At 44.6% G+C, this 70,427-nt stretch overlaps 5 protein-coding genes across 10 annotated transcripts in view; 2 read left to right on the top strand and 3 right to left on the bottom strand.

The window, feature by feature from the left end:
- LOC119161345 (uncharacterized) overlaps positions 1-4,705 on the bottom strand; it is a 6,222-nt gene extending 1,517 nt beyond the window's left edge. The window contains exons 1-5 of one of the 2 annotated variants that reach the window (XM_037413771.2): positions 4,493-4,705; positions 3,565-3,678; positions 3,356-3,505; positions 3,023-3,091; positions 1-2,499 (exon numbers count right to left, since the gene is read on the bottom strand). The exon at positions 1-2,499 is cut by the window's left edge and continues 1,517 nt beyond it. In XM_037413771.2, the coding sequence (XP_037269668.1) occupies positions 316-2,499; positions 3,023-3,091; positions 3,356-3,505; positions 3,565-3,678; positions 4,493-4,705 (2,730 nt within the window). In that variant the 3' untranslated portion in view covers positions 1-315. The remainder of the gene's footprint in view (positions 2,500-3,022; positions 3,092-3,355; positions 3,506-3,564; positions 3,679-4,492) is intronic. The other variant, XM_037413772.2, reaches the window with a different exon arrangement.
- Positions 4,706-4,843: 138 nt separating this feature from the next.
- On the top strand, positions 4,844-11,138 carry LOC119161346 (uncharacterized). Its single transcript, XM_037413774.2, has 8 exons — positions 4,844-5,246; positions 6,773-6,885; positions 6,971-7,286; positions 8,272-8,408; positions 8,565-8,703; positions 9,226-9,300; positions 9,445-9,565; positions 10,981-11,138. The coding sequence occupies exons 1-8, from the start codon at positions 4,844-4,846 to the stop codon at positions 11,018-11,020; spliced, it is 1,344 nt and encodes a 447-aa protein (XP_037269671.1). The 3' UTR covers positions 11,021-11,138.
- Positions 11,139-18,949: 7,811 nt separating this feature from the next.
- Positions 18,950-53,030, bottom strand: LOC142761632 (SAGA-associated factor 29-like). 4 transcript variants are annotated; one of them, XM_075885919.1, is made up of 5 exons: positions 52,837-53,030; positions 52,349-52,514; positions 43,443-43,671; positions 37,893-38,074; positions 18,950-21,674 (listed from the first exon to the last, which is right to left on the bottom strand). In XM_075885919.1, exons 2-5 carry the CDS (start codon positions 52,421-52,423, stop codon positions 21,264-21,266), a joined length of 897 nt encoding a protein of 298 aa, XP_075742034.1. In that variant the 5' UTR covers positions 52,424-52,514; positions 52,837-53,030; the 3' UTR covers positions 18,950-21,263. The 4 variants fall into 4 exon arrangements, with proteins under 4 accessions (XP_075742034.1, XP_075742032.1, XP_075742035.1 ...); XM_075885917.1 differs by having other exon boundaries at positions 52,715-52,849; XM_075885920.1 differs by having other exon boundaries at positions 37,893-38,041; positions 52,715-52,849.
- Positions 53,031-56,014: 2,984 nt separating this feature from the next.
- LOC142794610 (uncharacterized) lies at positions 56,015-62,595 on the bottom strand. The gene is made up of 8 exons (XM_075885916.1): positions 61,907-62,595; positions 60,268-60,380; positions 59,867-60,182; positions 58,745-58,881; positions 58,450-58,588; positions 57,853-57,927; positions 57,588-57,708; positions 56,015-56,172 (listed from the first exon to the last, which is right to left on the bottom strand). Exons 1-8 carry the CDS (start codon positions 62,307-62,309, stop codon positions 56,133-56,135), a joined length of 1,344 nt encoding a protein of 447 aa, XP_075742031.1. The 5' UTR covers positions 62,310-62,595; the 3' UTR covers positions 56,015-56,132.
- Positions 62,596-63,259: 664 nt separating this feature from the next.
- On the top strand, positions 63,260-67,287 carry LOC142794609 (uncharacterized). Of its 2 annotated transcripts, none has more exons than XM_075885915.1 (4): positions 63,260-63,588; positions 63,648-63,797; positions 64,062-64,130; positions 64,657-67,287. In XM_075885915.1, the coding sequence occupies exons 1-4, from the start codon at positions 63,448-63,450 to the stop codon at positions 66,835-66,837; spliced, it is 2,541 nt and encodes an 846-aa protein (XP_075742030.1). In that variant the 5' UTR covers positions 63,260-63,447; the 3' UTR covers positions 66,838-67,287. The 2 variants fall into 2 exon arrangements, with proteins under 2 accessions (XP_075742030.1, XP_075742029.1); XM_075885914.1 differs by having other exon boundaries at positions 64,654-67,287.
- Positions 67,288-70,427: the final 3,140 nt, after the last annotated feature.

The raw sequence follows: 70,427 nt of genomic DNA, 5'->3' as shown, positions 1-70,427 counted from the left end.
ACTAACACAGGCTGAGAATGATGATGATGCCCCGCCGCGGTGGTCTAGTGACTAAGGTACTCAGCTGCTGACCCGCAGGTCGCGGGATCAAATCCCGGCTGCGGCGGCTGCATTTTCGATGGAGGCGAAAATGCTGTAGGCCCGTGTGCTCAGATTTGGGTGCACGTTCAAGAACCCCAGGTGGTCGAAATTTCCGGAGCCCTCCACTACGGCGTCTCATAATCATATGGTGGTTTTGGGACGTTGAACCCCAAATATCAATCAATGATGATGATGATGATGATGAATTAGGGAACATAGAATTGTCGAAGAAGACTACAGAGAAAGAGTGCTGGGAGGTGCACATACATATGAAACATTTTCCACATTGATTAATACACTAACACTTCTTATTTCTAGAGGCTGAATAATTACTGTAGGAGACTGTTTGAATAACACTTTGTGCACATGGTTAACGGTCACCAAGTCATACTTTACTGGTCGGCACCGAAGTTTCCAGACACATATGCATGTGTTATCACCACTTGAAATGATCTTTTCAATAATGGCAAATGATCCATCCAAGAGTTGAACAACTGAAGTATTAGTCTTTTTCTTTGACGCGTACAAGCAGTCTGTCAGGATTGAACCGTTTACCATCATTCTTCTGTACTTTACAGAGGGTGGCAGAATTTCTTGCTCAGGTGATGAACAGGCTGGTGGAATACAAGAACCACTTCCAAAAAAACGGGTGCCATCACTGCTGCTTTTGCTTTTGTGAGTGACCTTGGCATCAAAAGAATTGCAATACAGCACCACGCTAGGGCTGGCAGTCAGATCCTGCAGCTCCATTACAGTGTTTTCAATCTGCAGAACTCTACACAGCTGGTGTGGAATTCCATTTGCAGCTTTGATGGCCTCTTTGAGGCTCCCATTTCCCGATTCAAATGGAAATGCGGAATGTGCCCACAGGGGTCCCCAGTCGTGGATACTCTTGACAATATGTGTCAGCTGGTGCATGTTATATGTCATGAAAGCTTTTCCAAAAAGCATTTCTGAGCGCACATGAAACTCTAACAAGAGTTTCTCTGCTCTGTTAACTTCAGCAGTTTCGATACTGCGCTGCAGCATAATATGTAAAGCTTCCACCAAGCATGCCCAATGCTCAAGGTATCTTCTCTCCAGAATACCATGGAGCACTGGGATGCTGTAATATAGTATCCAATTCTCCAGCTCTTTAGCTTTCCACCATCTCCGCTCTTTTGTTGCTCGCGGCAATCTTTTCACGTCTCTCGGTGGCCTGATAGCCAAAAGCCTCTCATCGACCATGTTTTGCTTGCGACTGAGGGAGTAGGCATAACCTGATGACTCAAACCACAAGTCTAAAAACTGCCGTGCTACACCGAGTAAAATACAGTGCATGTAGTCAGGGACAAAGCCTGATACGATATTAAAATAGGGCAGGCCGATCAACGGAGATGCTGTTTTAACACCATTAACAGTCACACCTTCCCTAACTGCAGTCATCATATCTTCGACCATCTGGCTTTCAGTGCGCTCAGTGGGGTTCAATGGTTGAACAGGGTACTTAGTAGAACCACCAGCTCGTTCACCTTTCTGCAGACACCAGTTACATCCGAAATAACCATTAAATTGTGTGACACCTTGCATAGGTGCCCTGGCAACAGAGTCAACTGCACAACAAATGCAATAAGCTTTGTATGTCTGCAGTTGACCCTTCCGCTCCAACACAAAGCCATTTTCACTGAGGTGGCTCATTTCCTTTACAAATGTGTTCTGAAAAAGCTCCATATTTGGTTTCTCCTTCCAAAACCACAATGCCGCAAGGACGAGTTTTGACATTCTCTGTTCAGCTGGGATCTCATTAACAATTAACTGAATAGGCCAAATGGACGTGCCACTTGATTTGAACAGCGGTGTGCCATCGGCATTTAGGGTGAAGGTGATTCTGGGCCCACACTGCTGTGTTGAAGCTGCGAATTTGTGGTACATTTCACCATCACATAGATCACCCAGTGAGCCATCATGGTGAAGTGGCTTTGTTAGGTCAAGGAGTGCACAGTCTTTCAACAATCTTTGCAACTGTGATTCCACATCAAGAGTCACAAAAAAAGGCATATCAGATAGACTGGAAACACTCGTTCTGTGCCCACACTGTATGCACTGAAAAGAGGCATTTGTTTCAGCATTTTCTATATGTGTGAAGCATTTGGGGCAAAAACAATAATATGTCATGGTTGTGCCAGTTTTGCTCAAAAGTTTGGAGAGCTGGTACCGTGAATCAGGCAATATTGGATGTTCGAAAATTCTGTTAATAAGGTCCAACATGCTGGTCAGCCCAGTGAATGACAAATTATTTTTCACAGCGTGCTTCAGCACCATGAGGAGAATGTCACCTCTGGACAAAACCACTCTTTCAGTGATAACATCAGTAAATAACTCTCCAAACTGCGACTTGCCACCATGACTCGGCCCCGTGGGACTGTTAGGCATTTGCTGCTGAAAGGAGAAAAGAAATAATTGTTCAAAATGGCAGCACTCGACTGAGACTTCACAATTAATTATCCAAGTCAGCTAGAAATCGATCCCTCTTTTCTCGACAAATGATGCCATATATCCCAATTTCTGTGCCACATACCCACGTCCATGACGGTTGGCTGATTTGCTGCATATAGTTACCGTGGCCGCCGCGGGATGCCGCCATGTACCCCCCTCCCTCCGTGCACTTGTGATTACACTGACAGTAAGCCACGCATTTGAAGAAAAACAAGAAGGTGCTCAAGGTCATGATGCACAATGATAAAGGGGCACATGTTCTTGCCCCCTTGTCATCCCCCTCCCTGCACTGCTTTCACAAACATAGCGCTGTGTGTGTGTGAGCCTTCATTGTGTCTTCGTTTTCAGTGAGCTCTTACCGTTCATAAATTCTGCATTTCCAATGCCTAAACAAGCTAAGTGATCCCCCAGCAGTTAATGACATCAGCCATGTTTGTGTAATTTTTGCAACTTCCGATGGACCTACCATGTCATCTTCTGAAGGCAGCTCTCCAGGATCATGTTGCTCTGAACCATCCTCATCAGACATGGACAGCTGCAAAACAAATAGAGCAGAGAAAACACAAAAACGATGAAACCAAGAGAAAAGGGAACTCGTCAGAGATCGGCACCACCTCGACGTGTGACAAAGCCATGTTCGATTTTTAGTGCAAAATCTGCAATGACACCACATATGGAGACACAACAGGCACAAGTGCTGTCATGCCTCTGCGATGTCACCGCATATTACTAAATACTCCGAACAACCACTTCTGTTATACAAAAAAATACCCACATAAATATAGATATGTGTGCATACCTCTTCATCATTTAGCAATGTGTCATGGGAAACCATCGGGTTGGCATGCTGTGGCCTATCATTGGTTGCTTGCAGTTCTGGAGTAGTGGGACTGACCGGAGCAGATGTCACCCTGGAGGCTGCTGTGCTACAAGCATCGCTTGAAGTTTCCTGCAAGAAAACAGCTTATTAATAAAAATGCACTTAACGTCTCGAACATACTACCTCACCTGTTCATCCTCACTACTCAACGTATCAGTTCGAAGTATGCCATTTATATCTGTCGAGACTGAAGCTTGTCCTGCTGCTTCATCATCAGACGAGGATGTGTCCATAGGCACCTCCTGAATGCGAAGAAGTATCTTAGACATATGTGCACGCCTTAAGTCGAAGCTTTACTGTGTAAGCTCCTATCTAATGTATCGTAATAGAGAAAGGTTTTTGTTTGTTTTTGAGAATGACAGCATCAGTTCTCATTGGGTTTGTTGCATTTAAACCCAATGCTAATAATAATATTGGGTTTACTTAGACAAAAACTTAACTCAATGACTGACTCAGCAATGACAAGTGACATCACAATTTTGCTAATAACAAACCCAAGGCACGCAAAATCGATTAATTACGCATTAATGTAAAATATAACTAACCTGTAGGCAAGATATTCGCAAAACTCCTGCGAACATTGTTACCATTTTACGTAAGCCGTGAATTCAGACAGAAAAGTCCGCTTTAAATGTTCTAACAGATGCAATGTACTGAACTGCTACAACTGCTTTCAATGCCCTATTAGAGATTTGTTAAAAAAAATTTTAAGTCAATGTTAAAATCGGTTACAATGACCCGCTCAAATAGCGGCTGCCATTCACAGCCGCTTTATTTGTACTCAAATGTCGCAGCAATACCAGTTTGCTCACTACCAGTTGTTCACTAAACAGTAATTTACAGCGTGGTTCGGTACCGCCAAGCGAGCGATATCTGCCGTCAATATTTACGTTCACCCTCGGCAACTACATGTGCGGACAAACGCAGGTTGTTCGCCCACACAAACTGTTGTTAATACGCTAGGCGTGTTATGCGAACCAAGACATGCAGTCTCGTGTGAGTCTTGAACACCAGCGCCAATTGAAGGCGTTAGAACAAAAACAAAGGTAAACTTACACGCTGTTGGCAACCCCTCTCAGTACTTCTCGGTAGCACAAAGTCCGATCCATGGTTGATATATCGTTTATATGGGCCTCTCTTCTTTCTCTTTGGAAGTTGATACATTATGACCGCATTAGACGATTTGTTGGTGCACGTGTGGATGCTCCTCAGATTGTTGTTGAGCGCACAACCGAACACCACTTCAGCACAACGGCAACCATGGCACATCCTGACTGGTCAGCGTCACAAAAGATGTCCAGTTTCGTATTTCAATATTTCATTTATTACTGTAATATCTGTACATCTGGTAAACCAATATATACTCATAAAACCTAAATAAAATGGACATATTAATATTGAAGTCATATGCGTCTATGTAGCACGATGTGTTTACGTGGAAACCTGTATCTGCCAGTCGGCTTGAAGTACGAGCTCGCGGCTCGCGCGTACGTTTACATTCAGCACGTGCAACGGCAGTCTGACCGCTGGCCGCAGATTTGCGTGCGATCCTGCGAAGTGATCATTCGGCTGCGTATCCTCTTTGTGTTTTTTTCGTGCACTAACGGCACAGTGTACTGCAGAATGATCACGCACGCTAAAGTACGTTACGAAGACGATCGGAAACTTGCGATTGTGGATGTTGGCGACATCGAAAACTTCAAACCAGAGCACGCGAAGGACTTCAAGTCCAAGTTCTTCTATTCTGTAAAGTGGACCGATCCGGACGGGACCTCTGATTACTACCGGGCTCGGATCCTAGCTTTGGGAGGTAAGCTCTTCGTTTGCGACCCTGGCACACATTTATTTTGCCTTGTCAAGTTCAACATTAAGTGCATTTTTGTGTTCCGCGGTGCGCATATGCCTATCGTTGATGCTATCCGGTGCGTGCGGTCGGTCGGCAGGTATAATTTGATTAATGAAACATAATTTTGTCTTGAAATGAGCGTAGTTCAAATATAGTCTTGCAACTTCCGTTATTTATAAATAGGCCTAATGAAGCTAGTGTATAAAAATTACTATATATACTCAACTGTCTTTTGCGCTCTTGCAAATGCAATTAATATGCCTAAAACTTGTTGCTAAGTGAGATGGATATCTAAGGGATCGCCTTTCTTTCTATTCTTCATGCGGTACAGCACAACTCGATAATATTCCTTAAAATGTATGCACTGATCCAGATCATAGACCCCTCTCCTCCAACTTTTGACGCTATTGTCTGCGAAGCTTCCAGCGTACGGCACGTGGCAAACTTGTTGAGTCCTTCCCAGCTGCCTTTATGTTTTCAGAATACAGTAAAAGCTCGTTAATTCGAACTCGAATGGGACTATAAAATTGTTCGTATTAAGTGGAGTTGAAAAATTGCGCAGGCGCTAGAATGAAGACATTGTTCCACACTGTGTGGAGAACCCAGAGAAGCCACCTCTGGACTCGTTCCCGCAAACTAGGTGATACTACATGTTTGTGGCAGGTAATTTCATAAATTAAATTCAGGCTGTGACAGCAAGAGAATTTATTGATCAGTCAGTGATACACCAGAAACAAGCATAGACTACAAAGAACAGACTACAAAGAACACAGGACAGAGTTTAACAGAACGAGTGCAACCGTCAAGTGGTCTTATTTTCATGCGTAGTGAATAATAAGGCTAGTTGATGCTTGCGCTCAGTCTGTAAAACTGCGTTCTTTGTAGTAGTCTTCATAGCGGCGCCCTTCCATAAGTGCATTCAACTATTATGTAGGTCAAATAAAATAATTATTTTTGATCATCTGTGTTCATGCAATAATCATTAATTCATTATCTTCACCATAGCAGTCAGATCCCCCCTCCCCGAAATAAAAAAAAAAAAGGAACCAGGATTTGCGTGTATATATATATGTATATATTGCGTATTTGACCTCTCCTTACACAAATGCATATACGCAAACATCTAGAGCTCAGTTATACAGTATATACAGTAGTCTTATGCAAAGACAGTTAATGAGCACATGTTTTATGGTTGTGATACTACGCACATATATATTCTCCCTGCTTCTGTTTAAGGCTTACATGCATATAGAGCATGAACTTTTTTAATATTGAAACAAAGACTACCGGAAATTTCAAGGATCCTTTCATATAAGTAGAAGGCTTATTTAAGTGTACACTTAGCATAATATTCCTTCCCACTTAATCTGTTGTCACTCTTCTGTGTTTTTCTTTATACTTGCAGTGCAGCCTAGTCGCACATCCATGGCTTATAATGAAATTATTTCCTCGTAACATTTTTCAATGTGTACGACCTCAATATTTTCCAGAATCTGAAGACGACTTGGAGGGGGAGGGAGGAAGCCGGCAGAGGCCTAGGTTTGAAAAAATGGCTTATTCACCTGACGGCGGAAGTGAGGATGAAGATGATGTCCAGCCAGAGGTACTTGTTTATGCAGTGCCATATCATTCTTTATGCATTGCACAACTTAAACAGCCTCATAAGACATTTTTTTGTTTGTGTACAGCGTCCCGTGAAAAAGCCCTCTGGCCCAAAACAGGAGCTCTTGGACATGCTGAAGAGAAAAAAGGATGACATCTGCCGAAAGGAGGAAACAGCTACAAAGAAACAAAAAAAGAGGGAGACCTATGACGATAGGGGCAGCCTAGTCAGTGAGCTCAAGAACAAGCTACAGAGGCTTGAACAACTGATGGATAGAAAGAGCAAAAAAATAGAGCAGCTCCAAAACAAGAATAACACATTAGAAAAGGAGGCCATGGAGCTGAGGCGGCTTAATGTGAGGCTGCAGGAAAAAATTCTGACAGCCTTAGATGAAGGCAAAGGTATGGAATTCGGCTTTTCGTAGTTTTGTGGCTTCTGTGGCTGCTATGTACGTAGACTTATTTGTAATTTGTATGCCAGTAGCATGGTCACACATTTTTTTTTTTTTTTTTCAGGTTTGGGGGGGAGGGGGCACTCAGCTATGCTTTATGTATGTTTATGCATGCATTTGTATGCGCGTTTATACACATGCCAAACTGAAATTTCAGGGGGGGGGAATTATGGGCTTCCTTAAATTTAAAGCTATTCCTTACAATTTCAAACCACAAAATCGAACGAAGTGATGTTTGTGCATACTACCATGTTTACACATTCTTACGATAAGGAGCGAGTTTGCTTATTTAAGAAAATTACAAAAAAATATAGGGTATTGCAGTTATAACATGAGCTCGCCATCCTATGTTGGAGAGCTTCTCTTCTGACCAGTGGTGACGACCTTGCATAGGACCACAAAAGGCTTTTCAAGTCAGCGGAGCATGAAAGAATTTGTCGCACTTCTTCATCACCCAACAACTATATGCTCATTTACGCCTTGATGCCACTGCCTATGATTTTCGAATATCTTTGGACAGTTTATTGTTTTATTGTTAAGCAAATCCTTTTGCATTTTCTTCATGTTTTACCAGGCAGTGGTTGCATGTGCAAAACATTGCATAGATCCAACACGTCCATTGTCACTTAGAATGCTCTTTGAAGGTGCTTTGAAACAAAATAATAAAATTGCTGTTTTATGTGTAGCCTGGTTTCACATCTAATATGAGGTGCATTCTCAAATTGTTAGTTACAAAAAAAAAAAAAAAAGAAAAAAACTCAAGTTAATACAATACTTGCATTTGGTACAATTTCTTTGATGTAGCTATATTTTGGGTGAGAGCCTTGATATTGAAACTCATATGTTTTGAATGTTGATTGCTGACAATGCTGTCTTCTTAAAGTGACTTGAGTTCTGCTGTTTGTAGTGAGCCTCGCTTCATGTTGATGGTGCAGGCAACAGTAGAGCTGCGTGCTCAATTAAGAGCAAACCGGAGCACTCAAGGATGGAGCTCATAGATATTGACATGGATGTGATTCCAAGGGAGACAACACCGCCACCAGATGATTGCCCAAGAAAAGAGAATGCCACGGTAATGTGCATATCTAAAGGGCAGCTTCAGGAATTTTTAGTTTTGCATACAGTTGTCGTTGTAGGTGAAATTTTTTTTGTGCTTGCTTAACTGTAAATGCTGCTTTTTCAGATGGTTGTTATGATTTTTTTTTTGCAATACATTCCTCTGATGCAGGTGGACATTGGCAGTGGCCTTCGAATAAATTCTTGTGCGTGGAGTCACATCCAGGGCCATCAAAAGGATTCTCTTTTTGTGAAAGACCTGCTTCTTGGAATTTGGCCAAAGGAGCAGCTGAAAAACCGCTCTTTGCAAGGTATGTTGCTGTTCTATAGATTTTTTTTTTTATAACGACAAAGCTCTTTAGGCTAGCCTTATTCTGTTCAAGGCAAAGAAATTCCTAGGTGGGTATGTGCCACAGGAATTGGCCAATCCCCAATGCAAGTTCAGCAGGTGCAAGTGTTAAATGAAAACTGCTTGACGGAGTGGAGCATGTCAAACATGGGAGAGGAAGAAAGAGAACTAAGAGGAGTAAAGGCATAAAATGATCGAAAGACTAGACTCGGAGAAAGAGATAGAAAAGCAGAGAGCAAGACAAAGAGAAACAGGAAGAGAGTGAGAGACATAGATAGAGGAAGTAATCAGTAGAGAGAGAAAGGAAGGGAAGAAAGAGCAAGAAAGAAACCGAGAAATTAAAAGGAGCAACAAGGAAGGCTGCCCCGCTCCGCTGTTTCTTCAGGCTTGGCACCACTAATGCGAAGCTGCCATAATTTTTTTTAGCGCTGTGAACTAGAAGTAGCAGTATTATAGTTAACCACTGTTCATTTGTGTCTTGCAGGAAAGCGGTGTCCACGATTTCCGGATCGGCCTGCAAAAACTCCACTGACGCCTTGGAAAGTGGAAGTGATGCGGGGTAAGTGTCCATGCTTTTTAAGATATTTTGGTGTAGACTGTCTTTGTTCATTCTGCCTCAGACCATATTCTTATAGACTCCATTTTTGTTTAAGAACTGTTTCTTCTTGCCAGTTAGTGATGCCCTGTGAACCTTTTGTTTTAGATTGTTACAGACGGCGACTGCAGCGCCAAGGTATTCCTGAAAACCTTGTGCCTGCTGCACTCAAGCAGCTAAACCATTTTGTGGTGGAGAAGCTGGCAGACCTTGAGAGGATGGCAAAACGGTGAGATGCAGTTGTAAATGTGTTTTGATGAATTTCAGGAAGGTTCTTGTATGTAGTTTTAAATGACATGCAGCCTTGTAAAAAAAAGTGTTCAAAGCATCATACTGATTAAATGCCATGCCAGTGCATTTACTCACACCTGTGAAGTATGTGTGAGATCATGTGGTAAAAACTAGTCTTGAGCTCCTAGCACATCAAGTTAGCACTTTACTCACATCTGAGCAGGCCCAAATTCTAGGCTGACCCCCTAAGGTTTGAAGCCAGAAAAAAGAAAAGAAAATGTTACCTCAAATGTAGACCCAGCAGGAAAACGTTTACAGTATGCAAAAAACTCAAAACACATACAGTAGAACCCAGATATATATATAGAGCCATAAAGGAGATTGCAAAATAGTTTGATATGGCAGCAAAGCAGACAACTCGTCCAGCTTTCTCCTGTGTGTGTTTGTGTGTACAATGATTCTCTGCTGAACAGTGCTGTTCTCTTGAAACCCGGCGCCTGCTACAATGTGTAGCCTGCTATGTATGGTCACAATATTACTGCACTGGGACCCCTTTCCGTGCTTGTTTACTATGTCAGTGTCTGTGCAGTAACATTTTCTTGTGCGTAAGCGTTCACTTCTGACAATAAGCGGGTGTTGCGTGCATCATTTTGGGCCAATGTGGCGGCTATGCTTTTTTGTGCAGTTAAGGCGGTTTTAGCTATTCCACCATGGCACCAACGCATTTGGGTTGTTGCATATTAGCAGTATGCAGTAAGTTTAAATGGCGCTGTGCCTTACATGCTGCTAAACAGGTAGTCGAAAATGCCTAGTGCAATAGGGCTGTCGGCAATCCGTTGCACTCTCATGTTTGTCAGTGGCTGCTATCACATTTGCAGCCATCGCCACATGTGCTTAAGTCTTAATCGATGGCCAGCCGGTGCGTCCAAATGAAAATGTGAAATATTTTGCACAGTACAGCATGCTACTGGCCACACCTAGAGTTGCGGGGTGCACCTTGAATCAACAAGCTTATGAGCCTTGATGGCATGATCAATCCATGGTTATTATGCTGGTGGAAACAATTACTGCTATCACTCAACTGTAACAATTTTTTAAGTACTCAAATATAAACCAACCCGACAGTATTTGAGTTTGAGAAAGACTATTGGCCTAGATTTGCGTAAATATGATACACACTCTGCCTACAGCAATAAGCAATGTCATTACCTATCCCTAATATTCTGACAGGTCCATTTCTAAGGATAGTTCTGCAGCAGGCTACCATTGAAAATGTTGCAAAGGGCCAGCTCTCATGCCTTGAAGTCGTAGTGTGGTTCAAGCACCACAATGTCGTTGCATCATGTGTATATGTAACATTAGCGATGTGAACTTGTAACTTTCATGCACTTGTGTATTTTTCAACACTTTCAGGGAGAAGGACAACCTTAAGCCACAGGAAAGCTGTGAATAAGGCCAGCAAATTCCAAGGTCAAGAGTAAGCCGTGCCTGCAAATTTGGTCTAGTCATTTTCCAGTCAACTTTTGCAATACTTGTACAAGTAATAAATTATTGTAAATCAAGTACCTTCATTTTATGGTTTTTATTTTATGCATGTGCAATACACATCACTCACGACCAAGCATACCGGATCATTTTGGTCAGGATGAACATTTTTGCTTTAACAATTTGGTGTGCTCTTTGCCCATGTATTTCAGCCAAACACCAATTTGTAATGGAAGAATGTTAGGTTCAAGCTAGACCAAGCTAGAAGTTCACTTCAAATGGTTGACCAGTTGCACACCAGCCAGCTCTAACTGGATGACCATGTACATTCAACTGGCTGACCAATGGCGCACCAATCAGCTTCAATTGGATGACCTGTTGGCACCAGTTGGCTTGAACTGGATCACCACATGTTTTCAACTGGTTAACCATTTGGGCACCAGTCAGCTTCTATTGGATGACCTGTTGGGTGCCAGTTCACTCTAACTGGGGGACCATACGTTTTCAACTGGTTAACCAGTTGGACACCAATTCACGTGAGCTGGTTAACCGGTTGGCTTTAACTGGATCATTATGTGTTTGACTGGCTGACCAATGGCGCACCAATCAGCTTCAATTGGATGACCTGTTGGCACCAGTTGGCATGAACTGGATCACCACATGTTTTCAACTGGTTAACCATTTGAACACCAATTGTCATTGACTGGTTGACCAATTGCACTCCAGTATCTTTAATTGGATGACCATATGTGTTCAACTGGCTAAACAGTTGAGCACCAGTTGGCTTTAACTGGATCACCATACGTGTTCAACTGGTTAACCAATTGGGCGCCAATCAGCTTCTATTGGATAACCAGTTGGCTTTAACTGGATAACCATTTGGACGCCAATTTACATTGACTGGTTGAATAGGTGGACACCAGTTATCTAGAATTGGTTGACCAATTGGACACCAGTTAGCTTTAACTGGTTGCAGTGAAAAGAAAGCTGGGCACCAATTAAGATTCGGTTACGTCCAGTTAAATATAATTGGAAAACCAATTGGCCACCGGCACTGTCCAAATGGTTCACCAATTGGACGTAAACTGGTCTACCAATTGGATATAATTGGTACGCTCCCAACTGGTGGCGAAATTCCAATTGGTCGAGAACCAATTCGTAGCAATTGGTATTTGTCCAATTGGACCCATTGATTTTTTTTGACTGGGATCCCTGTGGCAATGTCCCAAAGCTGAGGCGCCAAAGCTTAGCGCCGTTTCCGCCGTCAATGTAAGGCCTATTTTCCGAAATGGCATAACTAGTAACCTTTTTCTATGTATTTCGTAGCGGCGACAATACAAAAAATAATGATCTAGTGATTCCATTTCTCCGCAGAATGCGCAGAGGGGTGATGTTGTCTGACCAGCTCTGTGTAGATATAGGTTTAGGGGGGGGACACGACATCGAAATTTAGTGATTAAGACTTCGATTTTTCTGGACTGACTCCAGTGGGGTTGCCATGGAAACATGAGGTGGTTATAGTCTGTCCATGTAATTACTTTTTCTATCGTATCAGTGGAGATTGCTGATTTTCGATATCTTATAGCCGTGAAGCCGATATCTTATAGCCGATATCTTACAGCCGATGAAGTCGAGCGACTACGCTGGAAACAATATTGTCGCGGTTCAACGTAAGCAGATCACCGAGAAGTTGATTCCGAGAACAGACGGCGTGTGTTTTTATGCAGGAGCCAAGAGTAAGAAACCTAACAAAAGCACGTCTTCTTCTTCAGTGTCCCTTTTCACGAGACTGTTGGCGCCCACATCGTCTTCGTTCTCTGTCTATTTCGAGCGTTGCATTTGCCTCCCCTTAAAAAGCATCGCCCCGATGCTATAGCTGAGCCAGTCATTCACGTATAAAGTCACTTTGTACAAACGACGGTGCTTCGCAGAGTTATACTCGCTTACGTGTGGCTTAATGCGCATGTTCAGGTCGGTGCTAGCGACGCTTTGTACAGTTTTTGCTATCCGGGACGACTTCGTAGGTGACGTCCCTTAGTCGTCGCAGCACTCGATAAGGTTCGAAGTATCTTCTGAGCAACTTTTCGGATACTCCCCGTCTTCGTACAGGCGTCTACACCCATACCCTGTCCCCGGTTCCGTACGTTACATGTGTATGACGTAGGTTATAGCGGCCTGCGTCGTACCCTTGCTGTTGGTATATTCGCAGACGTGCGAGCTGCCTGGATTCCTCTGCGCGTTGAGTAAACGCGTCAGCACTCGTTTCGTTGTCATCGCATTCGTGTGACAGCGTCGCGTCCACGGTGTAAGAATAGTTACACTATGGTCGCGTCCAACATCATCCTTACTTCTCGTCCGTGAACAAGGCTGAATGGGGTGATCCGTGTGGTTTCTTGTTTAGCAGTATTGTATGCAAACGTCATGTAAGGGAGAACCTCGTCACAGTTTTTGTGTTCGATGTCCATACACATTGAAAGCATGTCTTCCAGAGTTTTGTTGAGCCGCTCGGTCGACCCGTCGGTTTGTGGATGGTAAGCTGTCAACTTGCGGTGAATAGTACCACTGAGCACCAACACGTACATGATCTAAAAGCACGGCCGCGAATGCGGTTCCGCGATCTGTTATAACGATCGACGGCGCACCGTGTCTCAGCACAATTTTCTCTATGAAGAATCGGGCCACCTCCTCAGCTGTGCCTCTATGAATGGCTTTTGTCTCGGCGTAGCGAGTAAGGTAGTCAGTCGCCACTTTAACCCAGTGGTTACCAGCACTAGAGGTGGGAAGTGAGCCCAAAACGTCCATTCCGATCTGGTCAAATGGCGTTGTCGGGATCTGGACAGGTTGTAGCAAGCCGGCTGGTTTCGTCAGCGGTAACTTGCGCCGCTGGCAATAGGTCCGAACATGATGCTTCACGGCAGCGGTGAGCGTAGGCCAGTAATACCTCCCTCGAACTCTGTGCGTGAGTAGGCTGAATGTCCATGTGTGACCTCGTTGTGGTACGCTTGCAATACTTCAGAATGAAGAGAGGTAGGGACGACAAGCAAGTAGGTGGACCCGTCTGACGAGGTGGACCCGTCTGACGAGAAGTTCATTTTGTAAAGGACATTGTTTCCCAGACAGAACGATGATAGTCCTCTTGCAAAGGCTTTGGGCGCGTTCTGGCTGCGTCCTTCTAAATAATTATTCGAGCCAAGTAGCTCAAGATCGTCATGCTGGTGATCTGCGATGGTTGATGTGTAGAGGATTCCGAGGAACACTGTCTCTTCATCAAGGGAAGCAGCCGACTGTATTGGTGATCGAGACCGGCAATCGGCGTCCGTGTGTCACTTTCTTGATTTATACACCATCGTTATATCAAATTCCTGTAGTCTAAGGCTCCAGCGTGGCAATCGCCCGGAAAGATCTTTCAGACTTGTTAACCAACACAACGAATGGTGATCACAGATAACGTTGAATGGGCTGCCGTACAAGCATGGGCGAAATTTCATAACTGCCCACACCACGGCGAGGCATTCCTTTTCAGTTGTCAAGTAATTTGCTTCTGTGCGTGGCACAGTTCTGCTTGCGTAAGCGATCACTCTTTCCTCGTCGTCTTGGCGCTGCACAAGCACAGAGCCGAGGCCAACATTGCTGGCGTCAGTATGGAGATCTGTAGGGGCTGTCTCATCAAAATGGGCAAGCACGAGGGTCGTATGTAGACGCTGCTGCAAGTCATTGAAAGCAGCTTCCTGTTCATCGCCCCGAACAAATGCAACGTCATCCCTGGTGAGACGAGTTTAAGGCGACGCAATACGCGCAAAATCTGGAATAAACCGCCGATAATATGCACAGAGACCCAGAAAACGCCTGACTGCATTTTTATCCGATGGCGTTGGAAACTGTGCGACGGCGGCAACTTTCTCGGGATCTGGACGAACTCCTGCGTAACTGACGACATGGCCAAGAAACTGTAGTTCCTCAAAGCAGAAGTGATACTTCTCCGGCTTGAGCGTCAGACCTGCGGCCCGTATGGTCTGCAAGACCACCTGCAATCGTTCAAGGTGTTCGCCAAACGTTGTAGAAAACACAGTGACGTCGTCAAGGTATACTAAGCAGGTTCTCCATTTAAGCCCAGAGAATTGGTATCCATGAGATGCTGGAAAGTAGCAGGCGCAGAGCACAAGCCAAATGGTAAGACCTTAAATTCGTACAGTCTGTCTGGCGTCACGAAAGCGGTTTTTTCACGATCCTTGGGGTGGACTTTAATTTTCCAATATCCACTCTTTAAGTCCATGGAAGAGAAGTAACGTGCGTTTCCAAGCCTGTCGATCGAATCATCTATGCTGGGAAGCTGTTACACGTATTTCTTGTAACCTGATTTAGCTTTCGATAGTCCACACAGAAACGCTGGCTGCCGTCCTTCTTCTTGACTAGAACAACAGGTGACGCCCAAGGGCTTTTCGACGGTTGAATCGCGTCGTCTTCAAGCATTTTTGTTACCTGCTTTTCTATCGCTCCTCGTTCTTTTGAAGCCACACGATACGGATTTTGATGGGTTGGTCTAGCCGTGTCCTCTGTGATGATTCTGTGCTTGGTCAAAGACGTCCGGCCAACTTTCGAGGTCGACGCAAAACAGTCGTTGACCTCGGCTAGCAGCCCAAGCAGGCGTTCCCGCTGTTGCTGAGTTAAAGAAGGGCTGACGTCAAGTTTAGGTGCTAGGTCACGTGGGTGTTGTGTAGGCGTTGCTTTGAGTGCTGAAAAGCAGTCACAAACATCTGCTATCTCGTCAAAATATGCCAAATTTGTGCCTTTTGGAAGGTGCCGTCGCTCAGAGGTGAAATTAGTCAACAGCAAGTTCGTTCGGCCGTCGGTGACTGACTATTCCTCGTGCTATTGAAATCCCGTGAGTGAAAAACAGCGAGGTTAGTTGGTCGGCGACTCCTTCACCGTCGAACGGTACATCACATGCTACTGAAACGAGGATACATGATCGAGGCGGCACGACTATATTGTGGTCTTTGAGACGAAAATATTTGTGCTCTAGTGATAAATCAGTGAGATGAGCACTCTCGTAAAACGAAACCACGCGGTTCGGGATGTTGATTATTGCGCCATGCTCCCTGAGAAAGTCCACTCCTATAAACAAATCTTTGCAGCACTCTGGGAGAACGATGAAAGACGCGACGAAAGAGGAATCTCCTATGCTGATTCTTGCTGTGCATCTTTCAGTAGGGAGCAGCAATTGACCACCCGCTGTTCTTATATATGGTCCTGCCCATGGCGTTTTTACTTTTCTAAGATGATCGACCAGCTTGTGACTTATGGAAAAATCAGCACCCGTATCGACGAAGGCCGTCACCTGCCCTCCATCAATAATGACATTGAGGTCGGCGCTCACCATTTCGACGTTGTTAATATTCGCCGGCGTCAAGTCGTCCTGTAGCGGCAGTACTGGGGACTTTTTATAGTCTTGTGGTCGGTCTGGCGATTGCGAAGCGACTCGTGATAGGGAGACCACATTGTTGGAGGTCCTCGAAAACCAGGGTCGTCATGGCGAACAATGTATATAGTCGGCGTTGGCACGGCGACCGTCGTAACCTGGCCAAGACGGGCGAAACAATGTGTAGCGGTACCAGCAATAGCGGCCGGCACCACCACAGTTGAAGCAGAGAGGGCGCCGATCGACAGAGCGCCAAGCGTCCGTTCTGCGAAATTGTGGGGGTCCCATGTCCTCTTGTGGTGGTGAGTAAGGCGTGGCAAGTGGTGGCTGGCGGCATGAAAATATTGGAGACATGGGCTGACGTCTGAAAGCCTCCTGCAAAGGTTGCGACGAAGGTGCGGCTGTAGGTGGCTGGTAGTATGACGTAATAGGCGGGACGGGTGGTGGACGGCGGACAGCGTCGGCGTAACTCATTTGACGCTGCTCGCGACCGAGATCAGCTGCTGAAAAAGCGTGCCTAAGTTCGTCACGAACGACTGCGGCAACGGCGGTCACTGATGTATCCCCTGGAGCAGTCCGAAGCTTCTGAATTTCTTCTCAGACAATATCTCTGATCAGGTCACGTAGGGAGCTTTGATTGTCCAGAGTCACTGAAGCGGCGTTGATAGGAATGGTAGTGGACGAGCGATCATACTGCCTCGATCTTTGGTGCAGAGCACGCTCAATGGCAGTGGCTTCTCTTATAAAATCGGCCACGGTAGTTGTGGCATTGTGCACAAGTCCGGCGAACAGAACAGAACCGCCGCACACAAGGTAGCGCAACTTCTTTTTCTCGGACATATTGGGATCAGCCCGACGACATAGGCGCGTCACGTCTTCAGCAAACATTGCCACAGTTTCGTGAGGTTTTTGAAGTCTTCTGAGCCCGCCCTCAACGGTCGACGCTTGCAAAGGTGTCAATCAGCTGCTGACGAAACTCATCCCATGTCGATGTACAGCCTTGTCGATTCTCAAGCCACGTGTGAGCGCTGTCATCGAGAGTGAAGTGCGTGTGGGCGAGCTTCCGTTGAGCATTCCACAGGTTGATGTCAGTAACGCGTTTGTATGCTCAAGCAAATCTTCCAACATCTTCATGTGGGGCGTCACTGAAGCGATCAGGTACAAGTGGCTGAAGAAGTGTTACCTAGGCTGGATTGGAAACGGGGCTGCCTTGTATCCCTTGGACCACCTGTGGCTGGCTGGCGGAGGCCATTGGCAGAGGTACGAAATGTCTTGTAGAACGTTCGTCCAAGAAGGTCAGGTTAGAAGAGACGCCTAGCAACCGCCGACTGAAGCGGTGCACTGGTGTCGTAACAGGTGGCTGCGTGTCGGGACTTGATGAACGGCTCCCACATGGGGTGTAGAGCATCGGCAGGCTTGCAGTCCAGTACCTCCACCGGTGTGGCGTTGAACCGCGACAATATGCACTAGCTTTGCTTCACGTAATGTCATTCCGCTGTTTATAAATTGTGTGCATGATAATTGGGACACCCTGTACATAGCTAATAGCAAGCATATATATGTGCTTTTTCCACTATGAACGACTAAACAAAGCATGTATTGGCTTGGAGTAAAAAAACAAAAACAAAGCCCATATACATTTGCTATTGGCCATATATACCCCTACCAAATCGTACTCCAAATGGTGTCTGTTTTTCACTTTTGGACGCCTCCTTTACGCAGTAAGTACTGTAGAGTTTTACATAAATACACTGGCAGGAGCTCTGGTGCTTGTGTTTATGGGAGCTGCGGTGCTTCAGCCAACATGGGATTGATGGGTAGTATGCAAACTTGCTCAGTCTTCATTCTTTTTGTTCCATGTGGCCTGAATCTACTTTGCCGCAGTATAAAGTTCAGCAATGGTTTAGGGGTTACACTTCACCCCCTTGAACTTTTTAGGCTCCCGAATTCAAATCGGGTCATGAAAGTTTACAACAGATCATTCTTTTATCCAAAACAGAACCAAAACACAATAACAAAGCCACAAGAGCCTTCGATGTCTGAAATCCCAAGGACAGGGCAAATTTGTGTATTTCCTATTATTCTCATGTTGGCTGAGCGATTGTAGCACCAGAGTCCCCTCTAGTTAATTTTAGAAAACTATACGGGTAATACACATGTAGGCGAATGGCCTGGACAGAACTAATTTATGGAATAAAGAGCACAGTTCCTTTAGTAAAACAAACATTTTCTTAATGTTTCTGGCTTGGCGAGTCCATCTAAGTATGTGCACCGAGCCATAAACACCAAGCTTCCGAGTTGAAAATTGCTTTGTCTCCTTCGTGCTGTGTGCACAAGTAGCACTGCAACGCTAGTATTGCAATGCAACCTACTCTGCTCTGTGAAGACTCCAGGTAGCTGGCAGCAGTGACAGTGCAATGGTGCTCAATACTTACCACCTTTCCTTTCCACTCGTAAATATGTAGCTTCCTACAAGGAGACATTCTCTCATGTTTATTAAAGACAACCTATTTGCTCTATTGGTTTCGCTTTACACAGCCATCATAAAGGACAAGAGTTCAGAATCAAGATATGAAAGTTGTTTTCAACATTGCTTTTGACACTCGCTCAAGCCTACTAAAAATATCAAAGCAGGTAGAATAATTTGTTCAAGGCAGAAGTTATTTTACAAAATGCACTGAACAATTCTAAGCCTTGGTGTGTATTAAAGGAGTGCTCTTCATTTTTCTCTTTTGTTAAAAGCTAAGGGTTTGAAAACAAGAAGACGACCTTGTTTTAACAGTAACTACATCTCAACAGCCCTAAATATGCATTCAGTCATAACTACTAGCACTGTTGGAATTCGACACCGTCTAGTTCTGAATGCATTCGGGGGCACTGGCATTGCCGAAGGTGTGATGAGCAAGGTCTATTTTAAATGATATTGGCCCTTTTCTTGGGGCATGCATAATCGGTGAAGTGACTGCTTGTAAAAAATGCCAATTCATTTTAGCTATTGATGCTAGAGATCCTATATTGAAGAACACAATGTTTTTGCTTAATTTACACCTGATTTTAAAAACCTCGAGACTTCTCAAAAACGATGCACCCTGAATCTTATTGTCAGTGAAGGGGAAGAACACGTAGAGAAGTGTGTACCAATCATGTACTAGCAGTGCCCAATTGCATCCATGCACCAAGCTGTTCCATTTCTTGCAACTTACGTGCAGAAGAACATTGCAATGTACTACGACACAGTGCATATGGCCGAGATCTGTGATATCTCACAGGCATCCAATGCACTGAAGTAAATTTAGCCTTGAAGCAAGATGTTTCTTAAAAGAGTTTAAAGTAATCACTTCGGGGGGGGGGGGGGGGGGGGGGGGAGCTCGTGTCAAGTAGTAAAAATGGTAAGCACAAGGAGACAAAAATGACACTAATCATGCTTTTTGTTCATTTACACTCACCTGCAGGAGACTAGCTTTTTAGTGTCCCTCACAATTATATTTTTGACCCATTTTAATGACAGAATAGTATCTCATTTATTGTTTCATATCTAAGACTTGCTCACCACAATTATTATTTCATGCAAACTGATTTAGAGGCTCCGAAGCTACTACAATGTTGCCAAGAAACAAACACTATACAAAATGTAAGATCAATAAACCTTAGCACTCAACTTCAACCGCTGTCTATTGCTAGTGAAGAAGCTTAAATGTGGCTCAGTACGTGTGTTGAATTGCTATAAGAAAAACATAATAAAAGGATAGAATGCAACAATTTAAATAATTAAGTCATACAATAGCATTCATGTTGCCTAAGCAGAAATAGAAGATATGCGCGTTATCCAACATCGACACATAATGTTGCAGAAAAGCCTTGTTTTGTTTGCGTCAGACGTGGCAACCAAATGGTTACTGATGAAAATTTTTTTTTATATTTAAAGCTGTGCTGCTGGTATAATTTCCTGAGTTAACTTGCTTTTTCAGTTTGCACAACACCCTCTCATTTAACACACAGCTACGATCTCTAAAATGCAAGGCAATGTGGCCCTTATTTTTCCTACAGCGGTGATAGTCGTGGTCGGGGGGAGGGGGTGATTTAAAAGAATTTAAAAGAGGAAATGAAAAGTCTATCAAGCAATTGTCTCTCTCAAAGGAGGACACCTTAGCAGTGGAGGACAAGGAAGGGATGAGGAGGAAAATAAAGATCGATTGATGTGTCGGGTTTAACGTCCCAAACCAACCATATGAGAGACGCGAGGAAAATAAAGAAATAAGGAGCATAAGAAAGATGGGAGATGGTCAGAGATTATCACGGACGGGGCCGTGACTGGCGAGCATCCTTCAAAGAGAACATTTCACGCTTGATGGAGCAACCATCAAGCGTGAAATCCACTGAGTGTCTGTCGATAGTTGTGGTCTGTAAGTCACAATGGAGACAAATGACAATAAGCGAAGATTATTAATACTGCATCACAAGGTTTGGGGGAGTTTCTCAGACATCACCTATCACAATGGAACTTCACAAAATAAAAATCACATTGTAAGAGATAACACAGAGGTGTGCAATCATGAATGGGGCAACCACCATGCGGATGTAAGGCCGATCCCAGCTTATACATCCCTAAGAACACTTGGTGCGAAGGATTTTTCATTCACCAGCATGACTAAACTTCACTCTTACAGATGTCTTCTTTTACAATGGGACAAAATCTACCCTTGCTTTAAAAAAAAAGCCAATCTCTCGGAGATTTTGTGTATCCCTCCACTGCAGCAAACACTGCGGACGTCATTGCCTGCACAGCTCTGAACTACTTCTTACGCATCTCTTTGCAACAGATGACATATCGTTGTGCCACTGCAAGTGGGGGCGAGTAGCCTTCTGGGTAAGAGGAATCTTCAAAGAGCACAAGATAGTCGTCTTGGGGACCACTGGGAGGCTCGTGGACCAGCGCCCGATAGAAGCAGGTAGTCTGCGGATACAACGCCATCACAAGTGTTCCCTTAGCAAACAGTGCCGAGGGGTCGGTCAGGGGATTGGCTCGTTGAAGCGGTAGGGGAACAACTCTGCGACGGCTGAGTGTGTGCCGTTCCTTCTGTTCTTCGTCAATATCGTCCACCTCATACTTGGCACTGCCATGACTGTAGTGAAGCACTTCTGCTAAGATCCAGTTCTCATCATCATCAGGGCCACGTGCCAAGGCTGCTACCATGTCACCAACCTGTTGTGACAACAAGAAAAGTGCATTGCTTAATTAACAACTCACCTAGATTGAAATTTTTTCTGAAAATATATCACTAGAAAGTCGCCCCTCGACCTATATACTGACCCTTGGCACAAACCGAGTGATCGTCTGGCAACAGGGAGCGTCAGGTGCTTCATGGGCCAGCGACTCTAGAGAAAAAGCTGCCCATAGGCCCCATGCATTGCAACCTGTAACCACTCAGGTAACACCATGATGGAACGATACTCAGCTTTCGTGTACGCTCACACTTGCCACTGCATGCTGCAATAACCCCTGTCATTTTTCGTTCTATTTCATGTATCTCTGTTGCATCGCAATGAGAGACTGTCACATAAAGTCGAGTTGTTGGCTCATGGCAACAAGAAACACGGACGATGAGGCGCAAGCAAGCTGGCAGAATCGACTGCACGACCCCGCTCACAAATGTTAATATGGTACAAGGATGGCGGCACCATCTAGTAATCAAACCTACAAATGCTTTTTTCGGTGCATAGAAAATTACATAAGTGAGCATTGTATATTTCGTAAAAGTAGTTGATATAAACATCACGCAATTTCAGTTTGTTTATAATGTGTGAACACACTTCTTTATGATTTACACAGGGAGAATTTGAGTGTTTTAAACTAATATATTTAGCGCTTCTTTCAAGTATTGTAATGGCAACAATGACGATGTTCCACGGTGTCAGAGCTTGAGTGGTTATAGCTTTTCCTCTAGAGTTTGTATATTAACTCTATGTCTTTGGCATCAGCATTGACATCGACACCATGAGCCCACGCCCAAGCCATTTTTCTTTTCTTGTTCAATTAGTGTTCCTAGCGAGTGGCGACCTAGCTCTGCGGCCAGCTAAGAATACCGGGACGCGGTGCCAGTTCACCACCGCATTAAAAAAAAAGTTATTGAATTCCTAGAAGTGAATGACAACATGTCGATGCAGTGGCAGTTCGGAGTGTCTGAGAAAAGCGCCAGGTACTAGTGCAACCAGAATTCGAAATTGTTGATGTGTAATGTCCGGAAGACGTTTCTTAGTTGCTGAGCTGTGTACTCAATACTCGAGGACAAAATGGCGAATTTCATCCACGAGAACCGCACCAGGTACCTGCCAGAGAGTGCGGAGCTCATTCGCACAAAAGCGGTCGAGCTCTCCTGTGAAGCCGGTCAGACGAGAAAAGAATTCAAGGGGTCTATTTTTGGGTTCTTCGCTTCATGCTAAGCAAAGGGTTTTCCCTTCGACAACGCACGTCAATCTGCCAGAAGCTGTAAGAATGTACAAGGACAAGTTGATAGAGATTCAACTCTACGTGAATAGCCTTCAACGGCAGCATGACTACATGTTAGGCCAGATAGGCAACACCGACGAAACGCCGGTGTGGTATGACATACCGTCGTCCAGAACAATGTGAAAGCGGGGCAAAGAAGGCAAAGCTGTTGTTGACTGGAAGTGGGCATTCGTGCTTCACCATGATGCTTTCCTGCACGGCCACTGAAAGTTGCCACCGTTCATTATTTCTAAGAGCATCACACTGCTGAAGGAGGCCTTCTCATGGGATGTCATCGTCTGCAGGAACGAGAAGGAGTACATGCGCGAGTGGATCCACACAATGGGGAACCAAAGCCCTCTTGCAGCACCGGAACATGCCTGTGTAGGACGTATTTCACGAGCATTTGGTGGCATTAGTAAAGAGACCGGTATTGTCGCCATTTTGGGAGGGATGACGTCCTATCAAGCCGTTTAAAGAGCGTGTCCTTGCATTTTACAATTATAATGGAGGAATGATGACAATACCAGGGAACAACAAGCATCATCACAGAGAAAGGCACCGCGAGATTGGTGCCCGAGCACCACTATCTTGCTAATATTGTGGCTATCACCAATCTTCCGCCTGTCCGTTAGACTCGCCCAATAAACCTCCTTACATTTGGTGGATCGTTCTGGGTAACCACATCGCCTACGCCCTGGAACTCCGATCTTGCACCCTGCCGTTGGCCATGCAAGTTGACGCTGCCCAACAGATAGTACCTCTCGCGGCCGCTATTTGTCCCGGCCCAGTTCACCAGTGAGACACCCCCGATCTTTGTGGGCACCGAAGACCAGGATGTCGAGGACTGGCTGTCGTCATACGAGAAAGTCAGTGGACCCAACAGGTGGGATGATGCTGCTAAGTTAGGCACTGTCAATTTTTATCTCATCAACCTGGCGAAGCTGTGGTATACGAACCATGAAACCGAGTTTGCGAACTGGTCCGCCTTCTAGGAGACGATATCTGCTGTTTTTGGTCGCCCTGCCTTAAAGAAGCTACGTGCCGAACAATGTCTGCACACACGGGCACAGGAGCCAGGTTAATCTTTCACCTCATTTATAAAATATGTCATCGATCTCTGCCGGCACGTCGATGCCTCCATGAGCGAGAGTGCCAAGATACAGCACATTATCAAGGGCGTCGACGATGATGTTTTCCAGATGTTCCTCACGAAGTCTTCTAGCACTGTGACTGGAGTGGTGAGTTTGTGTAAGAGCTATGATGAAATATATTGCAGCAAGATGGCAAGTTGGGCCAGTTGGATTACGTTCATAATTGAAAATTTTGTTGAAGCGCACTAAAAACGGACGAATTGCCTCTTCTGTCTGTTCGTTTTTTAGTGCGCTTCAACAAAATTTTCAATTATGAGCTATGATGGATTGAGGACGCAACGAGCTCAGACGTGGCGTTCATCCCAGACGATCCAGCCAGTGACCGCACTGGATGTCATGGCTGACCAGACAAACCTTCTCGCACAAATGAAAGACTTCGTGCGAGAGGAAGTGGCTCGGTAGCTTTCTCTACTGCCTTTTGCTCAACGCCAGGAGCTCTGGCAGCAGCAGCCGCAGCGACACCCACCACCATTGGCTCCCATGCTGTGACAAGTGGTCCAGGAGCAGATTTCTGAGGCTATGCTGGTGCCCTTTCAGCAGCACCCCGTCACCGTGCCTCTTACTTACGCTGAGGCACTAAAGCGCCAGCAGCTACACCAGCCCTGGTTGTTCCAGAGACTGCTGCATAATCCAGCCGCGACTCAGCCGTCCAACGCATGGGCTCTTCCTATTGCTACCCCAGCCTCAACTTACCCGTCTGCCACATGAGCTGCTCCTCTCGCCGCAAATGCCTGGAAAACGCGCGATCACCGGCCCATCTGTTTTGCATGTTGTGGTTCTGGTCATGTCGTCCAATACTACCGTCATTGCATGCCGGGATACACAGACGCCCAGACACAGAGCAGCTTCATGAACCTTCCTCCATCTCGTCTGGAAAATTCGGATTCTCAGTCAAGCGCATCTTCACAGGAATATCTGCGAACTGTGTCTAGTCGCTCACCTTCACCCCGTTGTATCTCCCTGTCAACCATGTGTCGTCGACCAGCTTCTAAACAGGGAAACTAGCCGCCACAGTTCAGGAGGCAAGAACTGCGCTGTTGAAATGCTCAAGTCCTCAAACATTGTCGTCGAATATTGTCTAAGTCTTTGTAGAAGGTACTCGTGCACATGCTCTTCTTGATGATACCGGCGGTGCCGTTTCCGTGATATATGCCAAACTTTGCCGCAAGCTCCGAAAAGTGACTACGCCTCTTGATATGATGTCCTTGCAAACAGCGAATGGGGAACCAGTTCGACCTATAGCCGCCTGTACTGCCCGACTGATCATTGCGAAGGATCACTACACTGCTGAGTTTATTGTTCTCGTATCATGCTCACATGACATCATACTTGGTATTTTTTTATCGCGTAACCACGCCGTTATTGATTGTGCAAGATCTGAACATGGACTCTTCCCGTTTTACGACCAACCAACTGACCACAATCAGCCCGCCGTACACAAACAAAAAAAGGCACTAAAATTCCTCTGACAGCAGCTGTGTTGCTACCCGTGTTATGCGACGACATTAGGGATGAAGCTGCAGTCTTAGAACCGTCAAGCCTCTTCCTTAGTCGAAAATCACTTCTTCTGCCTTATTCAACCCTCTCTATTTCTGAAGAAAACAGTGCTCTCTGCCTCATCAATCCCCTTCCGTATCTCGTAGAACTATTTTAAGGTGAATCTCTTGGACATGTACATGTCATTGACAAAAAACCAATTTTTACCATGCCGCCAGATTGTGCCGGAGACTACGACGCCATCAGTGCCCACAACTTTTCCAATTTACCATCCTCCGAGGTTTTCAATTCATCGATCGCCGACGGACTATCGCCATCTGAACCCTTCGAGCTTCTCCAGCTGCTCTACCAGTTTCGTGAATCCTTCGATGTCACTCAACCTACCATTGGCTGAACTTCCAGTTTTTTCCACTACATCGACACAGGCTCCAACAAGCCAGTACGACAACGACCATATCATGTTTTCACCCACGAATGTCACGTTATCACCGAGCAGGTCGACAATATGCTCAAGCGCGGCGTTATCCAACCTTCCCAAAGTTCATGGGCATCACCGGTCGTTCTTGTCAAGAAGAACGGTTCAGTTTGCTTCTGCGTGGATTACAGCCGCTTAAGTAAGATTGCTCGCAAAGACGTATAAGCTTTGCCCAGAATTGATGACGCCCTTAATTGCTTACAAAGTGCCGAGTTTTTTTCTTCAATAGATTTGCGTTCAGGATATCGACAGGTGCCCTTAGCAGATGCCGATCGTCCAAAAACAGCCTTTGTGATGCCGGATGGGCTATATGAGTTCAATGTCATGCCCTTCAGCCTCTGCAATGCGCCAGCCACACTCGAGTGCATGATGGACTCGGTTCTGCAAGGTTTGAAATGAAACATATGTCTCTGCTAGCTCGCAATATCGTTGTCTTTGCTCCCGATTTCGCAACACACCTTGTACGCCTGAAACATGTCCTCAGGTGTCTCAAGAATGTTCAGCTCCAACTGAATCTCAAGAAATGCCACTTTGCAGCTCGGAAGCTCACCATTCTCGGTCACGTCGTATCAAAGGACGGCATTCTTCCTGACCCGGTAAACTTAAACTACGCGCTGTCACTGAATTCCCCAAACCGAGGACTGTAAAGCAGTTACGCAGCCTCATAGCATTATGCTCCTACTTTCGTCGGTTTGTGCGCAACTTTGCCCCCATAATGGCTCCTTTGACCCAACTTTTAAGCAGCGCCAACGACGTCTCGTCATGGTCTTCCGAGTGTGATCACACATTTACCACTCTTCGCCTTCTCCTGACATCACCGCCTGTATTGCGCCACTATGATCCCACGGCTGCAACTGAGATCCATACAGACGCCAGCGGTGTCGGTCTTGGTGCAGTTCTTGCTCAACGCAAGCCTGGATCCCCTGAGTATGTCATCGCCTACGCCAGCAGAACGGTTACCAAGGCTGAGGTAAACTACAGTGTTACCGAAAAAGAGTGCTTGGCCATACTTTGGGCACTTGTCAAGTTTCCCCCATACTTATATGGCCACACGTTTGCTGTAGTTACAGACCATCATGCCTTATGTTGGTTGTCATCACTGAAGGATCTATCAGGTTGCCTTGCTCGTTGGGCTCTGCGACTTCAAGAGTATGACATCCGCGTCGTGAACCGTTCTGGCCGCCATCATGCCAATGCTAATGCGCTCTCGCAATCACCACTGTCCACTGAGGCTGCCTCCATATCCTCTATAGAATACACACTGTCAGCTTTTGACATTGACACAATGTCCTCTGCACAGCGCGACGATCCATGGATAACTTCGCTTCTGGACGTTTTATCTGGACTACCAACACGTCCAACCACTCGAGCAATGCGACGCCACGCTTCGCACTTCACCATTCGAGAAAGCCTCTTGCACCGGCGCAATTACTCACCTGACGGCAGGAAGTGGCTGCTCGTTATTTTCCGAAAGCTGCGCTCTACAATCTGTGCATCATTTCACTCTGACCCACAATGCGGTCATGCCAGTGTCTTCAAAACGTACGATTGTTTGCGGAAGCGGTACTACTGGTGTGGGCTGCTTACCTTTGTTTGACAGTTTATTTGCAGCTGCCACGAGTGTCAGCGATGAATGCAGCCACCGCATCCAGGAGCAGCTCCACTACAGTTGCTTGCATGCCCCGACCGCCCATTCAATCGCGTCAGAATTCACCTTTATGGACCACTGCCATTGACCACAACAGGTAACCGGTCGGTTATCTTTGCTGTGGATCGCTTGACACGGTATGCGGAAACTGCTGCTCTTCCTACGGCGACTGCTCAGGACGTCGCAGCTTTCATCCTCAACCGTTTTGGGCTATGTCACGGCCCTCCTCGCGAACTCCTCAGTGACTGGGGCCGTGTATTTGTCCGACGTAATTCAAGCACTTCTCCACCAGTGCCATATTGTACACTGAATGAGTACTGCTTACCACCCTCAGACGAATAGTTTCACTGAGCCCTTTAATCAGACCCTGGGTGACATGCTAGCGATGCATGTTGCATCTGACCAAACGAACTGGGACCTGGTACTTCCGTTTGCGACCTACGTGTACAGCACCGCTACCCAAGTCACCACAGGCTTTTCCCCATTCTTCCTTCTATACGGACATCAACCATCGCACACAATCGACACTTTGCTGCCATACACACCAGATGCATCTGAGTGCACGACTGTGTCCGAAGCCGCTTGTCACGCCGAAGAATGCCGCTAACTAGCAAAGCAGTTTACTACGATTGATCAGCAATGCCAAAATGAGGCCGGCGATGAAGACCACCCTCCTGCCGCGAAGTTGGCACCTGGAACACTTGTATGGCTGTATGTACCACCATGTGCACCTGGTTTGTCTACCAAGCTACTTTCAAATTACTATGGTCAATACTGCACGGTAGAGTGCACATCGCCCGTGAATAACGCCATCTAACCGCTTACGCCGCTCGGTTGACCATTGTCAGCATGGACACGATATTGTTCACGTAAACGAATTGAAGCCATCCGTACTTTGACCCGCTCATTACCAACTGTTAGATCACCAGGATGGCTTCATCTTTTTCGCCGGGGGCAATGATAATGAAGGAATGATGACAACACCAGGGAACAACAAGCATCGTCACAGAGAAAGGCACTATGAGATCGGTGCTTGAGCACCATCATCTTCCTCATCATGTGGCTATCACCAATCTTCCGCCTGTCCGTTAGACTCGCCCAATAAACCTCCTTACACAATGAATTGATGGCTGGCGACAACCAGCGTACCCCGACAGGCTGGCTGCACAGGCCACCTCTCATGATAGTTTGTGCTTGGGTCTCCAAGGCATGGAGGTCTCTGCCTAAAGAAAGAGAGGGGCACACATTTAAAAAGTGCTACATCAGCAATGCTCTCGTTGGCACCGCAGACAACCTGTTGTGGGAGTTGGCTAGTGAAAAGCAGTCGTCCTCGGTGGAAAACTACAACAGTTCGGAGGACTGAATAAAGCCTGAGGACTGAATAAAGTCGTGAAGAACAGTTCTGTGTTTTTCTTTTCTTGCTATTAAGATAAGGGGGTCGACCTATATTGCACGTTATATGGTAATTACACAAACAAAACATCTGTGGACGTGTAAAGCACCAAATTCTTGATAAGGGACCAAGAAAACGTATTTTAATCCAAAAATGCCTTTCTAAAATGCTAGGCATGTTAAATAATAACAGTTGAGCCCCGTTATGATGAAATCAAGAGTGCCACGATAACCAGTCATTATATCTGCAGTTCACTGTATATGGACTTGCCCTTTACCCATTATACACCAGTGTACTTAACAATGTACACATTCTTATTTGGGAATAAAAAGTATATAACACAATAATCTGATTTTGCTCGTTAAAATATTGGATGCCAAGGGATGCAGCAAGATAATGATAACTTGGCATATTGACTCTGTCCTGTTTTTCCATTTCTATGATTCGTTAAACATTAAAACAACAAGAGTCCATCAAACACACATGGTCAGTACTACCATTTCCTAAATTTGTTTCAGGCTTCACAATTTATACGTTGAAAAAAAAAAAAAATGATTGCTTGTGCTCAAGCAAGAACAAAATAATCCCTGCACAGCACAAGAAGTGTAAAGAGCTCATCATTTTGCTCAGAGGTGTAATCAAATATGGATGTACTTTTTATAGTATGATGAGATCGCACAAGTACCTAATGTTGTGCGGTGTCTCAGAGATTGAACCAGCTATTTTCTTTAAAAGAATTCACTTTTTATTCCAGTTATTTGAGACCCACAAGGCTGCCACACATGCTGCTGTGAATATGCGAGAGCTCGTTGAGGTTTTCATTGTCGCGTCTGACCATAACATAGACACTTAGGAGGAGAAGAGCGACGAAGGGTGCCGTCTGCCAACAATTAAAATCATGGAACGAAAGCAATGTGGGGAGTATAGTTTCTGTTTTCATACCGGAAACGATTTTGTTTCGTAAAGGCCGAAGGCAAATATGCTGCTGAACGACAACACAGTAGTTTCTATGCTCTGTAACCAAGAGTGAAATCGCGGAAAGATTCTATTCCTTTTTTTTTCTATGCTTTTTGCCGCTATTAGTTGCGGCGAATGGTTGAAGCGCGCACGAGGTGCGCTTCAACTAATGGCAGACGGCTAATGACGGCAAAAAGCATAGAAAAAAAGGAATATAATCGCTCCACGATTGCACCCTATCTTGCCATCCAATGAAAAAAAAAGTAGTGCCATTGCCAACTCTTCTCAACAGCTGTAACAATGTGTGGGAACTGAGGCTAGCCCGCCGCCATTGCACAGGCTCTGCCGCCTGTTTCTGCCGTTCTCATGTCCTGACATGACTCTCCCCTCCTCTGCGGTCTGTCGCCCTGGGGGAGCAGAGTGACGATTGGCCCCTCTCATCAGGTAGCGGATGTCGACTGTGGCGCTGAGCACAAAGTCTCTCGGGACATTTCGTGCATGCACGCCGGGAGCGAGTCAGAATCTCTCTGGGACAACATAGGGTGAGCACGCATATTTTTCCAGTCCGTCGGCTCCGATTGTTTGTGGCTCATTCGACTTCTCCAACGGCGCTTTGCGCCCGCGGTGAATGCTCACCTTGTGCCGTCTCTTTCAAATGCTAAGCCGAAGAGCGGTGCGGTGTCCTCGCGCGTGGTCGTACTACGCTGACCCGCATCTCTCGAAGCTAATGAGAGCGGAGTTTTGCCCTCGCTTAGGCGATCGAGCCCTGTTTGTCCTGGTGTCCTTGTGAATTCCCACGGAGGCGTGCTCGCAGCACCCTGTGTAGTACTTCTCGCCTGTGGCATGGATAAGCCTATTTGCTTTCTCGCCACCCCTGTTGTAACAAGCTCTGTACTGAGTTTTGGGTTGCCGCAGGCTATAAAGTGTTGCGACCTGTTGAGAGCAGTATCGTGTTCTTGCCACGCTTTCCTCGGCACCATAGCTGTCCGAACGTGCGTGTACAGAGGCAGCGGTTAACGCGAGCCCTGCGGCTCGCTAATACCGAACCCACGCTAGTGGCCATACTCCTTCAGGATACGTGTACACTACAAATAGCATGAATGGGGCTGAGCTCTATGACAATGCTGCCGAAAATTACAGATATTTCATCCTTAGACAAAGCGGTACAGGCACACATTTACCTTGGTCAGTGATGGAAGTGCCTTTTTATTTCTTGGAGCATACTTTGGAGCAGGAAAGCACTGCTTTGTTGCCGCCATCGCTGGTTTAGGTGCAGATATTAAATTTGCCATACATTAAGTGGAGTGTTAGGAACATTGTCAAAGCATATTATTATTTTTTATGAAATATATTTTAACAGGCAACAATCTGTTGGAACGCACTGCTCGGCCTAGCTGGGCGAGCAGGTCGTGAAAGTGAGATAAGCCACTTGCGTCCCAAAAAAACAAGTGAACATTTATTTCCCTTGAACGGCATGAAGTTCCTCGTGCTTGCGCTGTTGGCATACGCACACAGAAGCGCAGTTTTACGATGCTACAATACCCCCCCCCTCCCCCCGTAAATGGGCCAACACGACGTTGTGGTTCACAAGTTAATTTGTATCAAAGGTCTTGTGCGTTGTCCACCCGCGTAAACCTTTAGACGAATGGTTGGGCTGGTTCAGTCGGGTCTGCTGGTAGTCTTGCTGGCTGCGGAACTCGAGATGGAGCACGCACTTTGGAGAGCCAACAGAATAGGCACTCCCGAGTCCAACGTTGAACATCCCAGTTTATTCCGGGCCACACGAACCTAGCGGTGCAGAGAAGCTGAGTGGCTCGGATTTCCAGGCACGAGAGGCCATGCAGTGATTCATAAATGTTGCGGCAAAGATCCGGGGGTACGAATGATCTGGCCCTACCGGTGGACATGTCACAACATACAGATCCTGTCGGTCTATCCACCCATTGCAGCTTCTAGGTGCTGGTTGTGGACCTCAGTTGGTGTTTCAACTCCGGATCACTGAATTGAGCCGTCGTTAGCGCAGTGAAATCAACGCCGCTTGGTAGGCTGGCGGCGTTCACTGAGCTGCGCAAAAGAGCATCTGCTGTTGCATTGCCCTTGCCGCTGACATTGCTAATATCTGTCGTGAATTCTGCTATGTAAGACGTTTGGCGAAGCTTTTGTGCTACGTGTGCACCCGTATCCAAGTTGATCACGTGCAATGCGTAAATCAGCGCCTTGTGATCCATGAGCAATAAAAATTCTCAACCTTATACATAGTAACGCAACTGTCGTATAGCCGTGTATATGGACAGGAGCTCCCTACCAAAGGTACTGGATCTGCGTTCGGCCGGGCTCAATTTTCTGGAGAAGAAGGAAATGTGTTACCACCTTCTGCTCGACTTCTGCTGTAGTATGGCTCCAATAGCTGCATCTGAGGCGTCCACTATTACGCATTGCAGTACTTCAGGTTGCGGGTACGTGAGCAGAGAGGCATTCGCGAGAGACCCCTTAATATGCCGAAACACATCTACCGCTAGGTCGTTCCACTGAATGTCGCTTGCCTTACCGTATTTACTCGATTCTACCGCGCCCTCGATTGTAACGCGCACCCGATTTCTACCGCGAAAAAAAAAAAAAAAGTAAGACATCGATTGCAACGCGCACCCATTTTTCTCGCTGGCCCGCACGATCACACCACTCGAAAAAACGACTCCTTTCGGGAGCGTCTTCCATTTAAATATGAGGTACGGGTGAAGCTTGTGCCCATCTGACGTGTAACAGAGCGTTGCCGTCACTGTAGTTTTACCGTGGACCGATGTCAGCACGCGAACTTGCTTCGCCCCCTTCTTCTCGACGGTTGTGGTGCCAGGCATGTCGAAGTAAAGAGGCGTCTGATCGGCATTCTCGATTTCCTCAAGCAGGTAGCCGTTGTTGCGCCGCAAGTTTAGGACTAACCTCTGAAAACTGTGAAGCTTTTCATCGTACTCCTCCGCAAAACTTTTCGCATATGCATGTTCCCCTTCGGAGGGAAAAGCCTTTCCTTTTCATAGAGTTAGTTAGTCAGCACCTGCTTGCTTTGATCTGGCTCCGCATTAGACCTTTTTCTAAGACTAATTGCATAGCCCGCACTTGGAGCAGTTCTGTCGTCACGGGCCGCTGTGCTGCTCGCTGCTCAAGCACATACTCACCGAGCAGCTCTTTAATTTGCAGAAACCGACCCTGCTGTGGTCCACTGAAGCCTTTGTGTGAAACTTTGCTGTCGACAATCTTCTGCTTTTGTTTCCGCCGGTCCCGCACGCACGTTTCGGGAACTCCGAACGACCGCGATGCGGCCCGATTTCTGTCCGTTTCTGCACACGTGATGACTTTTCTTTCAAAAGCGGCATCGTGGTGCACTCGAGTTTTTGGAGTCGGCCCTTCTACACCGTCGATGCTAATGCACTACTAGATGACGAACTCCTCAGCACACGTACAATGTGCTGCACATGGGAAACACATAGGCAGAAATGGCCGACGCACCATGCCGACGCACGTTGGGGGCGGCCATTTTGGAATTGCCGATTGCAATAGATTGACCGTAATTTTTTTTTTTCGTACTAGATTCTAACGTGCATGCGATTTATGAACTCGCTTAACCAGAAAAAAGGTGCGCGTTAGATTCGAGTAATTACGGTAATATCTGGAGCTCTGGGTACCCTTGCACTATGGCGGTGAAGTCTAGTCACTGACACTCAAACAAATGTAATACGCGAATGTTTACCGATATGCAGAAAGCTTGAATAACAAGAAATTCAAAGTACATGAACGAAACACAATAAAGAAATTTGGAAGGCGTAGTATAGAATTCAAGTGAGCAGCAACGGCGGTGCAACTGAGCAACAAAAACTGGGAGAATAACAAGAACTGGGAGAACAATGGCAATAATAATAAAAAAAATCAAAGAGAAATCGGAAGGCCGAGGTGTACAACATACACACGCATTTTACAAACACACATACTGCTAGCCGTACGAAGGCGTTTACCAATATAAATTGCTTGTATGCAAAGCTGTCTCTGTGAGCCAAGAAATATCTGCACACGTTTTTTGAAGTTCTTGCACGGCTGCCAGTGATGTGGGCGTGGTAACCACTATGAGCCAATCGGTGAGCTCGGCGACGGCAGGTACTTACCTAGGTCTTTCTGCTCTGACGCCTCGACAACCAAGCCAACACTTGAAAGCAGCTTTTGCAAAAAGACTTCTTGAAACAATGCTCCGTCTAAGCTGTTTGTTGTTTTGCGGCGCATTAGTTGCATGTGCCGCAACAGTTGACTAGGAGTACGGTCGCTGAGGTTCGTGTCCTGAAGCAATTGCTGTAGTCGCTGCGATTTGTGGAACGTGAAACGGCGGATGGAATGGAATGAATGAAAAAACTTTATTTGAATTGAATGAAAAAACTTTATTTGAAACGCCGGATAAGAGTTTTTTTTAGCGTTATGTATGCCTTTTTAACAGGTTAGTCGAGTAAGAAATTCCGTATTTCACTGGCTATGAATGGCAAGAGGTTGCTTACGACCTAATGGTATTTGGTCAAATCTTATGTGATGTGTCGCACTGTGAACTGGGCTTCTACCTAAATAAACCACAGTGCGAGGTTTGCAGTCCAAAAGGTTACGCGCGTGCACTAGACGCAGATGATCGGGTACAGTCAGTGGCCGACGATGTTGGGAAATGGTCTAGTCACTCCAGGCCGGCAACGCCAACGACAGTACCAGCGATCAAAAACAGGGGAGATGGCCGACCAGTCTTCGAAAAATCGGTGCCAGTGTAAAAACACGGGCCTCGTCTGGCAATGCGGGCTGCTCAGAGTAGCGGGGGGACAAAGGACGGAGGGATGCGCGACAAAAAGCAGTCAGGAAGAGCGGCAACTAGAGGGGCGTGGAGGCAGGGTCGTCGTTTAACAATAAGAATGTATGGGCACCTCTCTGATGCCTGATCGGTGGTTGAAAGTGGTTTCCCAGAAAGTCGGCAGAGCGCCAACCCCGTTCGCTGTAACGAATCGGCGGCGCTCGGAAACGTTCGTTGTAAGTACGATTTTGTGCCATTAAACCAATGCATATTTTCACGGTCATGCGGATATTGTTCATTCTTAGCGAAAGTTCTTTTAAGTGGGGCCGTTATATGTGGGCTCAACAGTATTGCAGGAGCACATGACAGTAACCACCGAGATGCCATCTTGGCTAGAGAAAAATTAGGACTACCGTATTTACTCGAATCTAACGTGCACCTTTTTTCCCGTTAAGCGAGTTCATAAATAGCATGCGCGTTAAAATCGAGCGCGAAAAAAAACGAATACGGTCATTCTATTGCTATCGGCATTTCCAAAATAGCCGCCCCCTACGTGCTTCAGTGGGGCGCATCGGCCATTTTTGCCTATGTGTTTCCCATGTGCGGCACTTTGTACATGTGCTGAGGAGTTCGTTAGCATCGACGGCATGGAAGGGCCGACTCCAAAAACTCAACGAGTGCACCACAATGCCGCTTTTAAAAGAAAAGTCATCACATGTGCCGGTACAGACAAAAATAGGGCCGCATCGCGGTCGTTCGGAGTTCCCGAAACGTGCGTGTGGGACTGGCGGAAACAAAAGCAGAATATTGTCGACATCAAACATTCACGCAAAGGCTTCAGTGGACCACAGCAGGGTCGGTTTCTGCAAATTGAAGAGCTGCTCGTCGAGTATGTGCTTGAGCAGCGAGCGGCACAGAGGCCCGTGACAACAGAACTGCGTGACGACAGAAGTGCGGGCTATGCAGTTAGCTTTAGAAAAAGGGCTAACGCCGAGCCAATTCAAAGCGAGCAGGTGCTGGCTAACTAACTTTATGAAGAGGAAAGGCTTTTCCCTCCGAAAGCGAACGGGCGTGCGCGAAAACTTGCCGGAGGAGTACGAAGAAAAACTTCACAGTTTTCAGAGGTTCGTCCTAAACTTGCGGCACAACAACGGCTACCTGCTTGGGCAAATCGGGAATGCCGATCAGACGCCTCTTTACTTCGACATGCCAGGCACCACAACCGTCGAGAAGAAGGGGGCGAAGCAAGTTTGCATGCTGACATCGGGCCACGGTAAAACAAGAGTGACGGCAATGCTCCGTTGCATGTCAGATAGGCACAAGCTTCCCCCGTACCTCATATTAAGCTTCCCCCGTACCTCATAACGGAAGACGCTCCCGAAAGGAGTCGTTTTCTCGAGTAGTGTGATCGTGCGGGCCAACGAGAAAAATGGGTGCGCATTGCAATCAATGTCTTACTTTTTTTTTTCATCGTGAAAACGGAGTGCGCATTACAATCGAGGGTGCGGTAGAATCGAGTAAATACGGTAATAATCAAAGTTGAATTGGATCGGCATTAATTACGGTTACACGGGATAGCCAGTTGTTATGTCTATGTTCTTGTTCACGTGATTTCTAAGGGTTTGTTAATGTTTGCCATCTCGTGTAATATTAAAATGAGTTTGCCATGTTACCGCAGACTCGCGTCTCTCTCCCTATTCCATCCGCTGCAAGCGCTCCCGAGATAAATTGTGACAGATGAGGCTGTTAAAAATACAGTGGAAAGAGCAATTCTCTTCCATGAACAATTGTCACTCAAACCACATATCGGCTTTTATGATGGTTGGAATCCCACACACAGCAAAGAGCAGTACTATTTTTTATTCCCACCATCCTGTAATTTGGCTTCCTAACGTAACGCAACTTAAAACCTAACCCAACTAAACCAACCCTGACCTAAACAAACCTAACCCAACCTAACTTAACCACATATACACAACGAAGCAGATGAACAGATCAACCATGGTATTTTGCATCAAGCTACAGGCAGCAGGTTGCCACACTTCTCATCATTTTCGACCCTCACGAGCGGTTGGTGATACGGAATCTCCTTCCATTTTGTATTGACATTAGTGAGGTGAGAGTGGTTGTTAAAAGAGTGGTGACCTTCTCACATTGTTTTGGCAGCGAATTGCTGCACGTTGAATTAGAGGATATTTGCCACACGCTTGTATGTTCCTGCTCATATTGCTTACAATAATGCACACAAAGCTGACCTGACATATGTTCCCACACTACATACAAGCCATCAAACAAACAGGCACAATAAGCATTTGTAGCTGTTCTCTGCAGAGTCATGATATGCTTTGTGTATGCCTCATAGGTTCAGTAGAGCTGCAAGTTGCTTGTGTACTTGTGAAGTGAAGTATTGACTAGTATGTACAAGCAGCACTTGAACAACAACAGTTACTTAAAAACCCTTGCCAATATTTTTATTCTTTTGTGTTTCATGCCTGCTAAATATGCCTAGACAATGGTTAAAATTTACAAATTTATTTTTTTCGTCAAGTGTCCTCAAGAGCCAAGAAACCACACAGATAAATGTGAGTGTGCCCTGAAAATTACAAGATGTTTTTAAAAGCTAGATTTGATTCTAAGCGACGTGACATCTTATGAGCTTACGTGTTCATGCAAAATATTACGACTATTCCATTAGTCTGCGGCTGATGCACTAACGGCCATTTTGTATGCTTTGGCATTGGACGTGATCACAACTCGCCGTACTGGTGAGTGAAGTCACCAGAACTACCAATACTGCAGCCACTTTCTCAGAGTCGGCTATGTATACAGAAGGCCCTATTAAGCTGCTTGTCACAATTTTTCTGATGATTATGGTTTTTCATTTTTGCACTGTGCTCTTTTGTTTATAGACACAGCAATACAAATCATAAGCAAGATTATCCTTCAAGGCAGACCTAATGATTGAAAAAACGATCACAGACCAGAGCAACAATTGAGTGTTACCTTGGCAACGTAATTCGGCTCTGCTGGAATGGCTCCGCACAACGGTGGTGGCTTCTCGTCCTCTTGGCCAATGAACAATGGCAGGGTGAGTGCATTCTGCTGCAGCATCTTCATGAGGGCTCCTCGGCGCAGAGCCTCCTTAGGACGCTCTGAAAAAGATGTGCTCCGTCTGCCTACGCTGCCTGGAACACGTGAGGAGACAGTTACGCCACAGTGCAACCCAGAGTTCTTCAATCATGCCAGCAAACTGACAGACCACCTTACGTGGAGCTCACTAAAGAAATACACTCACTCACACAACCAGACTCAACAAAATATTACTCGCTCAGACCCAGACTCACAACAAGATCTAACTGTGAATTAGTCTGTGTGAGTCGATTCATGAGTGAGTTTGCCAACCTTTGTGTGAGAGCAATGACAAAAAAAATGCACACTGCATGCCACAGTAACTGTTGTATTTGCTTTCATAGCACAAAAATTAGAAGTACATTTAAGAAGGACACTATGGCTGATGCGTCATTTGCATAAGAACAGCTGGTAATGTAATTGCAATGCTCATTTCATCAATGCAACATCACTTGTCAGTCTACACAACACAAGAGACAAAAATGTTGCTCGTTAACTTGCTTATCCACATAAAGCAGAGCCACGATTGGTAGACATCTGCAACCAGCCAGGACACACTTGACACATGTCTGCAGTGTGAATCGGAGCTGACATGCTTAATGACTGAAACAATTGGTAGTACTTCACACAGTTTTGAAGTAGCCCTGGTTCACAAAATGATGACCTTGTCGGGGTACATTGATAGGTGAGTGCCATGTGCAAGTTGATTTATATTTATAATTGTAAGCCAGATCGCCAACAGGAAATACCACAAATGAGTTTAACACAGTACAGACAATAGGTACGAATTGTCCAAAGGGAACTTGGGAATTTACAGTACGTGCACAGCAACAACCAGGAAAAATGCACTAGAAACATCACAGGGGATTGTGAAGACACTAGACCCCCTTAAGACCTGCTGTGATTCCTTACATTCATAAGGTCTCACATGACCTGAAAAATGTTTCAGGCTGGTATAGAGTATACCAATTGCCTTTGTTGCGCCTGTTAAAGGGCCCCTAAACCACCTCCGATATTTTTTCGAACTTTTCAAGTAAACACATGCTTCATGTGCAGAATGCTGTCACGATGAACAATTCTACATGCCGCAGCACTATGAGTCGCCAGTGCACCGAAAATTCAGAGAAACAATCCCTCATGCTTTTTGGGCCTTTCGAGCCTGCGCGTGACACACCGTACGGATATCTCTGATGGGCCGTTCAAATATCCACACTAGCCATAAATATGCTGTGGTTGGTTGAGCAAGAGCCTGCAACTTCTGTCCGCGCTACTTGTTCTTGTTCGTCGTATTGCCCGCGCGCATGCGTTAGAGTCCATTGTGTTGGCGACCCTCGTATAAGCACAGGCCAGCACAGCAGCCGCCTTTCACCAACAAACACGCAGTTGACAGAGGTACGGAGTCGCGGCAACTGAAAGTAGATGGGGTTTAGAGCAGCGAGTCAGAGACAACGTATTCCACGCAAGATTAGGAGGAGCATGAGAGGGTTGCTCGGCAAGAGGGCAAAGCCGCTTTGGGAGAGGATGCCATGGAGGGTAGCACAGGAGAAAGCGAAAGGAGGAATCACGCAGTTTCAATTATCAAATGCATTTAAGTCCGCTATTATGGCACCGTTTTGAAAAATTTTCATGGGTCCATGTTCGTAGTACACTCGTGCACAATTTCCCCAAAACATATGGCGGGGGGTTCTTGGAGTTATTGTAAATCGCAATTCTGCCGCAGCCCACAAACACAGCAAGTCCACCGGCAGCGTCATGGTTGAGGGGCAAGCTGTCACCGAGCATCTCAATGGTGATAAACTTAACGGGATGTGCGTGTGGTGGCAGAAAGCGTGTCTCCGATTGAGACACAGTTGCTGTGCTGCGGCCGTGCACTCGGGATATCATGAACCGACGAGAAATAGTCTAGTTGGTAGTGAATTTCGCGGCAATCCTAGGCCAGTTCCTCTTTTTTTAGGTGGTAAAAGTACCAGCGAAAGCTTCGTTAAAGTGGAATTATCCAAGAAAAGTATTCATGTGAAGAAACATATTTTAAATTGTTCTCTATGGGCGGCTCACGAGAAACCGAAAATTATTCGTTGTGGCGGAATTTTCATTGTATCAGACTTTGTTATAGTGGGATTCGACTGTACAGTAAAACCTTGCTAATTCGAAGTCACTGGGGCCACGAGAAATCTTCGAATTAAGCAAGTTTTCGAATTGACAGAACATACAAAAAATAGGAGGCTAGGAACTTGCAATTATTCAAAATAATCAGGATTGATCGTTTGCTGTGCCGGCTAGTTTGCGGCTCCAACGGTTATGTTTTCCCGAAATACCTAATCTTAATTTTTGCCGCAAGCACGGAGGGCCTCACTGCTGCTCCCGAAAAAAAAAAAAAGGATATGCTGTAGTGAACAAGAAAAATATGTGCCTGCGGAAAACAAGACATGCTTCACAGCAACACAGTAGTGACACGCGATCAGCACATCATGATGTGACCATTTGCCCATTCTCTCAGGTAGAATAAAGAATTTATTAATGGTTTGTGAAACGAAATTTACAATCTGTATTGGCTGGAAAACATGATCATTCAAGCTTTTGAACTTGGTTTTCGAAGTAGGCTTTGCAGGCAAGAACTTCGCCAGCAGTGCAAGTGCGCAAATCGCTGGAGCCACCGGCAATCAGAGGTTCGCACACATCTCCAATCTCGCCAAACTGCCCTTTATTAAATTTTTTTGCGATCCAAGAAAGAATGGGTAAATCATGACATGCTGACGTTGCGAGAAACGTGTAAAATGCCGCCTGCGCGTCACCACTGTATTGTGTGTAGCACATTTTGTTTTCTGCAGGCCCACGTATCGACTGACCAAGAGACCTTTTTTTATTCCCCCCTCCCCCCCCTTTTTTTGCGCTAGAAGTTTCAGGGCTGGGGAGGGGGGTGAAGCTGCCACTCACTAGTATCACTACATTGCATTGCCTTATGGCAATGCAATGTAGTGATACTGCAACTTAAAGACCGTCGTTTCCACGAACTTAAAGTGAAATCGGGATCGGCAATTGGCAGATGGCACCCAATCTTTTTGAATGAACCGGACTTGTACTGATTGCCACTTCAAATTATCCTCTCAGATGTACATTAAAAAATACAGGACCACGGAAATATTTCAAAATCAGCAGAATTTGGAAATAACTGGCTTTGAATTAATGAAGTTTTACTGTATATCCAAGCCACTACACACTTAACGGTGATCTTTTGGCGGTGCGACCTTTTCAATGCAAACGGCCTTGGAGTATTGCAGCATGGGTAGTCTGCTGCTTCTGAGACATAGCACAATGCTGTGTAAAACGTTTTAGGCCGAGACAATAACTAAAGATAGGCTCAGATAAAAACAAGTTCACTGTGCCTCAGTAAGCTTTCAGGCCAGCACCTCGTTATGGCTGGATAAGAAACGCACGAAATTTATCCCACACAGTGACAAGAAACAATGTAGTGGTCTATAAGGACTACTGCACAGTGTGTTGTGACATGGTGCAGTGGGCCCTTGTGAACACGCACAATAGCAATTTTAAGATTGTGGCTAGCATCGTCTCCAAACAGTCTATCTTGCTGCTGGGCATTTGATGCTTATACCTATTCTCACTCACGCCAGTTTATTATTTATTAATTTGACTTTTTATTTATTTTAGATTTGGCATCACAGTTTAATGAACTACAGTATTTTCTCACATATAACCCACACCCCTAACTTTGAACTCCCCGAAAAAATTAAAAAAAAAACCTCGTGTATAACCCGCATGCTTAGCTTAAAAATACTGTTTTGGGAAGTCACAATTTCGTTTACCAAACGTCACAATCTTGTTTACACAAGAACTTCATTTAAAAGTGATGGCCGTAATGCTGACGGTGCCGATTCTCGCTCCTCGCAGGCATTGGGAAGCCGCTGGCACATAGTCGTTCACCGCCACATCGAAAATCCGTGCCTGGCCATAAATCGCTGAAGCCATCCATGGCTCACACGAAACTCGCGTGAGATGTTTAATCTCTTTGGTCAACCTCAGCGCTTCCGTTTGCGGCATCTCCTCTGACACAGCATGGCCCCGACTGCTCCGCTCCTGAATAAAGCCAACAAGCTGCGTCTCAAGCGAGGGTACGCACCAGTCCTTGGACCACGAAACGCTCGCTTCTTCTTGCATGCACTTTCGAAAGACGCCTTTTTTTTCGCCAGTCACAAATGCAGGACTCGTCCACGTTGTGCCTCCTCGCAGCAGCTCTTTTGCCTATATCTTCCGCAGCAGCAGCTATAATCTCGTTTTTTTTTTGTTTTTTTTTGCGGTGAAATATAGTCACCGAGACCCACTTATGGTGCCTCACCAGACAAGGCTGACCAACGGTGCAAACTGGCCACACCTGACCCAGAGACAGACGCTGTCAAATTGCTGTTGTGACACTGTTCACCAAATCAAGCAAAGCATGCAAAAAGTGAATAAACACGCTACGGAGGGGATCTGTCTATAGCTTGTGTTGGCTTTTATTGGCTTTGCACTAGACGATGCCGATGAAGATGCGAGCAGCACGGCTGACCACGCATTGCTGTGAAGCCAACCTCTACTTCCCGATTATTTGCATATCACTCGCACTCCCACTTTTCAGGTGATTTTTTTTTTTTTTCAGTTTTTGGTGCCGGTTATGTGTGAGAAAATATGGTATTTATTCACAACACTAAGAAACAAACACTTCTTTTCCCTCAGAAGAACACATTATTTATTTACGGAAATAACACTAGTGTAGTCAGTGAGAAACAACATGGTCTGCTGCGATGCCAGGTGTCTCTCTTGCCCCTAACACATATGTATCCCATTTTGTTGCGAAGATGACTAAGATGGAGCGTGACACTACATCTACTTGGCTTTGCTATCTTTTTGCAGTTAACTTGAACAAGTTGTGGTATGCAGTGTGTGTTGTGACACACACTGCATGCCACAGTGTGACATAATATGTGTTGTGACCTCACACATGTATTCCTGATAATTCAAACAAAATTTATAGGTCCCTTTGAGTTTGGATTAATGAGATTCGACTACTGTATTTCCATTTTTCTTGCTTCTTCTTTCTCTCCCGCTGGCTTCTTTTTTTAACTTCTATATGTGGTATCTATTGCACCTAGTCATAGCACACATTATATCATCATCAAGGTGCTCAAAGAACAAGAGGAAGACGTGGTGCAGCGAGTGTGTGCTCAATATTCCACATGCGATGTATGCAGGTGTGCCTGCATTATGCCAAGGGACAACAACATGGATCCCTAAAGTGTGCCGCACCTGAAAACAAGCTTCAAACGAAGCTCCTATTTTTCGTAATGCCTTACTGCCTCAGAAAAGAAAAAAAAAAAACAAAGTCTAGAGGAAAGAATGGATCTGCCCATACACTAGTGCAGAAGTGCCCACCTGAATTCTTAGCAGCAATGCGTCGTTCATTGCGGACAGCACGGATGTCAAAGATGATGTCGAGGGCCTTGCGAAGCAGCTCTTCCTCGCTCTCGGCATCCTGCAGTGCCGTCTTGTACTGACCTCGAAGTTTGGACTTGTAGTAGGGCGACAGCTTCTGCTCCTGCTGGATGCGCTCGTGGGTCTTGGTGATGTTGGTCAGGTTGTGCTCGCTCCGGTTTCGCTCCTCCTGCAATGAATAATAATTTATGGGGTACCAGCGATGGCGCAATGGTTAGAGCATCAACTTCGTATGCAAAAGGTCGGTAGTTCGAATCCGGGTGCCACGCAGTTCCCAACCGGATGAAAAAAAAAAAGCCGCATGATGATGAAATTGCATTAGGAGGCCAGGGGTGCGGCCTCACCAGTGACCACTGCCAGCAACGCACTCCCTCACCAGAGATGAATTGGCCACCCTGTTGCGGTACCCGGCCAATACCTCCCACATGCACACGTCAATCAGTGGCTGCGAAGCAACTGACCACAGCGGCGGTCAGATCTGCAACGCAGCAGAGGGTGCTAAGAATGTCGAGGTCCAGACAAGCTGCCATTGGAACCTGAACTTGGCAACGTTTAACGCTAGAACCTTATCTAGTGAAGCAAGTCTATCTGTACTATTCAAGGAGTAGAGAGTGTTAAATAGGATGTAATAGGGCTCAGTGAGGTTAGGAGAATAGATGAGGCCTATACAGTGCTACAGAATGGGCACGTCCTGTGCTATCGTGGCTTGGCTGACAGAAGAGAACTGGGAGTGGGATTCCTTATCCACAGAAATGTAGCTGGCAACATAGAGGAATACTATAGCATTAATAAAATGATGATAGGTATCGTAATTGAACTCAATAAGAGATGCAAGATGAAGGTGGCACAGGCTTACGTGCCTACATCCAGCCATGATGACGCTTCAGTTGAAAGCTTCTATGAAGACGTAGAATTGGCAACGAGCAAGGTAAAAACACCGTATGCTATACTGATGGAAGACTTTAATGCAAAGGCAGGGAAGAAGCAGGCTGGAGACCAGGCAGTAGGAGATTATGGCATCGGTACTATAAATGCCAGAGGGAAGCTTTTAGTAGAATTCGTAGAACGCAATAATTTACGGATCTTGAATACCTTCTACAGAAAACGAGGGAACCGTAAGTGGACACAGAGGAGCCCTAATGGCGAAAATAAAAACGAAATAGACTTTATACTGAGTGCACACCCAGGCATCGTGCAGGATGTGGAAGTGCTTGGCAAGGTACGATGCAGTGACTATACAATGGTACGGTCTCAAATTTGCCTAAACTTGAAGAAGGAATGACAGAAACTAATACGCAAGAAGCCAATCAATAAGCTAGCACTGAGAGGGAAAGTACAGGAATTCAAGGTCTCGCTTCAGAACAGGTACTTGGCTCTTATTGAGGAAACCAGCCTTAACGTTGACGCAATGACAAGCCTCGAGTACAAGAGACAAAATAGTGTTGGCTGAGCTTTCGAAGTTGATCAATAAGCGTAAAGTATCAGATGTAAGAAGGTATAACATGGAGAGAATTGAACACACTCTGAAGAATGGAGGAAGCGTCAAAGCAGTGAAGAGCAAACTTGCAATAGGCAAAAATCAGATGTTTGGACTAAACGACAAAGAAGGCAAAATACCTACCAATATGAATAGGATAGTTAAAATAGCGGAGGAGTTTTACAGAGATCTGTATAGTAGCCAAAACAAACACAACCTTACTATAAAAACTAGCAGTGACCATGATGGCACCCTACCAGTAATGATAGAAGATGTCAAAAATACCTTGGAGAGCGTGCAAAGAGGCAAAGCTGCTGGTGAGGATCAGGTAACATCAGGTCTGCTGAAAGATGAAGGACAGATTGTGTTAGAAAAACGAGCCAGCCTGTTTACAGAGTGTCTCCTGACGAGAAGAGTACCAGAATCTTGGAAGAATGCTAACATCATCATGATTCATAAGAAAGGAGATGACAAGGGCTTGAAAAATTACAGGCCAATCAGCTTGCTCTCTGTCATATACGAGCTATTTACAAAGGTAATTGCTAACAAAATTAAGGAAACATTCTAATTCAATCAACCAAAGGAACAAGGAGCACTTCGAACAGGCTACTCAACAACCGAAAACATTCATACTATCAATCAGGTAATAGAGAAATGCTTAGAATGTAACCTACCACTATACATAGCCTTCATAGATTACGAGAAGGCGTTTGATTCAGCAGAAATATCAGCCGTCATGCAGACACTGCGGAATCAGGGCATCGATGAAATATATATATAAACATCCTGGAAGAAATCTACAGGGGATCAACTGCTACCATAGTGCTTCATGAAGAAAGCAACAGAATACCAATCAAGAAGGGTGTAGGGCAGGGGGACACAACCTCCCCAATGCTATTTACCGCGTGCTTACAGGAGGTTTTCAGAAGCCTAGAGGGGGAACAGTTAGGGATAAGAGTTAATGGAGAGTACCTAGTACCTTAGTAACCTGCGCTTCGCCGATCACATTGCATTACTGAGTAACTCAGGGGACGAATTGCAACTCATGATTACGGAGTTAGACAAGGAGAGCAGAAAGGTAGGTCTTAATATTAATCTGCAGGAAACGAAAGTAATGTACAACAATCTCGGAAAAGAGCAGTGCTTCGAGATAGGTAAAAGTACACTAGAAGTTGTAAAATACTAAGTCTATTGAGGACAGGTAATAGCCACGTAGTCGAACCACGAGGTTGAAGAAACTATAAGAGTAAGAATGGGGTGGAGCACATTTGGCAAGCACTCTCAAATCTTGACAGGTAGATAGCCACTATCCCTGAAGAGAAAGGTATATAACAGCTGCATCTTGCCGGTACTTAGCTACGGAGCAGAGACCCGGAGACTTAAAAAGAGGGTTCAGCTTAAATTGAGGACCACGCAGCGAGCAATGGAAAGGAAAATGGTAGGTGTAAATTTAAGAGACAAGAAGAGAGCAGAGTGGATCTGGGAACAAACCGGGGTTAAGGATATCATAGCTGAAATCAAGAAGAGGAAACGGACATAGGCCGGGTATGTAGCACATAGGCAGGATAACCACTGGTCCTTAAGGGTAACTAACTGGACTCCCAGGGAAGGCAAGTGGGTTAGGGGAAGACAGAAAGTTAGATGGGCAGGTGAGAATAAGAAGTATGTGGGTATAAAATAGCAGTAGCAAGCACAGGACTGAGTTGACTGACGAAACATGGGAGAGGCCTTTGTCCTGCAGTGGACGTAGTCAGGCTGATGATGATGATGGTATGATTACGAGAAAAGGCATAGTTGAGGACTCCGGCATTTTTTACCCCCTGGTGTTTTTTAATGGACATCTAAATCTAACATTTTATCTACTTTCATTTTTGTCAAAATTTTGGCCACCGCAGCTGGGATTTCATCTCATGACCACTAGACCACCGGGGCAGGTCCTCCTACAACTGAAACAGCAGCTTCCATCAAATGTATCCCCCAATCCTCTTTTCCAACTTTAACCCGTGGCTTTGCCAATGACATACGACATCTCGTAAAGTGCTTATCAAGACGCCCGCACTGGACTTTTCCTTGGCTCAATGCTCTTTGGCTATAAGTGCTTTTGCATGCGTTACACCAAATGATGACGACAATAGAATACAACTTCCAAATCCATAAAGTGTTTCGCCTTTAAACCACTTTCATGTATGCCTAATCGGAGAGAAATGGAATACAATAGAGCAACAAGTTTTGGTCAGTGCTTGAGTCCTATTAAGATGTGCATTGCACAGTAGCATAGCTGACATACAGAAGCAAATGCTACACTTCTACCATTAGAAACACAGGCCTACACAGAAACATAGAAGAGAACACACATGAAGATGTCTCCCCTCTTCTTTCTTTGTGTACCAGAGTATGCTGTAAGCTATTATGGATCTTCACCAACTAGCCCGATCTAAAACATTGCTACACAGAAAGCCTAAATTCGCCAGTACGTATTCGAGAATTCTTTCTCTTGTAAATACACTTAAGAGGTTGCACTCTATCAGCAGGCTGTTACTGTTCTTCTACTTCCACAGGATTGGTCAAGAAATTGGCAATTATTAAATATGCTACAACTGAAATTTTAAGACTGCTACAGAATAAGTGATACTGATGCTGATACGTATGTGCTAGAATAACAGTGATATTAAGAGAAAGAATCAGTAATGATTTAAAATTATATGCAACATAGAACGATATTGGTTTGGAAACAGATTTCAAGAAAACAGCCCAAACATGCCAGTGGTTGATGCCTAGAGAGAAGGCCCTTAACTAAAAACTGTTTCCATTATTTCCAGGCCAATATTTTTCAAGGAGTGTTCTATTACTTCTTTATTGGAACTGCAAAGCAGTGACTACATAGACATGACTCGTTACCCCTGCTTATTTTCTTGTCGCAATAACCTTGTGATCCCTCAACCCCATTGTGCACATTGAATGCATTGATTAATATGCGGGGTTTAACGTCCCAAAGCCACCATATGATTATGAGAGACGCCGTAGTGGAGGGCTCCGGAAATTTCGACCACCTGGGGTTCTTTAACGTGCACCCGAATCTCAGCACACGGGTCTACAGCATTTTTGCCTCCATCGAAAATACAGCCGCCGCAGCCGCGATTCGATCCAGTGACCTGCGGGTCAGCAGCCAAGTACCTTAGCCCCTAGATCAACGCGACGGGGACACACTGAATGCATTGCCTCATAAAAAAGGCAAGATACCTGATCGAGACTGCCACGTTTCGGTCGTGATGCCTTTTCCCAAAGGACACCCATTGGTTGAGTGGGCTGAGCTCATTCTGAATGAAACAACACTTGACTCATTATTTTTTTCCAATGCAACAGTGTCTGTATCAACTAAGCAGTTTGGATAATTAAAAAAATTACTATGAAAGAGAGCTCCGCATTTCACATTATTGTCGAATACAGCTGTTTGTGGCTAACCTTTAATAAAACTCCTCCTGTAGTTCTGCAGCCACTGTGATGAGATTGTATTATTGCAGCCTGTGCATTATACAAATAAGCAAAAAACGTTACCCTTTGTAAGTTTGGCTATATTTTTTTACTCAATGTTATAAACACGAGCTGTATTATATATACATACAAACTACAAAGAAAAATGACAAAATCAATATAATCCAAGAGAAGACAATGGTTTGATAGAGATAAGTGGGACACATATATGTCCCACCGACTCATGAAAGTATACCCTTCTACAACGCATCATTTGGGATGAACCAGAGGAGAAACAGGCCTTCGTAGGACAGCTGTTCCTGTAAAGCCTGCTTCACTACACACCCGGCCCTTCTTCCACTACCTCGACTGGTGTTGTCTCTGAATATCTGCCCACTTTTTAAGAGGTCAAGGAAATTATTCCTTGGCACCATTATCCACAATTTGGCTTAGCAATGAGCTCGGCCCTTTCAAATGGTCTGTGCTTTGATTAATTTATTGGTTGAGTAACTTATGTTGACACCCTTGATAACGGGCCCCGCCGCGGTGGTCTAGTGGCTAAGGTACTCGGCTGCTGACCCGCAGGTCGCGGGTTCAAATCCCGGCTGCGGCGGCTGCATTTCCGATGGAGGCGGAAATGTTGTAGGCCCGTGTGCTCAGATTTGGGTGCACGTTAAAGAACCCCAGGTGGTCGAAATTTCCGGAGCCCTCCACTACGGCGTCTCTCATAATCATATCGTGGTTTTGGGACGTTAAACCCCACAAATCTATCTATCTACCCTTAATAACGGTGTTTTAAAAAAATAGTGAACTCTACTTTTTATTATTTCAACAATCCACGGACATTTACAATTGTGCTGCAGCAAAAGTGACGTCTCTATGTGGTTTTGTTCAAGAGGTGTGTTGGTTTTTACAACAACCAGTAGCCCTCCCTGCAACTGAAACTGTATTTTGTAAAAATAAAACCTACATTTTAATTAGTAAAACAAATGCATGCTTGCGCTCAACTTCGCGAGATACATTTAGATTAGTTTGTAGAGAATATGCAAACCTTAACAAGACTGAGCAATGGTAATTGCGGCCAATTTTTTTATTCCAAAAAAGATGCCCTGTGGGCACAGACGAAGTGACACTGTGATTACACTGCACCGATATGTTTAGGGGTGCAACAGCCAAAATAGAATTTGGAGCAATTTTTGGAGCAGCAAAATGCTACTTTTGAAGCCCTAAAATCCAAACTTGGAGCATTACAAAAAAGGAGGCTTATATTTAAGAAAATATATGTAGAAAACATTCAGCCTACCTAAATCGTGCATGGCGAACATGAGCCCTGCTATTTCACTAAAAATAGTATTCTGAATTACGCCACTGAGCAAACAATGAAGTCCACATTAGCATTTGCCATGCCTGCGGAATTCTTCGACAGACTCTGCGAATTCAAACGTTACTCTGCCAAAAAGAAACCAAAAAATGGCGCACAAGGTTTTTTTTTTTTTTTTTAAGGGGTGTCCTTCACTGCTCCAAATGATTAGCAGCAACATAACACCAATCACACTAGTACTCACAAATACGCCGCGCATGAGTAATTTAACAAAATCTGCTGCGTTCCGTTACTAGCGCTAACAGCCCCTTCCAAGTCACAAGAAACTTTTTCACAGGACAACAATGTACTGCGGTGAAAGTGACTTAAGCAGCGTTCTGCGCAGGTTTGAAGACGGCCAAGAAATTTTCTAACTGCTACATGCCCCCCCAACCCTTACCCCCCCTTTTTTCCATGATGATGGTGTTAGGTTTAGGGCCCAACTTCTCGACTTGCTTGCAATGCTTGTTTGACCATATAAAGCAACAACTGTGTGCTAATCCGGCAACGGATATCTATCCTCTGCACGACTCAACATGATATGTGAGGTTTAACGTCCCAAAACCACCATATGATTATGAGAGACGCCATAGTGGAAGGCTCCGGAAATTTCGACCACCTGGGGTTCTTTAACATGTCGCGGACGTTTGCCGAGTAAATCGCTGCTTTTCGCTGCAACAGGGCACACGGGAGGAATAGCGCCGACCTCGAGAAGAGGCCTCGTACTCTCAGGGAAACCCAACTGGTTCGCCAACACAGGATTTACCCTGTAGCAGCTCGTCGCAAAGTGAAGGGAGCAAACGCAGCTGTTCTTCACAGGCGTCCAGACCCTCTGTCCAACGGCGTGTACGAAGTCAACCCACCGGCTGCAATTGGGTTCGTGGCTTGGAAAAGCATTTTCTTGCTTTTCCAAGCCACGCCATGCACTTTTTTGCTTTTTTGGCACCTCGACGTGCAGGTTCTCACTACATGACTCCCTGACAATCTGGCACGTATTGTGGCTCTGAATGATCGTACTCACACACGGTGGAGCACAACGCAAATCGGTCGATGCGACACGATTAATCACACGCACGCTTCAAACAGCAATGAGAGCCACTAGAGAGAGCATGGCTGGGAGTCGGCTCCAAACACACTCAGAGATCGTCGACGTCATCGTTACTACCGTATCGCCACTCAGGATGGTATTTGTGGAATGTATCACACCAAACACGTAGCACTAGTGTCAATATCGCAGGGCAGTCTATTTTTTGTTTTTTCTCTTTAGCTTTTTTATGCTGACTTCGAAATAAAATAACTTCGATGCAATGGATGCAATTCAAATTTGGCCAAGAAGACCTATGCACACCAAGTGATCGAATGATGGGCACATCTCAATCTTGAAATTTGATGTCAGTGCTCTTTCAACAAATCTACATAAACACAGGATGACTGAGAGTTGGAATTACTTCACTATAACATCATTATGTTAGAACACTATCTGGCATATTTAATGACAGGTTTTTTATACGAATGTGACAAAAATTCAGATGCTTCTGTCAAAAAAAAATGGAGCTAATTTCAAAGATATTGTCGTAGTACCTGCCATCTTCTGAAACTACTGTAACTGTAAAACAATTTTTCTTCAGCTTAGATTGACTTAGGTGAAATAGCAGCATCTTAGTGTTGCACTGATTGCAACAGCTGATGTGGAAAAGAGATTTTCCGTAGAAGAAAAAATCGGTTAAAGTGGCATGTAGGTGTCTCGTTGTTCCACAAAGGTAAGGACATATACTTTATTCCATGGCATAAAACTACGATCCAAATGAAGTTCTGAAAGCAAACTTGCAGGTCACTGAAAAGGGTCATGATTCTCATGAATGAGAAAGAAAACTATAGCTTTGCTTATGATAAACTGGCTCTTGAAGATGACAAATGGACACACAAACTTTGCATGACAAGCTGAGTATTCTATACATGGCAGGTTTGTATTTTTGAAAGTTTGCGGCCTGTTGAATGTGTTGCAGCCTGTATACTGCTCTCATTGACCATGATGCGGCATGATCGTACGTGCACTCTGCAAATATAATGATGCACAACTTTACAGCAGTACACAGCTGTTACAGCGCACAGCTTCGGGCATCTTCGCTGCTGTGCAACAGGCCAATGCTGATTGGACATGAAAAGGTCAAAAAAGCAGGCACCAGATTGAAAAATAGCTTTTGATAGTTGTTTTTACTACTTTAAAAACATGTGATACTATAGCCAAGGCAACACCAAAAGAGCATGTGGGGTAATGTAAAAATCACAACTGTTCTTCCAAAGTGTGTGTTTTGCCGTACATCCCGATGTGCACGTTGCCTGACTGAATTTCACAAAAGTAACATGTTTTGCCAACCAGCAGCAGCTAGAACATTTACTTAGAACCTACCTGTGAAAATAATTTCTACACATTTACGCTCGAAACTAACGTTAGAAAACTTTCTACATAACCATTTCCCAATATACAGCCGATCTCTTCGAGTCACACACACACACGAACAAACTGCCACATTTCACCTGGCACTGCTGAATGACGTGCGTCAGCTCCCGTAGCTTCTCCTGTATGACAGCGTAGTCGGCTTCCTTCTGCATTGCTCTATGTGCGCTCAAGATGCTTCAGAGACGCAGCGAGTCCCGCGTAGACGGTGCACACCCACGATGCCACCACCAAGCAGGAAACGAACTGAAACAACATTAGACGGGTCTCACGACATGCATGCAAAAAGTCGACAGCAAGCAACTTTATGAGAGCAACCAGGCGTTTTCTCACGTTTCGTCGAACGTTTCGGGTCAGGGAAGTGTTCGCACATTGCATGTAATTCGATAGCTTTGCCGCTTGTTAACCACTGCAAAGACGCGCATGGACGGGGAAAACACGCTTACCGCATCAAAAGTACGCTGTGCTGCTTTTTGGCTGAGATTTCTCATCAAACTACCTGGTGAGATTACTAGCGTGTATCGTTACGCAATGTAACGTGTTTACATCAAATGTACACAAACCATACCAACGCCTCCCAGATTTCTTGTGCCTGCCGGATTACCGGCGGTCACTTAAAAAGCGGCGGTCGTCGAAACTGCAGTAGTGGCGACACTAGAGTAGGGGTGTCCTTAAATAGGTTCAGCTGGTAATAGGTTTAATAAGTTTTACGTTTTTGGAAGTTATATGCAACAAAAATAACGTAAAAAGGTTTTAAAAAGGCGTAAACATAATTATAAATAACCCTACATAAGTGAAGCCGTTATTTACCAAGCGACTTTTTTAATACAAGGCATTCTTTCAAATTAGTGGCAAACGTCAAAATTGCCGATCTCAAAGGCCATGTACAAATACCCTTATCTTTACGTAGGCAGCCCCACAGCAAGGTTCCTTTTGGCGTTGCATAAATTTGTTGCCAGACTTTAATGTGGTTGTTGCCAGACTGCCGCTAAATTTGGCTAAAAAATTTTTTTGTAGTTGTGGTTTTTTTGTAAGAGTTTGGTGCTATCCGCGGTGCATTTCGCGAGTCCAGGCGTACATAGCTGTAGCATATCCGACATACCCTAATTAACCAGCCTTGGAACGCTTATTCATCACATGTATATACGAGTCCGAACGATATGTCTTGTGCTGACACAGCTAGGGGAAGCGTAGCGTCCCCCAGTCGTAGCGCGCGTTCGACGCGACACGATCAGCTGAGAGGAAAAAAAAGAAAAGTAAGGGTGAGGGGGCAGCGCATCACCTCCTGCGACTCTATTCAGTTTTCCCCATCATCCCTAATACTGAGACGCGATATCTTAATCGCACAGCTGCGCACACAGCAAGAGAACGCGCCTCGACTTCTGTAATGGACGGTTCATTCCGTTAATTAAAACGGCCTCTTAATTGCACAGCAGCGCCGCGCTCGACTTTTGCTAGGCGCGGTTTATTCCGTTAATTAAATTGGCCTCCTAATTGCACGGCAGCCCCACGCTCGACTTCTGCTAGGCGCGGTTCATTCCTTAAATAAAACGAATTCTCTAATGCGCGGTTCATTCCGTTAATTAAAACGGAATTAAAATGGTCTCTTAATTACACGGCAGCGCCGCGCTCGACTTCTGCTAGGCTCGGTTCATTCCGTTAATTAAAAGGGCCAGCGTCGCTCATGCACTCGCAAAATGCACCACGGATAGCACCAAACTCTTACGGAGAAGCCACAACTACAAAAAAAAATGTTCAGCCAAATTTAGCAGCAATCTGGCAACAACCACCCTTCTAGTCTGGCAACCACTTATGCAACGCCAAAAGGAACCTTGCCAGCCCCACCATAGATGATCGGCGTTTCGCGCTCATCCGGCAGGCACACGAAATCTAGGCGGCGTTGACACAGCAGATGTTCCTACACCGTGGATGTGGCTAAAGAACGCCTCGACTAAACTTGGACAACGACTCATTTATTAAGATGCCTGACGAATCGCTCGTGTTGCCAGCGGAGTCACCCTGCCTTCAGTTTTGAGCAAGCGCCGCGCTGTGGCACTCGCGACCAAAACTAATATTTTGACCAACGCAATAATTTTGCCCTCCCTGTCCCTAAACCCCAGTGCTTTGAAAAACTGTGTGACATCATCCTGAACTATAGGGTGAAGCCCTCTACAGAACATTATCAAGTGTTCGGCAGTTTCCTCCTCCTTTCCACAAGCACTGCATACCACGTCTACCCCTTCGTATTTGGCCCGATATGTTTCGGTTCGCAATACTCCCGTCCTGGCCTCAAACAGCTAGTAGAGAACCACCCCGAGTATTATCATAGACCCTTTCCTTGGCAATTTCCTGTTTAAAAGTTCGATAGATCTCTAGTGCGGACATCTTAATCATGCCAATTCTCCACATATCGGTCTCAGCTTCCTTCACCTTTTTCTTGACCGATAATTCCTTTTGGTTTGGCCCCCTGCTGTTTTCTAAGTATTTATCAGTCAATATTCTGGTTCGCTTCCTCCATTTTGTATCGACATTCTTCATGTACAAGTAGCTGAATACCTTCCTAGCCCAACGCTCCTCCCCCATTTCTCTCAATCGCTTCTCAAATATAATCTTGCTGCTAGCTTCCCAGTCAAAAAAAATCAATGGGTCCAATTGGACAAATACCAATTGCTACGAATTGGTTCTCGACCAATTGGAATTTCGCCACCAGTTGGGAGCGTACCAATTATATCCAATTGGTAGACCAGTTTACGTCCAATTGGTGAACCATTTGGACAGTGCCGGTGGCCAATTGGTTTTCCAATTATATTTAACTGGACGTAACCGAATCTTAATTGGTGCCCAGCTTTCTTTTCACTGCAACCAGTTAAAGCTAACTGGTGTCCAATTGGTCAACCAATTCTAGATAACTGGTGTCCACCTATTCAACCAGTCAATGTAAATTGGCGTCCAAATGGTTATCCAGTTAAAGCCAACTGGTTATCCAATAGAAGCTGATTGGCGCCCAATTGGTTAACCAGTTGAACACGTATGGTGATCCAGTTAAAGCCAACTGGTGCTCAACTGTTTAGCCAGTTGAACACATATGGTCATCCAATTAAAGATACTGGAGTGCAATTGGTCAACCAGTCAATGACAATTGGTGTTCAAATGGTTAACCAGTTGAAAACATGTGGTGATCCAGTTCATGCCAACTGGTGCCAACAGGTCATCCAATTGAAGCTGATTGGTGCGCCATTGGTCAGCCAGTCAAACACATAATGATCCAGTTAAAGCCAACCGGTTAACCAGCTCACGTGAATTGGTGTCCAACTGGTTAACCAGTTGAAAACGTATGGTCCCCCAGTTAGAGTGAACTGGCACCCAACAGGTCATCCAATAGAAGCTGACTGGTGCCCAAATGGTTAACCAGTTGAAAACATGTGGTGATCCAGTTCAAGCCAACTGGTGCCAACAGGTCATCCAATTGAAGCTGATTGGTGCGCCATTGGTCAGCCAGTTGAATGTACATGGTCATCCAGTTAGAGCTGGCTGGTGTGCAACTGGTCAACCATTTGAAGTGAACTTCTAGCTTGGTCTAGCTTGAACCTAACATTCTTCCATTACAAATTGGTGTTTGGCTGAAATACATGGGCAAAGAGCACACCAAATTGTTAAAGCAAAAATGTTCATCCTGACCAAAATGATCCGGTATGCTTGGTCGTGAGTGATGTGTATTGCACATGCATAAAATAAAAACCATAAAATGAAGGTACTTGATTTACAATAATTTATTACTTGTACAAGTATTGCAAAAGTTGACTGGAAAATGACTAGACCAAATTTGCAGGCACGGCTTACTCTTGACCTTGGAATTTGCTGGCCTTATTCACAGCTTTCCTGTGGCTTAAGGTTGTCCTTCTCCCTGAAAGTGTTGAAAAATACACAAGTGCATGAAAGTTACAAGTTCACATCGCTAATGTTACATATACACATGATGCAACGACATTGTGGTGCTTGAACCACACTACGACTTCAAGGCATGAGAGCTGGCCCTTTGCAACATTTTCAATGGTAGCCTGCTGCAGAACTATCCTTAGAAATGGACCTGTCAGAATATTAGGGATAGGTAATGACATTGCTTATTGCTGTAGGCAGAGTGTGTATCATATTTACGCAAATCTAGGCCAATAGTCTTTCTCAAACTCAAATACTGTCGGGTTGGTTTATATTTGAGTACTTAAAAAATTGTTACAGTTGAGTGATAGCAGTAATTGTTTCCACCAGCATAATAACCATGGATTGATCATGCCATCAAGGCTCATAAGCTTGTTGATTCAAGGTGCACCCCGCAACTCTAGGTGTGGCCAGTAGCATGCTGTACTGTGCAAAATATTTCACATTTTCATTTGGACGCACCGGCTGGCCATCGATTAAGACTTAAGCACATGTGGCGATGGCTGCAAATGTGATAGCAGCCACTGACAAACATGAGAGTGCAACGGATTGCCGACAGCCCTATTGCACTAGGCATTTTCGACTACCTGTTTAGCAGCATGTAAGGCACAGCGCCATTTAAACTTACTGCATACTGCTAATATGCAACAACCCAAATGCGTTGGTGCCATGGTGGAATAGCTAAAACCGCCTTAACTGCACAAAAAAGCATAGCCGCCACATTGGCCCAAAATGATGCACGCAACACCCGCTTATTGTCAGAAGTGAACGCTTACGCACAAGAAAATGTTACTGCACAGACACTGACATAGTAAACAAGCACGGAAAGGGGTCCCAGTGCAGTAATATTGTGACCATACATAGCAGGCTACACATTGTAGCAGGCGCCGGGTTTCAAGAGAACAGCACTGTTCAGCAGAGAATCATTGTACACACAAACACACACAGGAGAAAGCTGGACGAGTTGTCTGCTTTGCTGCCATATCAAACTATTTTGCAATCTCCTTTATGGCTCTATATATATATCTGGGTTCTACTGTATGTGTTTTGAGTTTTTTGCATACTGTAAACGTTTTCCTGCTGGGTCTACATTTGAGGTAACATTTTCTTTTCTTTTTTCTGGCTTCAAACCTTAGGGGGTCAGCCTAGAATTTGGGCCTGCTCAGATGTGAGTAAAGTGCTAACTTGATGTGCTAGGAGCTCAAGACTAGTTTTTACCACATGATCTCACACATACTTCACAGGTGTGAGTAAATGCACTGGCATGGCATTTAATCAGTATGATGCTTTGAACACTTTTTTTTACAAGGCTGCATGTCATTTAAAACTACATACAAGAACCTTCCTGAAATTCATCAAAACACATTTACAACTGCATCTCACCGTTTTGCCATCCTCTCAAGGTCTGCCAGCTTCTCCACCACAAAATGGTTTAGCTGCTTGAGTGCAGCAGGCACAAGGTTTTCAGGAATACCTTGGCGCTGCAGTCGCCGTCTGTAACAATCTAAAACAAAAGGTTCACAGGGCATCACTAACTGGCAAGAAGAAACAGTTCTTAAACAAAAATGGAGTCTATAAGAATATGGTCTGAGGCAGAATGAACAAAGACAGTCTACACCAAAATATCTTAAAAAGCATGGACACTTACCCCGCATCACTTCCACTTTCCAAGGCGTCAGTGGAGTTTTTGCAGGCCGATCCGGAAATCGTGGACACCGCTTTCCTGCAAGACACAAATGAACAGTGGTTAACTATAATACTGCTACTTCTAGTTCACAGCGCTAAAAAAAATTATGGCAGCTTCGCATTAGTGGTGCCAAGCCTGAAGAAACAGCGGAGCGGGGCAGCCTTCCTTGTTGCTCCTTTTAATTTCTCGGTTTCTTTCTTGCTCTTTCTTCCCTTCCTTTCTCTCTCTACTGATTACTTCCTCTATCTATGTCTCTCACTCTCTTCCTGTTTCTCTTTGTCTTGCTCTCTGCTTTTCTATCTCTTTCTCCGAGTCTAGTCTTTCGATCATTTTATGCCTTTACTCCTCTTAGTTCTCTTTCTTCCTCTCCCATGTTTGACATGCTCCACTCCGTCAAGCAGTTTTCATTTAACACTTGCACCTGCTGAACTTGCATTGGGGATTGGCCAATTCCTGTGGCACATACCCACCTAGGAATTTCTTTGCCTTGAACAGAATAAGGCTAGCCTAAAGAGCTTTGTCGTTATAAAAAAAAAAATCTATAGAACAGCAACATACCTTGCAAAGAGCGGTTTTTCAGCTGCTCCTTTGGCCAAATTCCAAGAAGCAGGTCTTTCACAAAAAGAGAATCCTTTTGATGGCCCTGGATGTGACTCCACGCACAAGAATTTATTCGAAGGCCACTGCCAATGTCCACCTGCATCAGAGGAATGTATTGCAAAAAAAAAATCATAACAACCATCTGAAAAAGCAGCATTTACAGTTAAGCAAGCACAAAAAAAATTTCACCTACAACGACAACTGTATGCAAAACTAAAAATTCCTGAAGCTGCCCTTTAGATATGCACATTACCGTGGCATTCTCTTTTCTTGGGCAATCATCTGGTGGCGGTGTTGTCTCCCTTGGAATCACATCCATGTCAATATCTATGAGCTCCATCCTTGAGTGCTCCGGTTTGCTCTTAATTGAGCACGCAGCTCTACTGTTGCCTGCACCATCAACATGAAGCGAGGCTCACTACAAACAGCAGAACTCAAGTCACTTTAAGAAGACAGCATTGTCAGCAATCAACATTCAAAACATATGAGTTTCAATATCAAGGCTCTCACCCAAAATATAGCTACATCAAAGAAATTGTACCAAATGCAAGTATTGTATTAACTTGAGTTTTTTTCTTTTTTTTTTTTTTTTGTAACTAACAATTTGAGAATGCACCTCATATTAGATGTGAAACCAGGCTACACATAAAACAGCAATTTTATTATTTTGTTTCAAAGCACCTTCAAAGAGCATTCTAAGTGACAATGGACGTGTTGGATCTATGCAATGTTTTGCACATGCAACCACTGCCTGGTAAAACATGAAGAAAATGCAAAAGGATTTGCTTAACAATAAAACAATAAACTGTCCAAAGATATTCGAAAATCATAGGCAGTGGCATCAAGGCGTAAATGAGCATATAGTTGTTGGGTGATGAAGAAGTGCGACAAATTCTTTCATGCTCCGCTGACTTGAAAAGCCTTTTGTGGTCCTATGCAAGGTCGTCACCACTGGTCAGAAGAGAAGCTCTCCAACATAGGATGGCGAGCTCATGTTATAACTGCAATACCCTATATTTTTTTGTAATTTTCTTAAATAAGCAAACTCGCTCCTTATCGTAAGAATGTGTAAACATGGTAGTATGCACAAACATCACTTCGTTCGATTTTGTGGTTTGAAATTGTAAGGAATAGCTTTAAATTTAAGGAAGCCCATAATTCCCCCCCCCTGAAATTTCAGTTTGGCATGTGTATAAACGCGCATACAAATGCATGCATAAACATACATAAAGCATAGCTGAGTGCCCCCTCCCCCCCAAACCTGAAAAAAAAAAAAAAAAATGTGTGACCATGCTACTGGCATACAAATTACAAATAAGTCTACGTACATAGCAGCCACAGAAGCCACAAAACTACGAAAAGCCGAATTCCATACCTTTGCCTTCATCTAAGGCTGTCAGAATTTTTTCCTGCAGCCTCACATTAAGCCGCCTCAGCTCCATGGCCTCCTTTTCTAATGTGTTATTCTTGTTTTGGAGCTGCTCTATTTTTTTGCTCTTTCTATCCATCAGTTGTTCAAGCCTCTGTAGCTTGTTCTTGAGCTCACTGACTAGGCTGCCCCTATCGTCATAGGTCTCCCTCTTTTTTTGTTTCTTTGTAGCTGTTTCCTCCTTTCGGCAGATGTCATCCTTTTTTCTCTTCAGCATGTCCAAGAGCTCCTGTTTTGGGCCAGAGGGCTTTTTCACGGGACGCTGTACACAAACAAAAAAATGTCTTATGAGGCTGTTTAAGTTGTGCAATGCATAAAGAATGATATGGCACTGCATAAACAAGTACCTCTGGCTGGACATCATCTTCATCCTCACTTCCGCCGTCAGGTGAATAAGCCATTTTTTCAAACCTAGGCCTCTGCCGGCTTCCTCCCTCCCCCTCCAAGTCGTCTTCAGATTCTGGAAAATATTGAGGTCGTACACATTGAAAAATGTTACGAGGAAATAATTTCATTATAAGCCATGGATGTGCGACTAGGCTGCACTGCAAGTATAAAGAAAAACACAGAAGAGTGACAACAGATTAAGTGGGAAGGAATATTATGCTAAGTGTACACTTAAATAAGCCTTCTACTTATATGAAAGGATCCTTGAAATTTCCGGTAGTCTTTGTTTCAATATTAAAAAAGTTCATGCTCTATATGCATGTAAGCCTTAAACAGAAGCAGGGAGAATATATATGTGCGTAGTATCACAACCATAAAACATGTGCTCATTAACTGTCTTTGCATAAGACTACTGTATATACTGTATAACTGAGCTCTAGATGTTTGCGTATATGCATTTGTGTAAGGAGAGGTCAAATACGCAATATATACATATATATATACACGCAAATCCTGGTTCCTTTTTTTTTTTTATTTCGGGGAGGGGGGATCTGACTGCTATGGTGAAGATAATGAATTAATGATTATTGCATGAACACAGATGATCAAAAATAATTATTTTATTTGACCTACATAATAGTTGAATGCACTTATGGAAGGGCGCCGCTATGAAGACTACTACAAAGAACGCAGTTTTACAGACTGAGCGCAAGCATCAACTAGCCTTATTATTCACTACGCATGAAAATAAGACCACTTGACGGTTGCACTCGTTCTGTTAAACTCTGTCCTGTGTTCTTTGTAGTCTGTTCTTTGTAGTCTATGCTTGTTTCTGGTGTATCACTGACTGATCAATAAATTCTCTTGCTGTCACAGCCTGAATTTAATTTATGAAATTACCTGCCACAAACATGTAGTATCACCTAGTTTGCGGGAACGAGTCCAGAGGTGGCTTCTCTGGGTTCTCCACACAGTGTGGAACAATGTCTTCATTCTAGCGCCTGCGCAATTTTTCAACTCCACTTAATACGAACAATTTTATAGTCCCATTCGAGTTCGAATTAACGAGCTTTTACTGTATTCTGAAAACATAAAGGCAGCTGGGAAGGACTCAACAAGTTTGCCACGTGCCGTACGCTGGAAGCTTCGCAGACAATAGCGTCAAAAGTTGGAGGAGAGGGGTCTATGATCTGGATCAGTGCATACATTTTAAGGAATATTATCGAGTTGTGCTGTACCGCATGAAGAATAGAAAGAAAGGCGATCCCTTAGATATCCATCTCACTTAGCAACAAGTTTTAGGCATATTAATTGCATTTGCAAGAGCGCAAAAGACAGTTGAGTATATATAGTAATTTTTATACACTAGCTTCATTAGGCCTATTTATAAATAACGGAAGTTGCAAGACTATATTTGAACTACGCTCATTTCAAGACAAAATTATGTTTCATTAATCAAATTATACCTGCCGACCGACCGCACGCACCGGATAGCATCAACGATAGGCATATGCGCACCGCGGAACACAAAAATGCACTTAATGTTGAACTTGACAAGGCAAAATAAATGTGTGCCAGGGTCGCAAACGAAGAGCTTACCTCCCAAAGCTAGGATCCGAGCCCGGTAGTAATCAGAGGTCCCGTCCGGATCGGTCCACTTTACAGAATAGAAGAACTTGGACTTGAAGTCCTTCGCGTGCTCTGGTTTGAAGTTTTCGATGTCGCCAACATCCACAATCGCAAGTTTCCGATCGTCTTCGTAACGTACTTTAGCGTGCGTGATCATTCTGCAGTACACTGTGCCGTTAGTGCACGAAAAAAACACAAAGAGGATACGCAGCCGAATGATCACTTCGCAGGATCGCACGCAAATCTGCGGCCAGCGGTCAGACTGCCGTTGCACGTGCTGAATGTAAACGTACGCGCGAGCCGCGAGCTCGTACTTCAAGCCGACTGGCAGATACAGGTTTCCACGTAAACACATCGTGCTACATAGACGCATATGACTTCAATATTAATATGTCCATTTTATTTAGGTTTTATGAGTATATATTGGTTTACCAGATGTACAGATATTACAGTAATAAATGAAATATTGAAATACGAAACTGGACATCTTTTGTGACGCTGACCAGTCAGGATGTGCCATGGTTGCCGTTGTGCTGAAGTGGTGTTCGGTTGTGCGCTCAACAACAATCTGAGGAGCATCCACACGTGCACCAACAAATCGTCTAATGCGGTCATAATGTATCAACTTCCAAAGAGAAAGAAGAGAGGCCCATATAAACGATATATCAACCATGGATCGGACTTTGTGCTACCGAGAAGTACTGAGAGGGGTTGCCAACAGCGTGCAAGTTTACCTTTGTTTTTGTTCTAACGCCTTCAATTGGCGCTGGTGTTCAAGACTCACACGAGACTGCATGTCTTGGTTCGCATAACACGCCTAGCGTATTAACAACAGTTTGTGTGGGCGAACAACCTGCGTTTGTCCGCACATGTAGTTGCCGAGGGTGAACGTAAATATTGACGGCAGATATCGCTCGCTTGGCGGTACCGAACCACGCTGTAAATTACTGTTTAGTGAACAACTGGTAGTGAGCAAACTGGTATTGCTGCGACATTTGAGTACAAATAAAGCGGCTGTGAATGGCAGCCGCTATTTGAGCGGGTCATTGTAACCGATTTTAACATTGACTTAAAATTTTTTTTAACAAATCTCTAATAGGGCATTGAAAGCAGTTGTAGCAGTTCAGTACATTGCATCTGTTAGAACATTTAAAGCGGACTTTTCTGTCTGAATTCACGGCTTACGTAAAATGGTAACAATGTTCGCAGGAGTTTTGCGAATATCTTGCCTACAGGTTAGTTATATTTTACATTAATGCGTAATTAATCGATTTTGCGTGCCTTGGGTTTGTTATTAGCAAAATTGTGATGTCACTTGTCATTGCTGAGTCAGTCATTGAGTTAAGTTTTTGTCTAAGTAAACCCAATATTATTATTAGCATTGGGTTTAAATGCAACAAACCCAATGAGAACTGATGCTGTCATTCTCAAAAACAAACAAAAACCTTTCTCTATTACGATACATTAGATAGGAGCTTACACAGTAAAGCTTCGACTTAAGGCGTGCACATATGTCTAAGATACTTCTTCGCATTCAGGAGGTGCCTATGGACACATCCTCGTCTGATGATGAAGCAGCAGGACAAGCTTCAGTCTCGACAGATATAAATGGCATACTTCGAACTGATACGTTGAGTAGTGAGGATGAACAGGTGAGGTAGTATGTTCGAGACGTTAAGTGCATTTTTATTAATAAGCTGTTTTCTTGCAGGAAACTTCAAGCGATGCTTGTAGCACAGCAGCCTCCAGGGTGACATCTGCTCCGGTCAGTCCCACTACTCCAGAACTGCAAGCAACCAATGATAGGCCACAGCATGCCAACCCGATGGTTTCCCATGACACATTGCTAAATGATGAAGAGGTATGCACACATATCTATATTTATGTGGGTATTTTTTTGTATAACAGAAGTGGTTGTTCGGAGTATTTAGTAATATGCGGTGACATCGCAGAGGCATGACAGCACTTGTGCCTGTTGTGTCTCCATATGTGGTGTCATTGCAGATTTTGCACTAAAAATCGAACATGGCTTTGTCACACGTCGAGGTGGTGCCGATCTCTGACGAGTTCCCTTTTCTCTTGGTTTCATCGTTTTTGTGTTTTCTCTGCTCTATTTGTTTTGCAGCTGTCCATGTCTGATGAGGATGGTTCAGAGCAACATGATCCTGGAGAGCTGCCTTCAGAAGATGACATGGTAGGTCCATCGGAAGTTGCAAAAATTACACAAACATGGCTGATGTCATTAACTGCTGGGGGATCACTTAGCTTGTTTAGGCATTGGAAATGCAGAATTTATGAACGGTAAGAGCTCACTGAAAACGAAGACACAATGAAGGCTCACACACACACAGCGCTATGTTTGTGAAAGCAGTGCAGGGAGGGGGATGACAAGGGGGCAAGAACATGTGCCCCTTTATCATTGTGCATCATGACCTTGAGCACCTTCTTGTTTTTCTTCAAATGCGTGGCTTACTGTCAGTGTAATCACAAGTGCACGGAGGGAGGGGGGTACATGGCGGCATCCCGCGGCGGCCACGGTAACTATATGCAGCAAATCAGCCAACCGTCATGGACGTGGGTATGTGGCACAGAAATTGGGATATATGGCATCATTTGTCGAGAAAAGAGGGATCGATTTCTAGCTGACTTGGATAATTAATTGTGAAGTCTCAGTCGAGTGCTGCCATTTTGAACAATTATTTCTTTTCTCCTTTCAGCAGCAAATGCCTAACAGTCCCACGGGGCCGAGTCATGGTGGCAAGTCGCAGTTTGGAGAGTTATTTACTGATGTTATCACTGAAAGAGTGGTTTTGTCCAGAGGTGACATTCTCCTCATGGTGCTGAAGCACGCTGTGAAAAATAATTTGTCATTCACTGGGCTGACCAGCATGTTGGACCTTATTAACAGAATTTTCGAACATCCAATATTGCCTGATTCACGGTACCAGCTCTCCAAACTTTTGAGCAAAACTGGCACAACCATGACATATTATTGTTTTTGCCCCAAATGCTTCACACATATAGAAAATGCTGAAACAAATGCCTCTTTTCAGTGCATACAGTGTGGGCACAGAACGAGTGTTTCCAGTCTATCTGATATGCCTTTTTTTGTGACTCTTGATGTGGAATCACAGTTGCAAAGATTGTTGAAAGACTGTGCACTCCTTGACCTAACAAAGCCACTTCACCATGATGGCTCACTGGGTGATCTATGTGATGGTGAAATGTACCACAAATTCGCAGCTTCAACACAGCAGTGTGGGCCCAGAATCACCTTCACCCTAAATGCCGATGGCACACCGCTGTTCAAATCAAGTGGCACGTCCATTTGGCCTATTCAGTTAATTGTTAATGAGATCCCAGCTGAACAGAGAATGTCAAAACTCGTCCTTGCGGCATTGTGGTTTTGGAAGGAGAAACCAAATATGGAGCTTTTTCAGAACACATTTGTAAAGGAAATGAGCCACCTCAGTGAAAATGGCTTTGTGTTGGAGCGGAAGGGTCAACTGCAGACATACAAAGCTTATTGCATTTGTTGTGCAGTTGACTCTGTTGCCAGGGCACCTATGCAAGGTGTCACACAATTTAATGGTTATTTCGGATGTAACTGGTGTCTGCAGAAAGGTGAACGAGCTGGTGGTTCTACTAAGTACCCTGTTCAACCATTGAACCCCACTGAGCGCACTGAAAGCCAGATGGTCGAAGATATGATGACTGCAGTTAGGGAAGGTGTGACTGTTAATGGTGTTAAAACAGCATCTCCGTTGATCGGCCTGCCCTATTTTAATATCGTATCAGGCTTTGTCCCTGACTACATGCACTGTATTTTACTCGGTGTAGCACGGCAGTTTTTAGACTTGTGGTTTGAGTCATCAGGTTATGCCTACTCCCTCAGTCGCAAGCAAAACATGGTCGATGAGAGGCTTTTGGCTATCAGGCCACCGAGAGACGTGAAAAGATTGCCGCGAGCAACAAAAGAGCGGAGATGGTGGAAAGCTAAAGAGCTGGAGAATTGGATACTATATTACAGCATCCCAGTGCTCCATGGTATTCTGGAGAGAAGATACCTTGAGCATTGGGCATGCTTGGTGGAAGCTTTACATATTATGCTGCAGCGCAGTATCGAAACTGCTGAAGTTAACAGAGCAGAGAAACTCTTGTTAGAGTTTCATGTGCGCTCAGAAATGCTTTTTGGAAAAGCTTTCATGACATATAACATGCACCAGCTGACACATATTGTCAAGAGTATCCACGACTGGGGACCCCTGTGGGCACATTCCGCATTTCCATTTGAATCGGGAAATGGGAGCCTCAAAGAGGCCATCAAAGCTGCAAATGGAATTCCACACCAGCTGTGTAGAGTTCTGCAGATTGAAAACACTGTAATGGAGCTGCAGGATCTGACTGCCAGCCCTAGCGTGGTGCTGTATTGCAATTCTTTTGATGCCAAGGTCACTCACAAAAGCAAAAGCAGCAGTGATGGCACCCGTTTTTTTGGAAGTGGTTCTTGTATTCCACCAGCCTGTTCATCACCTGAGCAAGAAATTCTGCCACCCTCTGTAAAGTACAGAAGAATGATGGTAAACGGTTCAATCCTGACAGACTGCTTGTACGCGTCAAAGAAAAAGACTAATACTTCAGTTGTTCAACTCTTGGATGGATCATTTGCCATTATTGAAAAGATCATTTCAAGTGGTGATAACACATGCATATGTGTCTGGAAACTTCGGTGCCGACCAGTAAAGTATGACTTGGTGACCGTTAACCATGTGCACAAAGTGTTATTCAAACAGTCTCCTACAGTAATTATTCAGCCTCTAGAAATAAGAAGTGTTAGTGTATTAATCAATGTGGAAAATGTTTCATATGTATGTGCACCTCCCAGCACTCTTTCTCTGTAGTCTTCTTCGACAATTCTATGTTCCCTAATTCATCATCATCATCATCATCATTGATTGATATTTGGGGTTCAACGTCCCAAAACCACCATATGATTATGAGACGCCGTAGTGGAGGGCTCCGGAAATTTCGACCACCTGGGGTTCTTGAACGTGCACCCAAATCTGAGCACACGGGCCTACAGCATTTTCGCCTCCATCGAAAATGCAGCCGCCGCAGCCGGGATTTGATCCCGCGACCTGCGGGTCAGCAGCTGAGTACCTTAGTCACTAGACCACCGCGGCGGGGCATCATCATCATTCTCAGCCTGTGTTAGTCCACTGCAGGTTGAAGGCCTCTCCCAATGATCTCCAGTTTACCATATCCTGTGCGAGCTAATTCCATTTTATTCCTGGGAACCTCCGAATTATGTCGCTCTGTCTAACTCCCTGCCTTCCCCAACTGTGTTGACCATCGCTTGGTAACCATTCTGTTGCTCTTATTGTTCACCAGTTGTCTGGTGAACACTTTTCTCTTTAATGATAGTGGCAGATTTCCTGACATTATTTGAGAGTGCCTGACGAATGTGCTCCAGCCCATTACAAGACCAGCCCAGGTCCATTTTTTTCGCTTGATGTCAGCTAGGACATCTGCAACTCCTGTCTGTTCTCTTAGCCATGCTACCATCCTCCGGTCTCTCATTGTTATTCCTACCATTCTACGTTTCATTGCACGCTGCGTGGTCCTCAGCTTTCGCTCTAGCTGTTTCATTATTCTCCATGGTTTATCACCATACATCCGAATTGGCAGTATGCCATGGTTGTATACTTTTCTCTTTAATGATAGTGGCAGATTTCCTGACATTATTTGAGAGTGCCTGACGAATGTGCTCCAGCCCATTCTTATTCTTCAGTGAATTTCTTTTTTGTGGTTAGGTTCTCCCATGAGTAGTTGTCCTAGGTATACATATTCTTGTGTACTCTCGAATGTATCGTTTTCGATCGTAAATTCTTTCTGTTTTGCCAGGCCATTCAAAATTAAGCAAGCTATTTTAGGTGTTTTAGCCCTTTTTGAGTAAGCCATAGGTGTAATCACTAAGAGATTATGGGGCACTGCTTTCTCCATTTGCTCATTTTCCTTGGAAGAGTGCTAGTGATAGTGCAAAACAACTGGTGCATTTGTTTGCATAAGCAGGTACAGTGGCTGCTCATTGTACTCTTGATACATATATAATGAAAGCCATGCTTCTGTGGCATCATTATGTGAAATAATAGCACTACAAGCTGGGTTTGTGCACATGAGCAGCATTGCAGCTCTAGTGACACTGGTGTGAGTGACCGTACATTGAAACTTGGTGCGAACACGACATCTCGCAGGACGAGGACACAGTATGAGCGCCGCCTAACAATTGAACTTTATTGAAACTAAATTAAACGTAGGAAAAACTAAGATCATGCATGCTCAGAAACTGCAGGTCACGTAAAGGAAATTGCTAACCAGCAAATTTTACGGAAATCCATTGACCTCTTAAAATTGTCTGAGTTGCCTAAATGCAAGCACGTCATGGCCAGTGTGCAGTGGGTATTCGGCACTCAGTTTTGTCAGAGTGGCATATGTCATTCAAGTTGCTATACCTTGTGAAATTTTATGTGCACTGTTAATTTGTAATTTAATTTCAGATGCAACTATGTGCAAATTTTGTGCATTTGTGTATTATTTTTTACATATGTACATATATTTCATGCATATTATTATTTTTGTGTTTTGTTTGAGTGTTCTTATGCCTGGACTTGTTGTATTTTTGCCCATTTTAATAAACATATTGTGGTGGAATGCCACGAGCTTTTCTCGGAAATGCGTGGTTGTCTTCTGTTGTACAAACAGCACCAAGGTTATACTGCTGTGATTTCATTAATTTCAAAAGCACTACTGTGCAGAAAGAGGTTGCATAGTCTATCCATTAAGATATATCAAGACCTATAATTAGGCAAGAAATGCTGCCATTTTTGGGCATGAAGCACTTGGAACGATGAAGGACAACAGTATTATTATAGGACAATTTGTTGTCATTCGGCAGCATTCACTTACTGCGTTATGTGCTTGAGGATACAAGCTGACTTCATTAATTTGTTCTTCCTTTCAATTTTCAATAAAATGTTACGTATTCTATATTTTGGCCACTATTCGGCGTCATTAGAATCAAAGATGAAATTTCACTATTCACACACCACTAGCTGTGAGTGATTCACAGGCTATATCAGCCCAGACATTGGAAATCTTAACACAACAGTGTGAATGAGCTCATGTCGCGAAATATCCAGATGGCAGCAAAAAATAAAAATCGTGGGTGAAGCCAGAATCAAACCCTGGAATTCTGCATGGCAGCCTCCACTCAGTCACTGCTTCAAACTACTTTAGAAAGATACCTTGTACAATGAAAAATACCTTGTCAGGACAAAGTAGTTGCAGAGTTGGCTTTCCTGTTTTATATCAATGTGATAAGCTTTACATATGTGCACTTAGGACTGTGCGAGCAATATTCAAGGGTTGCACTTGTCTGTATATAAGCACATCATCACTCGATAGCATGCACTTCATGGTAATATAACTGAAGTGCAAGCTCCAATGGGAACACTGATGTTATGTTGTGCCATAAGCTACCTTTCACGCGTCAGTGTACTTGATGTGCCTGGAAAGTCTACAATATGCACAGAGCTAATCAATTGGGACAAAGATGTCTATCCACCTCGTAACGCTGAAGGCTCAAAATGAAATTTCCAGCATTGGCTGACGCATGCTGACTGCTTCGCATATGACTAATTCCCACAACATGTGTGCTGTGCTGGATTTTTACACTCCGTTTGCACTACAGCTTTCGTGCACCAACTTCAACCTTTAATTTTATACCCACATCAGTGACTATTACTTCGTCTACACAAAATATCCAAGAAAAAAAAATGACAAAAACAAGTGATGAAGCTTGCATGTAGCAATGGGCCTATTTTTGTCCAGGCAATCACCCAGCAGGAGACTGAAAGTACTGCTTCTATGAGCACAGCTATAGGTCACAAACCAGCAGAACTAGCTGCATTTTTAATTGTACCATATTCAAACTCATGTTAACTGTTAATGCTATAACTGTCCCACTGTTTTGAGTTAAAATGTACCTTATAGTAAACGCCACAGCTCTAGAAAAAAAAGTTGCTTATAAGGAACATAAATGACTGAAGAACATAACCTAATGCACACTACAATGAAGTTTTCAAATCAAAATATGTATACATGGCTCAATTGACTCCAATATATAAGAATCATGACAATTACTTGAGCCTGGAATTCTGCCCTGGCCTATAGCAAATTAAGTTGCCATGTAAATAACAAATATCAACTTTTATGTATATGAAACAAATTTTAATTGAAAGAACAATGTTCCAACACTCTCCCAAATTGTAGTTGTACAACCAATTGGACCAACAAGCACACCATTTGGGATGCCAATTGGGAGGCCAATTGGAATGCACTGTTCCAATGGTTTTCCAATTGGAATGTGGGCAGCCAATTGGACTAACAAGCATTCCAATTGGAGATCAAATGGTCAGCGGTGAACCAATTG

The sequence above is a fragment of the Rhipicephalus microplus genome, unplaced genomic scaffold (genome assembly GCF_043290135.1).
Source record: "Rhipicephalus microplus isolate Deutch F79 unplaced genomic scaffold, USDA_Rmic scaffold_464, whole genome shotgun sequence".
NCBI lineage: Eukaryota > Metazoa > Arthropoda > Arachnida > Ixodida > Ixodidae > Rhipicephalus > Rhipicephalus microplus.
Note: the sequence above shows the minus strand (reverse complement) of the source record. Positions and strands in the feature narration are given on the sequence as shown.

Bases quoted from the DNA above. Each gene is read 5' to 3' on its own strand.
- LOC142794609 (XM_075885914.1), top strand. From the start codon at position 63,448: ATGTCTAAGATACTTCTTCGCATTCAGGAGGTGCCTATGGACACATCC. The intron at 63,589-63,647 runs GTGAGGTAGTAT...GTTTTCTTGCAG, and splicing joins TGAGTAGTGAGGATGAACAG to GAAACTTCAAGCGATGCTTG. The intron at 64,131-64,653 runs GTAGGTCCATCG...TTCTCCTTTCAG, and splicing joins TGCCTTCAGAAGATGACATG to CAGCAAATGCCTAACAGTCC.
- LOC142761632 (XM_075885919.1), bottom strand. From the start codon at position 52,423: ATGCAGAAGGAAGCCGACTACGCTGTCATACAGGAGAAGCTACGGGAG. The intron at 43,672-52,348 runs GTGAAATGTGGC...TATTCATTGCAG, and splicing joins ACGTCATTCAGCAGTGCCAG to GAGGAGCGAAACCGGAGCGA. The intron at 21,675-37,892 runs GTAACACTCAAT...TTGTCACAACAG, and splicing joins AGCCGAATTACGTTGCCAAG to GTTGGTGACATGGTAGCAGC.
- LOC119161346 (XM_037413774.2), top strand. From the start codon at position 4,844: ATGCGTCTATGTAGCACGATGTGTTTACGTGGAAACCTGTATCTGCCA. The intron at 7,287-8,271 runs GTATGGAATTCG...TTGATGGTGCAG, and splicing joins AGCCTTAGATGAAGGCAAAG to GCAACAGTAGAGCTGCGTGC. The intron at 9,566-10,980 runs GTGAGATGCAGT...CAACACTTTCAG, and splicing joins CTTGAGAGGATGGCAAAACG to GGAGAAGGACAACCTTAAGC.
- LOC142794610 (XM_075885916.1), bottom strand. From the start codon at position 62,309: ATGCGTCTATGTAGCACGATGTGTTTACGTGGAAACCTGTATCTGCCA. The intron at 60,183-60,267 runs GTACTTGTTTAT...GTTTGTGTACAG, and splicing joins AAGATGATGTCCAGCCAGAG to CGTCCCGTGAAAAAGCCCTC. The intron at 58,882-59,866 runs GTATGGAATTCG...TTGATGGTGCAG, and splicing joins AGCCTTAGATGAAGGCAAAG to GCAACAGTAGAGCTGCGTGC.